This window comes from Triticum aestivum, chromosome 5B, assembly GCF_018294505.1.
Source record: "Triticum aestivum cultivar Chinese Spring chromosome 5B, IWGSC CS RefSeq v2.1, whole genome shotgun sequence".
Classification (NCBI taxonomy): Eukaryota; Viridiplantae; Streptophyta; class Magnoliopsida; order Poales; family Poaceae; genus Triticum; species Triticum aestivum.
Window position 1 is genome coordinate 56,405,810 of NC_057807.1, and position 71,290 is coordinate 56,477,099.

The 71,290-nt window shown below is 45.5% G+C and overlaps 2 protein-coding genes, 2 long non-coding RNA genes and 1 pseudogene across 7 annotated transcripts; 4 read left to right on the top strand and 1 right to left on the bottom strand.

Moving 5' to 3' along the window:
- The first annotated feature begins 6,349 nt into the window (after window positions 1-6,349).
- Window positions 6,350-8,946, top strand: LOC123115662 (uncharacterized). The gene is made up of 3 exons (XR_006456688.1): window positions 6,350-6,487; window positions 6,596-6,758; window positions 8,276-8,946. It is a non-coding gene; the product is annotated as an uncharacterized lncRNA (long non-coding RNA).
- Window positions 8,947-10,547: 1,601 nt separating this feature from the next.
- Window positions 10,548-11,521, top strand: LOC123115663 (E3 ubiquitin-protein ligase RNF181 homolog; annotated as a pseudogene).
- Window positions 11,522-29,577: 18,056 nt separating this feature from the next.
- Window positions 29,578-34,183, top strand: LOC123110371 (putative F-box/LRR-repeat protein At5g02930). 3 transcript variants are annotated; one of them, XR_006453333.1, is made up of 5 exons: window positions 29,578-29,973; window positions 31,457-31,575; window positions 31,722-32,589; window positions 32,699-32,854; window positions 33,255-34,183. XR_006453333.1 is itself a non-coding variant. In XM_044530865.1 (4 exons), the coding sequence occupies exons 2-4, from the start codon at window positions 31,477-31,479 to the stop codon at window positions 32,791-32,793; spliced, it is 1,062 nt and encodes a 353-aa protein (XP_044386800.1). In that variant the 5' UTR covers window positions 29,578-29,973; window positions 31,457-31,476; the 3' UTR covers window positions 32,794-33,133. The 3 variants fall into 3 exon arrangements, 2 of the variants coding, with proteins under 2 accessions (XP_044386800.1, XP_044386801.1); XM_044530865.1 differs by lacking the exon at window positions 33,255-34,183 and having other exon boundaries at window positions 32,699-33,133; XM_044530866.1 differs by lacking the exons at window positions 29,578-29,973; window positions 33,255-34,183 and adding an exon at window positions 31,028-31,224 and having other exon boundaries at window positions 32,699-33,133.
- Window positions 34,184-37,085: 2,902 nt separating this feature from the next.
- LOC123110372 (GDP-L-galactose phosphorylase 1) lies at window positions 37,086-41,553 on the top strand. Of its 2 annotated transcripts, none has more exons than XM_044530867.1 (8): window positions 37,086-37,231; window positions 37,973-38,411; window positions 38,966-39,084; window positions 39,165-39,224; window positions 39,882-40,106; window positions 40,224-40,406; window positions 40,816-41,067; window positions 41,161-41,553. In XM_044530867.1, exons 2-8 carry the CDS (start codon window positions 38,339-38,341, stop codon window positions 41,356-41,358), a joined length of 1,110 nt encoding a protein of 369 aa, XP_044386802.1. In that variant the 5' UTR covers window positions 37,086-37,231; window positions 37,973-38,338; the 3' UTR covers window positions 41,359-41,553. The 2 variants fall into 2 exon arrangements, with proteins under 2 accessions (XP_044386802.1, XP_044386803.1); XM_044530868.1 differs by lacking the exon at window positions 37,086-37,231 and adding an exon at window positions 37,365-37,389.
- Window positions 41,554-42,381: 828 nt separating this feature from the next.
- On the bottom strand, window positions 42,382-43,203 carry LOC123110373 (uncharacterized). The gene is made up of 2 exons (XR_006453334.1): window positions 42,787-43,203; window positions 42,382-42,690 (listed from the first exon to the last, which is right to left on the bottom strand). It is a non-coding gene; the product is annotated as an uncharacterized lncRNA (long non-coding RNA).
- Between the last annotated feature and the right edge of the window lie 28,087 nt (window positions 43,204-71,290).

Below are 71,290 nucleotides of genomic sequence, written 5' to 3' on the forward strand. Positions count from 1 at the left end.
TGCTTGTGTGTTGCATTTTTCCATGTCATCATCTGCATTTCATCTGCATGTTTTTCAAAACTTGCATCCGTTCGGGTTCTCCCGGTTCTCTCCGTTGTCCGTTCGGAGTCCAGACCTCTCGCGCGCGCCCGTCGCCCCTCTCAGACCTTGTTTTCATGTGCGGGTGTTAAACTTTTTCGGAATGGCCCGAGGTTTGACAAGAGGCCTTAGTATACCGCCGGTAGACCGCCTGTCAAGTTTCGTGCCATTTGGAGTTCGTTTGATATTCCAACGGTTAACCGCGTAGCCCGAAACCCCCTTTTCTCTTGCAGCCCAGCAACCCTTCCAAAGTGGCCCAAAACCCATCTAACTCCCCACCATGCTCTCGGTCGTTCGATCACGATCGTGCGGCCGAAAACCGCTCCCCATTTGGACTCCCCTAGCTCCCAGAATCTATAAATATGTGCCTCCCTGAAATTCGCGGATGTTTCCTACCCTAACCCTAGCCCCGCTCCCTCTCCACCGCCGGACACGTCCGGATCGGACCGGACGCGTCCGCGCCACCGCCCGCAGCCAACCGGAGGCCGCCACGTGGCGCCCCCGCGCCCACTTCGCCGCCGGCCCGCGGAGCCCATCCGGGGCCCGCGCGGGACCAGATCCCGCCGCCGCCTGGCCCGAGCCGCCTCCTCGCCCCGGAGCTCCCCGCCGGAGCGCCCCCGCCGGCGTGCCCCGCCATTGCCCGCCGGGCGCCTCGCCGGCAGCCCGCTCGCCGCCGGCAGCGCCGCCTCCCCGCCGCGACTCCCGTCGGAGCCCGCCTCTGCCGGAGCCCACTCGCCGCCCGTCCTCCGCCTCCCCGTGCTCGCCCCGCACCGCCGCACATCGTTCCCTGCGCCGCCCCGCCGTCCCTGCACCGAGCTGTCGCTGCCCGGCCTCGCCGCCACCAGGAACGGATCCGGCCGGACCCGATCCGCCCAGATCTGGCCGGGACCCGTCGCGCCTCGCCTTGCATCGCCGGCACCCTTCGCCGGAGAGCCGACCACCGCCGCCGCCTCGCCCTGCCTCTTTCCCGACCCAGGAGAGATCGGGAGGAGGAAGACCTCCACGTGGGCCACGACCCAGCCTCCCCTTCCCCTCCGGCCCAAATCCGCTGGCCCATAGGCCCTCTAGTGAGGACCCGCTAGGCCCCGCTCTGTGCGTGTTTTAGTATTTTGCGCTCGTCAGGTTTTTTTCCAGAAACGGCTAAGTCCTGTAAATTTGCATATTTTGGTGCTATCTTTGACGTGTCTTAACTCCATGCACACTGCTCCGTTTTGTGCGTGTAATATGTCAAATTGTTCGTCTCAACGAGTACATCATTTAATTCCATTGCATCATGTTCATTTGAGTCCATCTTGATGCTTGAATCATCGTTGTAAAAGTGCTTCATAATGTTGGCTGCTGTCTGTTAACAGAACATGCTCTTTTGTCATTTTTGCCATGATTGATGTGTGCATCCTATGAGGTTGATGTCTGCATGTGTTTTGATCTATGCCATGCCATATTTACATTGGTGCATGCCATGTATTTTTGTGATCAATGTGGTGACTAGCACAAGCATGCAAACTAGGCTTCGTGATGTTGCTGATTTCAGTCCCTGTTCTGCTGTTATTTTGATGCCATGTAAACATGTTGCTACAGAGAGATCCATGCATATTTTGAGATACTTCAGTAATGATGTTTTGAACATATGGTTATTCTCTAGCCATTCGTGCCCATGTTTGCAATTATGGAGTAGCCTAGCATGTCATTTTTGTGCTCTACCTTTGCTACAAAATGTTTCCTCGCAGATTGTTTACATGTTATTCAATTTTGCCAAGGTTGTTGTAGTTGATCCGTGCATGCTATGAACTTGTTCTTGCCTTGGTTTGTTTCATAAACATGTCTTCTTGATGATGCTATGCTTATCTTTTCATGCAATGACTTGTGGTGAGTGAATCAAGCTTGTTAAGTAGGGTACTTGCTGTTACTGTTTTGCTAGGCTGAATCTGTTATTTCGTGATGCTATGTAAACCTGCTTCTACAAATCATTCTATGCATAATCTGGAGATGTTCACTAAAGGTATTTTTTCTACATGTTATGCTCTATCCATCCATGCCCCTGGTTGCATTTATGGCTTGTTGTAGCTTGTTCTTATCTTGCTCCAAAGTTGCTATATAATGTTGCTGTCAGCCTGTTAACATTAAGTTCAGTTGTTGCCATGATTGTTGCTAGTGTTCCATGCACCCTATGAACTTGCTCTTGACATGCTTAGCTTCACAAACATGTCTTTTTACTATTGGTTTCCTTGCCATGCCATGTTTTTCTCTGTAGTGAGTTGCACAAGCTCATCTACATGCCTACTTATTGTTGTTCCTGCCATGTATGAATCTGTATTATAACTTGCTATGTTTACATGGGTGCCATCATATTTTCTGATCCTTTTTGGCTTATGGTCAGTAAGGGACTTTTGTTCTATGCATTTAGTAAATTCATTCCATGCCTTTGTTTGCCATGATAAGTTCCTGTAACATGTTGTTTGATAGCTCTAAACATTGCAATCTGATGTTATTTTCTGCAAAGTCTGAACTGTTATTATTTGCAATCTTGCCATGTGTGTTTGAGCATGTTCTAGTGATTTCTGGAGATAGCTCAGTGTTCATGTTTTGTCATGCTTTACCTGTACATCATGCCCATGCCTTTTGTTTTCTTGTTGAGGTCCTGTAGCATGTTGTTTTGATGCTTGCAAGATGCCTAGTTGTCGTTTTGGACAGATTGTTGCTATAACTTGTATAGTGTTTGTGTGTTGAACCGTTGCTCCGTTTTGAGTGTGCTCTACATGAAACTTGCTTGATTTTGCATGTAATTTCATATTATCATGTTGCATCCTTGTTTTGAGGTGTTTGCTTGATGTTTGGGTGCATTTTGCATCAATACCATATTTAACTTGTTTTGCTCATATCTTCTAGGCCGTAGCCCCGAACTAAGTGAACTTTATATGTAACTTGACTAGAATCTCGTGTAGATCATCTTGGTGCATCTTAACTTGCTGTTTAACAACTTAAACGTAAGGTTTATTCAGATCTGGACCAATTTCAAAACTTGCATATGAGGACTTACCGGAATTGTTATATGTTGTTCCCGGCCTCATTTAAACTTGCCTTGATGTGTTGCTCTTGTTTGCATCATCTCTTGCCTTGAGTAGCTTCATGTAGCTTTGTCATGCATCATACTTGGTTGAGCATCATGTCTTGTTCTTGTGTGGTGTGTTTACTATGTTGTGTGCTTCTTCTCGATAGTTCCCGTTTCGTTGCGATCGTGAGGATTCGTTCGTCTACGCTTGGTTCGTCTTCATGACTTCATCTTCTTCATGGACTCGTTCTTCTTCCTTGCGGGATTTCAGGCAAGATGACCGCTACCCTGGATCTCACTACTATCATTGCTATGCTAGTTGCTTCGTTCTATCGCTATGCTGCGTTACCTATTTTTTGCTCATCAAGCCTCCCAAATTGCCATGAACCTCTAACCTTTGACACCCTTCCTATGCAAACCGTTGCTTGGCTATGTTACCGTTTTGCTCAGCCCTCTTATAGCGTTGCTAGTTGCAGGTGAAGTTGAAGATTGCTCCATGGTGGACAGGATTTTGGTTGGGATATCACAATATCTCTTATATTATTAATGCATCTATATACTTGGTAAAGGATGGAAGACTCGGCCTTATGCCTGGTGTTTTGTTCCACTCTTGCCGCCCTAGTTTCCGTCATACCGGTCTTATGTTCCCGGATTTTGCGTTCCTTACGCGGTTGGGTGATTTATGGGACCCCCTTGACAGTTCGTTTTGAATAAAACTCCTCCAGCAAGGCCCAACATTGGTTTTACCATTTGCCTCACCACCACATACCTTTTCCCTTGGGAGTCGCTCTCTCGAGGGTCATCTTTATTTAGCCCCCCCGGGCCAGTGCTTGTCTAAGTGTTGGTCCGAACTGAGCAACCTGCGGGGCCACCTCGGGGCAACTCGAGGGCTGGTTTTACTCGTAGCTTGACTTATCCGGTGTTGCCCTGAGAACGAGATATGTGCAGCTCCTATCGGGATTGTCGGCGCATCGGGTGGCTTTGCTGGTCTTGTTTTACCATTGTCGAAATGTCTTGTAAACCGGGATTCCGAGTCTGATCGGGTCTTCCTGGAAGAAGGTATATCCTTCGTTGATCGCGAGAGCTTATCATGGGCTAAGTTGGGACACCCCTGCAGGGTATAATCTTTCGAAAGCCATGCCTGCGGTTATAGGCAGATGGGAATTTGTTAATGCCCGGTTGTAGATAACTTGACACCAGATCCAAATTAAAACGCATCAACCGCGTGTGTAGCCATGATGGTCTCTTTTCGGCGGAGTCCGGGAGGTGAACACGGTTTTGGGTTATGTTTGACGTAAGTAGGAGTTCAGGATCACTTCTTGATCATTGCTAGCTTCATGACCGTTCCGTTTGCTCTCTTCTCGCTCTTATTTGCGTATGTTAGCCACCATATATGCTTAGTCGCTGATGCAACCTCACCACTTTACCCCTTCCTTACCCTTTAAGCTTTGCTAGTCTTGAAACCCATGGTAATGGGATTGCTGAGTCCTCGTGGCTCACAGATTACTACAACAACAGTTGCAGGTACAGGTTATGCGGTGATCATGACGCAAGAGCGATGCTTGCTTGCGTTGAGTTCTTCTTCTGCTTCCTCTTCGATCAGGGGATAGGTTCCAGGTCGGCAGCCTGGGCTAGCAGGGTGGATGTCGTTTCAGTTTCTGTTTGTGTTTCTTCTGTAGTCGGATGTTGATCTTATGGATGATGTATTGTTGTATTCGAGTGGCATTGTATGCTTTATGTATGTATCCCCATCTATTATGTAATGTTGATGTAATGATATCCACCTTGCAAAGCGTTTCAACATGCGGGTCTATCCTTGATGGGACCTTCGAGTTTCTTTTGGATAGGGTCGCATATTGGGCGTGACAGAAATCATCCCTCAACAATGGACACCAGCTAGGAGAGGACCTTCTCTTCGATGTAGCCAGCACACGCGTCACGAGGGGATGGAGCAAAGGCTGAAACGGGTGGCTTGCAAACGAGCTGACACTGGAACATAGGCCAGTCACCTCCGCAGTCAGAACCTTCGAGCCGCTGGAAGGCCAATGCACCTCGGAGGCCAGACAACACCACACTGCCATGGCCTACGGTTGGAGCATCAACCACACTGGATTGCTGCCACACCCCACGCTGCCCACCGAGATCCAGCCGTTAGATCTAGATGGGCACACAACCGCTCGATGACGCCCGCCCTGTAGCCGTCACGACACCTCCATGTGCACGTCGTCGCCTCGCATGCCCGCCGATGTGCCCTGCTTGAGCACAACGCCTCCGTGCGTCAGCCGCTGATGGATGAGCGGAGGGGAAACAAGACTTTGCCCACCTGTGCCAGCTGGCAGCGGTTGGGGAGGGAGGAGGGCGGGGTGGACTTGTCGCATGCAAGAAAATTAGCATCACAGTTGTTAAATTACCATTGCAAGCAATCAAATTATGAAATACCACCTCGAACATGCATATGAATTGAGTCTATTGTAGTGCCGTTGTTTCCTTATGTGTGAATTAAAGGACGCCAGTCCCTAGCGAACATTGGGTGGCGGCATGGCATTTTCACATATATTGGGTTGAGGGCATGTACAATGGGGGTTGACTCAGCTGGTAAGCAAGTACACGTAAGACATTTGATTACGTGATGGAAATAGAAAGAGGAGAGAGAAACTACATGTCTTTACAATTACCGATCGTCTAATTGCACAAAGATTGCTGCTTAGCGACGTCCATCCTCCCGTTGTTCGAAGGGGTGTCTGCATCGAGCAGTTTTTCCATCCAGAATCTATCCAACCACCCCATGATTTTAGCCGCGATACAGACAACTAAATAGACGATCCATTGTAAAAGCTATGTGTAGTAGATAACTATAGAGACTATATCTGACATGGAAAGGGGCTACAGACGGGAGTGAGGGCTTTTGGTGGCCGAGCTACAGGCAGGCCGGAATCCGGCTCGTCTGTTTGGGCCTTGGGATTCGAAACCTGTCAGTTCGTAGCAGCTGCGTTGCCAGGCCTAGTGAGGGAAATACGGCCCATAATACTCCTATCTGCGCGTAGGCGTATTGTGTTCGACCCATCGGGTGGAGCTATTCCCGGGCCTGGAAAGGGAGGTGTGTCCTGCGACGGGAATTTGGGACATGTTGGGTGGTTCAAAACAGCACAGGTAAATGGATCTTTGTCTCAAAAAAAAAAGGTAAATGGATCCAATGCGACTCCGTCAGACCCCACCCCACCCCGCTCGGGCTTACCTTGTGGAGCAGATAGAGCCACGGGACAGGATTCGCTCCCCACCCCATTCTCCTTCATACACACGGGCACGGCGGCGGCGACTGTGCTCCGGCAATATGTCCACCGACGGCCTCGAGCTCGACGGGTATGTTCGTTTTGCTGCGCTGATTCCCTTCTTCTCTCTCTTGCGTCTGGATTCAACGGCGTGGGATTGGAAAGTACTTGCTCATGTGGCTAGATTTGATTCTCGCAGGGGTGTCTCCGTGTGAATGGTTCTGTCTTCCCAGTGGAGTTCCAAGATTCCATCAGTGCAGCAGGTTTAGACATCGACAAGACAGACGAAGAAAAGGAAAACGGAGATGGAGACAGATACGAGGTGTGCTCTGAAACTACGAGTGGCTAGAGTAGACACGGAGGTTAGTAAGAAAACTTTTCTATGTATTTGCTCATGTGATTTTGCGGCTGTTCAGCAAGTGATCCTGCGTCGTAGGTGTGTTGTCTAGCTCACTTTGGCAGGTAAAAATGAACTTTTGGTTTCAGTTAGGATGGGCGTTAGCTTCAGTACTTCTGTTGGGGCGAATATGGTTGGATTTTGCCGAATCAGTGTACGCCTGCAAAAATGAAAAAAGTGATGGATTGGGTTTGGATTTCAGTATATATGTTGCAACATTTTATTTGGTGAGCTTGGTTTCAGTGGAAAATTCTTGTTGTTAGGAATTATTTCTGTGAGACACAGGAAGCATTCGGATTCAGTTTTCTGTGTTTTAGTTCTGGATTTTGTTCAGACTGGGTTCGGATTCAGTTAGTTGGATTTGGCTAGCTAGCATGCAAGTTGATTAGCATGTTGGTGTGGCGAAAATGGTGCTGGACGGGAGTGTGCTGTTATAGTTCCAGTGCAAATTTGTTAGGGTACAAGTTGCTTCAGATGGGGGTGTGCTGTTTTGGATATTTTCTCTGTACCACAGGGAAAATGTGTGTTGTTAGTGTTGTTGGCATTTAGAAGAAATGTCACTGATTGCCTTGTTTTTATCTGGATTGTTAGGGCTAGTTGTTCTGGTAAAAGAATTAGTTAGGTTTCTGGCATTTGTGGAGGGAGGGCGAGCATGATACAGTGAGTAATAAATTTTGTGGAAAATGTTGATTTTCCGACTCAGTGTCTGTCTGCAATGAAAAAATGCTCGAGTGGGATTGGATTTAGTGTCTATCTTAAGAGTGTTTATTTGATGAGCTTGGTTTCATTTGAAGGCACAGATTAAATAAGTAGTTTCTTAATACTGGTTATTGGCAAGAACTGTGATGAAGTATTGGTTTTGTTGGGATGGAAAGTATTGAATTAGAATTGGTATGATATTTGTTATTAGGGAGATTTCTTCTGATACATGTACTTGGACAACAAAACCAGTGAGAGTGGCAGATTGGTCCATTTTTTGTGGCATACACAATCATGGTTTAGGGGATTTCCAGGCGTCGGCTGGATTGGGTTCGGATTCAGTTCATATCATAGTGTTTATTTGGTGAATTTGGATTCAGTGGAAGGCACGGCATTAAGTAAGTAGTGGTGTAATAATTGTTTATCTGGAAGATTTGTGATGAAGTATGGTTTTTGGTGGGCGGGACATGACTGAATTAGAATTGGTATAATACCTGATATTTGGAAGATTTCTCTTTGATACATGTACTTGGAGAACAAAAACAGTGACAGTGGTTGGTTGGTCCATTTTTTTCCATAGAGACCCTAGTTTAGGGGATTTCCAAGTGTCAGTTGGGTGTACATGATTTTATTTATTTTTAGTTTGAAACTGCAGCGGGTGGTCTTCTTATTTTGGCGTTGGTGAAGCATTGCATCGCAAGTTGTTTAGTGCAAATCCCTTTGTTTGTACACAGCATGTCGATTTTTATAATTCTGTCTTTTTGTTGTGAGACATTGCTTCAGGGTTAGGATTGGGAAAGCACCTGATGAGAGGGAGATGAAAGCTGACAGGAAGATAGCTCTTGAATAATCTGTGCACGCTTACGCAGAGAAGGGGGATGGGCATATGTTGTCAATCCCAAAATTGGCACAAGTTTTGATTCATTGGATGAGGCTTATGAGTTCTACAACCACTACTCATGGAAAACTGGGTTTGGGGTTTGCACGATCTGCCGAGTGCAGGGCCACAAGGGTGCAACTTTTGCCCCCAAAGAGGTGATGTGCCGAAGGCTCCAAGAAAATTGCCGAAATGCACAAACTGTGGGGTGGTCGGCCATCGTTGCAATGCTTGAGGCGCTAAAAGAGCGGTCCATTCGAACCAAACTTCCTCTAGACTAAGGATTGATGTGCTGATCCTTTGTAATGTTTCTTCCCATAAAATCCCAAATGCTGCAAACTTTGTCTTTCTTGTAGTGGAACAACTTGCCTGAACTGGATTGTGATGTTCCAGCCGGTTTACTTTGCCGGTGCTAGTGTATACTGCATAGTTTTCTTAATCCATGTACTGTGCCCACTAGCAAAAAATGTAGGTGCTGCCGCTGAAACAAAAAATGGTTGTTTTTCTATCTGCGCATGTGATCAGGCTGCTGGCCAGGGGTGCGTAAATACTACTTAATGTTCCTTCTATTTCTAAACGCACTTGTCTATTCTGTGCAAACTACATTGGCTACGTTGTTGCTTCCAGTACCAAACTGCTGTTTTTAAGAATTTTTGTGGTAGCATGCTTAGTTGTGTCAACATTTAGCCATGCAAATGATTCTTCTCCATTTATTTATGTGTGACATGGCAACCAGGTTCATACGAGTTCATTTTTTTCAATCTATTCAACTCAGTAATGGCATGGAAGCTAGGTTTATCGTTTTAAACAGGGCGTGTTGTTACGCCAGATGAATTGACAATACGATGTCATAGCTTTTGTAGGGTTCTCTCCATTGCACTTTGAAACCGGCTGGCAGGGGAGAGCACGCGCCCTCTGTCGAGCACAAGTGTGGCACAGGCATTGAATGTCTGTAGCAGAGTAACATGAGTGTTGATGAGTTCCATGGTCTACGGCTACGTATCTGCAGGTGCTGGTTGACTGGGTTCCGTGCTTACTCCCTTTCTAAAATATAATCACGGGATAAAATAGATAGATTATGACTTGGAATCGAAGAAAATAACGAATGACTCGATGAAAAAGTTAGTGTTAAATCGATCGTGTGAGCAATGGCCAATGGGGCATGTTAACTGAATCAGTTTCTTCCTTGCTCATCTTGTATGTGTGCACGCCACTCCACCTGGTCTCCTAGATGAGCAGTTTGCATGCTGGACGAACACATGCCGTTGGAGTGCGAAGTGACAAGTGATGGAGGCGCTGCTCCCCAAAACTTTTTCTTGGGAGGGCATAGTAAATTCGGGGAAGTGACAGACTGAGGAAAGGGAAGCACAGATCGCGGCGGATAGCTGTAGCATTGGATCGGGCCTCTCTCCTGAAACCTATGGCTAATTCAGAACACTTGTACATATAAGCGTGGTTACTCGGGGATAAAACTGATTGATCTATCTGGTTCAATGTAATAACGCGTGTAACTAGGTTGCTTGGATTCTGCTGGCTGGTAGTACAAATGACACAAACTGCAGTTCGATGTCAGTGTTTATCGATTTTAAGCACATCTGTGGCCAGTGCGATGGTGAAATCAAACATCACGCCCAAATACTTGATTAGTAACGTAGTGGTAAACACTTGTTGGTGTTTCACTGGACCCAAAGGCTGCACGTAGGCACCTTTGCCTGTTGGTGCTCTTCGCTCGGCCACAAAACGTCCACGACGTGCATGAACAGCTCGTACATGTATCCACGCGCATTGTAACAATGTACGTACATGTCAGCTGCGTGTAAGAGGCCTACCTGCTTTTGCATGTGCGTGGGCCATCGCTGATCCAATACAGCCCAAAAATAAATCGAATACTTGCCCTATACCCTGCCCGCACGGATCTCCCCATGGTGGTCCGACGACTGAGATTAAGGCCTGCCTGTAGCGCGGCCACCATTGGCATTTTCCGCTACAGACGGAACCTATCTAGACTGCTGTTCATGCCCTGGCGCGACGCGGAGGCGCGGCAGATTGCATAGAGCGGCTTTCGTTAGTGTCGTATGAAAATCGTGCAGTAAATCATTTTTCATCAAAAACAAAACGCAGTTCAGCTCCCGAGATTCGAAGGGAGGGATCCGACATGGCATGGAATTTGCAGGCGACACGAGGCCGACACCGGCACCGAGTCGAAAAGGACCTCGCCCCAGCGTTCGCGTGAATCTATACAAGTATCGACCTCCCGTGAATCTATGTAACTTGATCATCATAAATAAAATAAATCTCCACCTCGATTGCGCTGGTGGCCTGAGCAGCAGCGAACTAATGAAGCCCGCGGCACCAATGGACGTGGAGCGCGCCACCGCCACGGCGGTGTTTTGGACGCCGCACTCATGTTTCGACCCGATGCGGCCGGAGCCCGTGGCCGTGGGTGCGCCAAGACCCAATCCTTTCCAGTGGCCGCCGCGGCGCCGTCCAGGAACGGCGGACGTACGATCCGCCAGTCGCGGCGCCGTCCAGGAACGGCGGCTTCGGCACCGTCCCGGCGTCGGGGAGAAGGCCATCGCTGGCCTGCCCAGGATCACGGCCGGCGAGGCGAGGGAGAAGGGCTGCTCCGTGTGCATGGAGGCCTTCGAGGAGGGCGAGGCGCTGAGGAGGATGCACTGCTCCCACGCGTTCCACGAGGACTGCATCTCCATGTGGCTCAGCGTCAGCCACCTCTGCCCGCTCTGCCGCTTCGCGCTGCGCACCCAAGGCCAAGAGGACGAGGAGGAGCGTACGGGCCGCGAGTAGATGTAGATGACTGGCCTGCTATCTGAGGATCAGAATTCCGAACCCCGATTATCTATGGTTTGTTGTGCCCATTGGCTCTCTCCAAAAAAATTACGTACTAGTCTTATGCAGAAGTATATCTTCTGATCTTCTTCCTAGAGGACTCGGACGGTGCCGGCGTTTGTAACCTTTCTTTTTCTTCTTCTTCATTATCATCTTGCTTATCGTGTAATCTAGGGACTTCCTAGTTCGCGCGGGGGTCTATCGTGCACCCCTCATGCCACCGGCGAGCGCTTTGAGCCAACCCATGTTTGGATTTCAAACAAAAAACAAATTCCAAAAAATGTTCATGAATTTGAAAAATGGTATATGAGTTTGTAAAATCTTTATGAATTCAAAAGAGTTCTCAAAATTTTAAAAGTTCCTGGATTAAAAAATGTCCATAATTACATTTTTTGTGAATTCAAAAAATGTTCATGAATTTCAAAAAAGTCACAAATTCACAAAAATGTTCATGAATTCAAAAAAGGTCCGAGGATTCAATAAATGTTCATCAAAAAGGGTTCATGAATTAAAAAATATTCAAGATTTTCTTAAAACATTCACGATTTGAAAAATATGTTTGTGCATTCAAAAATTGTTCACGAATTCCCAATAATTGTTCAGGAATAAAAATATCATGGGTTCAAAAAATCTTGACAAATTTAAAAAATGTTCTTACATTTTAAGAAATGTTCACAATTTTTTTTAAGAAAATAAGGTAAAAACACAAAAGAAAAATAAAATATAGGAAATATCAGAAGAAAAAACTAAGAAATAAGAAAGAAAAAAAAGGGAAAATCGGTTCAGCCCACAGAGAGGCCGGGCGCGCGAGAGGGTACGTGATACGTGGGTACTCAGCGACCTACCCGGTAAAATGAGAGCAACTAATTGAGGAGCGCTCCTATAAGAGCCTGGAGCGCGAGAGGGTACGTGATAGGTGGGTACTCAACGATCTACCCGGTAAATAGGAGAGCAACTAATTGAGGAGTGCACCTTCGGGAGCCTTGCGCGCGAGAGGGTACGTGATACGTGGGTACTCAGCGATCTACCCCAGTAAATAGGAGAGCAACTAATTGAGGAGGGCTCCTTCGGGAGCCCGGCACGCTCTCAGCTGCCGCCACGTGTCGCGCTCTGGGTACTTTCTCCAGATTTTTTTTCTGCACGTGTTTTCTGCTTTTTTGATTTTTTTTATCCGGCTTTTCGGTTTTCCATTGGTCTTCCTTAGCTTTTCGGCAAAATAAAAATAAAAATAACGCAAAAACGCGGTTTTTTTGCTTCTGCGAGAGGCACATATTTGCTTCTACGAGAGCCACAACTGTGCCTCCAAGAAACTGAAAAAAACATGATTTCTCTTTTATTTTCCTTTTATAAGAGGCACGGCTTTGCTTCCGCGAGAGGCACGGCCACCGTGCCTCTAGGAAACGAAAAAAAAATGTGATTTCTCTTTTTTTTTTTCCTTCCGTGAGAGGCGCGGTTTTGCTTTCCTGAGAGGCACGGTCGTGCCTCTCGGAAACTGTAAGGGCTTATTTATCCCATAGTGGTTTTGGTGATTGATGACAATACTTTTGCGGACTAATCGTGTGCGTTAAGTTCTTTCAGAGAATCATCCATTGGCACGAGACGATTTCCTCCCCTCGGTGTTTTTATTCAAGACGGTGTAGCTCCTGCATTTCGTTGTTGGTGGACTAGTTTCGTAGGAGTCTCCGTACTATTAAGAGGGGATCCGCTTTGGTAAGACTAGGGTGGAATCAACACGTACACATCCTTATCACACCCGTCGTCTTCCTTTCGCATCTTTGGAGCTGCACCTCTCTTCCGTACCTGCTTCGCCCTGTGCCAGCGTTAGTACCGCGGTCTACAGCGGTAGTACCGCCGAAGCCCCCCAGCGGTAGTACCGCTCCACGAAGCGGTAGTACCGCTCGCGGGCTTCGGCCGTAGTACCGCGTAGTACCGCGCCTACTGCCGCCTCGATTCAAGACGGTGTTTTCTCGTGTCGGGTTTTGCGGCACTAGTAGCGGCAGTAGAAGCGGTAGTACCGCTCTGAGCGGTAGTACCGCTCTACTCCCGCGGTAGTACCGCTCTAGGGCCAGTGGCCTGACTTCCTCTTCAGCGCGGTAGTACCGCTGGGTAGGGAGCGGTAGTACCGCTCTCAGCGGTAGTACCGCCCTTCCCTAGCAGTAGTACCGCCCTGTGTGGGGCTGCTCAGTGGGGTAACGGTTGGATGTGTTCCCCCACTATTTAAAGGGGTCTTCTTCCTCCTAGTTGACCCACCTCTTTCCCCAAAAGCTCCATTGTTGCTCAAAGCTCCATTTTCGCCCGATCTCTCTTCCTAGCCAATCAAACTTGTTGATTTGCTCGGGATTGGTTGAGAGGGCCCAGATCTACACTTCCACCAAGAGAAATTCGATTCCCCCACTTATCCCTTGCGGATCTTGTTACTCTTGGGTGTTGAGCACCCTAGATGGTTGAGGTCACCTCGAAGCCATACTCCATTGTGGTGAAGCTTCGTGGTGTTGTTGTTGTTGTTGGGAGCCTCCGATTGGTGTGGAGATTGCCCCAACCTTGCGTGTAAAGGTTCGGTCGCCGCCTTCAAGGGCACCAATAGTGGATTCACGGCATCTCGCATTGTGTGAGGGCGTGAGGAGAATACGGTGGCCCTAGTGGCTTCTTGGGGAGCATTGTGCCTCCACACCGCTCTAACGGAGACGTACTTCCCCTTAAAAGGAAGGAACTCCGGTAACACATCCTCGTCTCCACCGGCTCCACTCTTGGTTATTTCGTGCCTTTACTTTTGCAAGCCTACTTGTTGTTACATCCTTGCTTGCTTGTGTGCTAGTTGTTATTGCATCATATAGGTTGCTCACCTAGTTGCACATCTAGACAACCTATTTTGTTGCAAAGTTTAATTTGGTAAAGAAAAGCTTAAAAATTGTTAGTTGCCTATTCACCCCCCCTCTAGTCAACCATATCGATCCTTTCAATTGGTATCAGAGCCTCGTCTCTTTATTAAGGGCTTTACCGTCCAAAGAGTATGGTTGATGTCAACGACGGTGCGGAGGAACACTCCGGTGTGAATCCCATCTTGTCTTCGGCCGAAGGGGGAACCTCGGTCTCTCGTGAGGAATTCAATGTGGCTTTAGACACATTGAAAACCTCCATGACGGCCGAGGTTAAAAGCATGTTTACTGAATTCCTAGAGGGACTCAAACTATCTACCTTGCCGATGAAAGTGGGTGATCCCACTAACAAGGTGACGGATGCTAACCCCGACAAGGGGGAAGCTAATAGTGAAAAGAGTCCGTCTACTAGTGGTAGAAATGGCACCGGCATCTATGCCCATGTGGAACCCCCGATGTATAAAGGACCGATCCCCTCTACGCATTTGAATCATGCCGGTCCTCCTTCTAAATATGTGAAAAATGAGGATTTTGATTCTTGGGTCTATCGCTTCAAGCATCATTTAAAACATGTGAATACTAACCTTTGGAGAATTATTGAAGAAGGTTTCTATCCTCATGATCCAAGGAACTTCACCCCTCGAGAAGAAGTGGACAACCAATTCAATGAGAGTGCTCTCTTCATCATCCAAGATGCTATCCTTCCCGAAGATCTCCCTCATCTTCGACCTCATGTCATGGCTAAAGAAGCATGGAAGTGTGTCGAGCGTATGTATAGAGGAAGTGCTAGCATTCAACGCTCCAACTATGAAGTGGTGCAAGATGAAGCCGATGAGTTTGCAATGAAAGAGGATGAAGAACCTCGTGAGATCTTTTGAAGAGTGACCAAACTTGCGGTCGCACTCCGAGATCATGGGAGTAAAGACACGGATGACAATTGGATCAAGCGCAAGTTCCTCAAGGCCATGATGCCCTACAACAAGGCCATGTCCTCCGTCATCCGCCAAAGACCGGACTTCCACTTCCATGACCTCTGGTGAAGTGTTGGATGAGTTCATTGCAATGAACATCTTGGATAAGACCGCCGACAATGCGGTGCTCCGTTCCCAAAGGGCAAAGAAGCCCAATCTTGCCTTGAAGGCCAAGGTTAGTGTGGAAGAAGAAGAAGAAGAGGAAGATGAGGAGAGCAACCCCGAGGACACAAAGTATGATTATCATGAGCACATGGCTCTTGCCTCAAGACAGTTTTGGAGTAAGAAGACTACAAGACCCAACTTCAACAAGAACAACTCAAGTGGCCTCAAAGGGAAGCAACGAGTTAGAACTTGTTTCAACTGTGGCAATGTCAGTCATTTCGTTGCGGACTGTCCATACGAGAAGCGGGAAGACAATGGTGGCAAGTTCATTTGAAAAGACAAAGCCAAGTCCTTCCCCAACAAGAACAACTTCACCAAGAAGACTCCTTCTCGCGGGTTGGTGGTTCAAGAAGAATACCGTGAGGATGACGATGATGATGAAGATGGTGAAACAATGGCCATGGCATCCGTTGCCATTGTCTCAACTCCTCGGGTGTCTCTATTCGATGCACCTAACAAGAACATCACCGCCAAGTGCCTCATGGCTAAGGCCACCAACAAGGTAACCCCCAACATCAAAACCACCATTATTCCTAACCCTCCTTCAACGGATGACTTTGATAATGGTAAGGGGTCTAATGAGGAGATCAATGAATTTGAGTCCTTCATGAGTAAGCTCAAGGGCAAATCCAAGAAGCATTTCGTTGCTCTCTTGGAACAACTTGGTGAAGCCAATGACATGATCGAGGCTCATGAAGAAACCATCACTAAGATGGAAAGTCATAGCTGTGACTATGCCGATGAGATATCGGATCTCTCTAATGCTCTTGAGGAAGAGCGTGAGCATCGTTTGGCTCTTGAGGAGTCACACAACGATGGTCACACTAAACTAAAGAAGATCTTGATCATGCTCTTGTTGTGTCTCGTGTTCTAGCTTCCGAGAAGGCTAAACTTGGGGTTGATCATGTTAGACTCACGGAGGAGTTTGATGTACTTGACAAGGCCCACAAGGTCTTGAAAAGTGCTCATGCCACCCTCAAGGAGTCTCATGCTCAACTCCAAGTTAAGCTAACTAAGGAAAAGGCCACATTTCCTCACATGGTCTTAATTGATAATGCAAATGCTACTAACCCATGTTGTGAGCATGTGCATCTTGTGGAGGAAAATGCCAAGTTGAAGGAACAACTCGAGAAAGGTCTTGTGTCATGCATACAAGGCGAGAAGAACCTAAATGACCTTTTGAGCAATCAAAAGGAAGTTTTGGGAAAGGAGGGAGTTGGGTTCGCACCCAAGTCCAAGAACAAGAAGAAGAACAAGGAGAAGAAGAGCAAGACCAATCGACCTCCTCCGCTCACGCAAACCTTTGTGAAGGAGGGAGAAGGTGCTCCTAAGGAGAAGAAGAACAATGGGAAGAGCGATGAAGCCAAAGAGCGCAACGCCATCTCTCCCAACAAAGCCGGCGACTTTAACCCCTCTTATGTGTTGTGCCGTGCTAGTGATGGACATGTTTATGCTAAATTTGTTGGTTCTCCTTATGAGTACATTGAATGGTCTATTTGGGTTCCTAAGACCCTTGTTACTAACATCAAAGGACCCATTACTCAATGGGTACCTAAAACCAAGCATTGATCTCTTGTAGGTGTTTGCTTCCGGTGGGGGATCATGGTTGCTCGACAGTGGAGCAAAAAATCATATGACCGGGAGCAAGGACTTGGTGGTGGACGTGCACAATATCCCATCTATGCCCACCAATGTCGAATGGGGTGATGCCTCACATTCTAAGGTATTGGGTCTTGGCAAGGTTGTCATTTCCCATGATCTAACGATCGAGAAAGTCATGCTTGTTGAGTCCCTTGCGTTCAATTTACTTTCCGTTCGTCAACTCGCACTCATGGGTTTTGCCACCTTCTTTGATATTGATACGTGGCCCTCTTGTGGAGCAAGACTCTTAAAGTAGCCTTTGTTGGGCATGTCGAGAACGGTCTCTATGTGGTTAACTTCTCGGAGCAACCCACTAAGACCGCGACATGCCTAATGGCTAAAGTTGATGTGGGATGGCTTTGGCATCGCCGTTTAGCCCACGTCAATATGAGATCTTTGCAAAGTCTTCTAAAGGGGGACCATATTCGTGGACTAACAAATGTTAGTTTTGCCAAAGATCGTGCTTGCAGTGCTTGTATCGAAGGAAAGCTTCATGAAAAGGCTCACCCTCCTTCAACCATCATCTACTCGAAGAGACCCTTGGAGCTCCTTCACATGGATCTCTTCGGGCCTCCATCCTTTGATAGTCTTGGAGGGAGAAAGTATTGCTTGGTGATTGTGGATGATTATTCAAGATACACTTTGGTATACTTCTTCAAGAGGAAGAGTGAGACGTAACAAACCGTCATCAACTTTGCAAATGAAGCTCAACGTCAACACAATGCAAAGATCTTGACAATAAGAAGTGACAACGGCACCGAGTTCAAGAACTACACCTTGGATGAGTTTCTTAGTGATGAAGGGATCAAGCACCAATATTCCGCACCATATACCCCTCAACAAAATGGTGTTGCGGAGAGGAAGAACCGGACGTTGATGGATGCGGCAAGGACCATGATGGCGGAGTTCAAGTCTCCATACAACTTCTGGGCCGAAGCCATTAACACAGCTTGTCATGCATCCAATCGGCTCTATCTCCGCAAAGGCTTGAACAAGACTCCGTATGAGATACTCACCGGGAACAAGCCCAATCTCAAGTACTTCCGGGTGTTCGGGTGTAAGTGTTTCATTCTCAAGAAAGGTGTTCGTTTGTCTAAATTTGAAGCTAGAGCTCATGAGGGCATATTTGTTGGTTATGCTACAAACTCTCATGCTTACCGTGTTCTCAACAAGTCCAACGGACTCATTGAGGAGACGTGTAACGTGGAGTTTGACGAAAATAACGGCTCCCAAGTGGAGCAAAGTGGTACTTATGATGTAGGTGATGAAATTCCTCCCCAAGCCATAAGAAGAATGGGTATTGGTCAAATCCTACCCATTGAGGAACCCCTTGTGGCCGAAGGAGAAGGACAATGCTCTACTCAAGTAGAGCCATCACCTCATCAAGACCCACACGCTTCCGAAGAACAAAGTGAAGGCCCTCAACCTTGTGAACAAGACCAAGGGCAAGATCAACCTCAAGATGGTGGTGAACCTCTAAATGATGCCCAAGGTCAAGTTCTCCCCCTCGAGCAAGTTCAAGATCAAGAGCAAACTCAAGCTCAAGATCAAGAACAAGCTCAAGACGGCGCTCAAGATGATCAAGTCAACCCTCCCTCCACATCCGAGGAGGAATTAGAGTGTCGTGCCGCAAAGATTACTTCCAAGCTCACCACTCAAGGCCATCTCATGGAAAATGTATTTGGAAGCCTAAGAAAGGGGGTAAGCACTCGTAGACAATTAGCAAACTATTGTGAACATCACGCGTTTGTCTCTTGTGTTGAACCCCAAAAGGTCTATGAGGCGCTCGAAGACTCGGATTGGCTCAATGCCATGCATGAAGAACTCAACAACTTCGAGTACAACAAAGTTTGGAGATTGGTGCCAAGGCCATCGGGGAACCACAACGTCATTGGAACAAAGTGGATCTTCAAGAACAAGCAAGATGCTCATGGGAACATCATTCGCAACAAGGCAAGATTGGTAGCACAAGGCTACTCCCAAGTCGAGGGTATCGACTACGGTGAAACCTTTGCTCCCGTTGCTCGTCTTGAATCTATTCGTTTGTTGATTGCTTATGCTTCCCATCACAACTTTAAGTTGCAACAAATGGATGTGAAAAGTGCTTTTCTTAATGGTCCCATTAATGAGTTGGTCTATGTCAAGCAACCCCCCGGGTTCGAGGACCCCTACTTCCTGGATCATGTGTATCAACTCGATAAGGCACTCTATGGCCTTAAACAAGCCCCACGTGTGTGGTATGACCACCTTACCAAGTTGCTACAAGATCATGGATTTGAAGTAGGACAAATCGATCCCACTCTTTTTACTAAGAAGGTCAAAGGGGAGTTGTTTGTATGCCAACTATATGTTGATGACATTATCTTTGGTTCTCCTAACAAAGCTTTCAATGAGGAATTTGCCGCTCTCATGACCTCCAAGTTCAAGATGTCTTCGATGGGAGAGTTGAAGTTCTTCCTTGGATTTGACATCAAACAAAGAAGAGAAGGAACCTTCATTAACCAAGCCAAATACACTCAAGACATGCTTAAAAGATTCAAGCTTAGTGACGTCAAACCGGCTACTACACCAATGCCTACCAAGTGCCAACTTGACATCGATCCCAATGGTAAAGCGGTGGATCAAAAGGTATATCGCTCCATGATTGGCTCCTTGCTTTACCTTTGTGCATCTAGACCGGATATCATGTTGAGTGTGGGGATGTGTGCACGTTTTCAAGCCGCACCAAAGGAAAGTCACTTTGTGGCGGTCAAGCGAATCTTTCGATATTTGGCTCATACCTCAAACTTTGGCTTATGGTACCCAAGAGGAGCAAACTTCAAGCTTGAAGGCTTCACGGATTCCGATTGGGCGGGAGACAAAGTGGATAGGAAGTCCACTTCCGGAGGATGCCAATTTCTTGGTTGCTCTTTGGTAAGTTGGTCCTCTAAGAAGCAAAGTTGTGTGTCTCTCTCGTCCACCGAAGCGGAGTATGTGGCGGCCGGTAGTTGTTGTGCTCAACTCCTATGGATGAGGCAAACTTTAAAGGAGTACGGTGTCATTTGTGACAAAGTGCCTCTTTGGTGTGATAATGAAAGTGCCATCAAGATTTCTCTCAACCCGGTGCAACACTTCAAGACGAAGCACATTGAGATTCGGTATCACTTCATCCGGGATCACATTAGGCGAGGGGAGATCGAGCTCAAGTATGTCAACACTCATGATAACCTTGCAGATATTTTCACGAAGCCCTTGGATGAAGCAAGATTTCGCGAGTTAAGGCATGAGCTAAATATCATTGATTTGAGCAATGTGACTTGAACCCGTGCACCCCCCACCACACTCAACTTGTTGTCTAGTTTAGGTGTAGGCATGGACATAGGGGGAGTGTTGTTCTCTCAATGAACTCTCCCTCCCCCCATTATGCATAAAACGATCAACTCTTTCACATTAGCCATTTTTGATGGTACTTGTGCATCAAAGACGAGTTTTGGTCATGGGCCCCAAGGATAATTCTTCGCGGTGCCATACCAATTGACTCAAACATAGATGGCTCCGGCCACCGCCCTCTCTTGAGAGAGGCCAGAGCTCGCTCTTCTTTCGTTTGGTTGCCTTGAAGGAGTGGGTTTCCGGTTCGTTGTTCGTGCATGTGTTGTCTTGTTGGTCTTTTTCTTGTCTTTGCCTTCCCGTTCTTCTCTGTGTGTTTGAGTTTTTTAGTTTAGAAGCATTTTTCTGGTTGCTGGCGGTACTACCACCGCTGGCGAGCGGTACTACCGCTCCAAGCGGTACTACCGCTGCAGAGGCGCGGGCAGGGGAGGGGTTATATCGGGGCAGGGGGAGTTTCTTCTCCCCCATACCCATTCGCACGCCCCCTCGTCTGTTCCTCTCTCTCTCCAGCAACCGTCGCCGCGGGAGGGCTCCGGCGGATCTTCCTCTCCGGGTCGTCCCTCTCCATTCCCTTCGGTGGAGATGATCCCCACCTTGTCCTCTTGCCATGGATGTCGATATTGCCCCCGTTCTCTCGTTCCTTTTATCTAGATTTCCAATCTAGCATCTTAGGGGCAGTAGCAGTTGCATCTCTAGATTTTTGGCCAAATCTAGGCTTGAGTAGGATGGAGAATGCTTCTAGGCAGTTTAGATTGATGTTTGGTTGGAGTATTTTTGAATTTGGTAGGACGGTAGTGCCGGATCTGACCACAGTAGTAGGAAACGGCTGTTTCCCCGTCTCGAGTGGTACTACCGCCCTCTCCAGGGCGGTACTACCGCTTGGAGCGGTACTACCGCTCCCTGTGGAGCGGTACTACCGCTCGGGGCGGTACTACCGCTAGCAGGTCGCGGTACTACCGCTCTTACCAATTCCACCATTCCCTTCTCCCTTTCAGTGATCTTTTTGCTCGTGTTTTGTGGCTTATGCTTGTGCTTTCTGGTTGTTTGCGTGTTCTTGTGTGTGGTTCCAGGTGATGAGGTCCCTGAGCATCAGGCTCATCGTGTCAATCCCGGACATGCCACGTCCAAGCCGCTACCGCACCATCGAGCCTGCCGGAGGATCTTCAAGTGCTCGTCCTCCACCTCCACCTCCACCTCAACTCCAGAAGAAGTCTGGGGTCAAGCCAAAGCCCGGCAAAACAGTGCCAGAAATGCCGCCAAAGGAGTTCTGGGCAAGGTGCCGCCGCAACCCGTATGAAGCTGACCAAGATCCACTTTGGTCAACCGTCCGTTCTGGAACAGGTTCCAGTTTTGCCATCTTCTTCGATGTTCTCGAAGCCAAGAAGAATTTCTATGTCAACGTGCACTCCATCGACACCGACCATATGGAGCAAGACCCTGACTACTTTGGTGAAGCTCTTCAGATGTGCACTCAACTGAACATTCTTGGGATCATGAAATTCAACAAGGACTTTGATGCTGATATGGTGGCCCAATTCTATGCCACGGTTCACCTTGGGACTGATGAGGACAGGACTCTGACCTGGATGACAAATGGCAAGTAGCTTTTAGTCAAGTGGAAAGCGTTCATGCAGTTGATTGGGGTGCAAGATCTAGGCCTTGAGTCTCCTATCGGCTTTCGCCCTCACGGCCGCCCCAATGCCACTCACAAGCAAGCTCTCTGGCCCTACTGCACTCTGAGGATCAATCCTGAGACAAAGAAGGAAACCTATGAGCTGCCTGCCTATCTGGATATCCTTCATCGCATCTTCAAAGAGACACTTTTCCCTCGCATTGGGAATCTGGACCAGGTTCACTCTTATCTCGTGGACATGCTTCTTTTCTGCCAGCGGTGAGAAGGCACAGCCCACCGGAGAGTCCTTGGATATCTCTCACGTTATGTGGTCTAAGCTGCTGTCTGCTATCTCCGAGCGCAAGTGCCCGATTTATGGTCCATTCATCATGCTGCTCATTGAGAAGGCCTGGGATCATGTCTATCCCAAGGTGGCTGCTGGAGTTGGAGACTTGATCTCTCACGATGTCAAGCGTCTGAGGAAGAAGGATAACTGGGGCACTCAGGCCCCTAGGACTGGAGTTCCTTCATCTGCTGCTGCCATGGAGACAAAGGAGGAGCCTGCAGGCTGATGATGATGAGGATGATGACTATATGCCTTCTGAGGCAGAGCCTTCTTGGGCTAAGAAGCTCAAGTCTAAGATGAAGAAGTTGTTCTGCATGGAGGCTCACGGTCAGTACATGACTCATGTGGCTGAGAAGAAGGCTCGAGGTCGTCACAAGGAGCTCATGCGTCAGTTGGGTGCTACAGTCAACAGTGGATCTGAGGACCAGCTTACTGAGGAGGAGGAGTGGATTCAGCAGCACTGCCCATGGACCGATTCTGATGCCGAGCACTTCCAGACTAACGACGGTGGTGCCGATGCTTCCGCTGGGCTCTGATGCGTGTGTCCCTCATTTGCTCTCACCTGGAGCCGTAGCAACAATCCCTCTCCTTTTTGGTGTCTCGATGCCAAAGGGGGAGAGAGTTAAGGGATTTGCGAGTTGTGTCTTTCGTCTCTTGTTCGTGTTTTCCTCGCATTTGCTTTGGTTGGTATGTCTGTGAGACCTAAGTTCGAGTGAGACCTAAGTTCGAGTCATATGGTGTGAGACATATGCTACCTTATCTTTCCAGTATCATTATCTATGTTACTATCTAGCTTATGAGTTGCTTTCTTTTCTTGTTATATCATCTATGTTGCTCTCATATACCTTGCTTAGTTTGTTGGTCTCTAAAATGTAGGGGGAGCATTGATCCTAGTATGTGTGTTGTGCAGTCCAAAGCACTTATCTAGATAGCACACATCTAGGGGGAGCCCATCTACATTTTAGGACGGTGGGGTTTGTATGCTTATTCTATATCATGCTTGTGCAAATCTTGTATTGTCATCAATCCACCAAAAAGGGGGAGATTGTAAGGGCTTATTTATCCCATAGTGGTTTTGGTGATTGATGACAATGCTTTTGCGGACTAATCGTGTGCGTTAAGTTCTTTCAGAGAATCATCCATTGGCACGAGACGATTTCCTCCCCTCGGTGTTTTTATTCAAGACGGTGTAGCTCCTGCATTTCGTTGTTGGTGGACTAGTTTCGTAGGAGTCTCCGTACTATTAAGAGGGGATCCGCTTTGGTAAGACTAGGGTGGAATCAACACGTACACATCCTTATCACACCCGTCCGTCTTCCTTTCGCATCTTTGGAGCTGCACCTCTCTTCCGTACCTGCTTCGCCCTGTGCCAGCGGTAGTACCGCCGAAGCCCCCCAGCGGTAGTACCGCTCCACGAAGCGGTAGTACCGCTCTAAGCGGTAGTACCGCTCCGAAGAGCGGTAGTACCGCTCGCGGGCTTCGGCCGTAGTACCGCGTAGTACCGCGCCTACTGCCGCCTCGATTCAAGACGGTGTTTTCTCGTGTCGGGTTTTGCGGCACTAGTAGCGGCAGTAGAAGCGGTAGTACCGCTCTGAGCGGTAGTACCGCTCTACTCCCGCGGTAGTACCGCTCTAGGGCCAGTGGCCTGACTTCCTCTTCAGCGCGGTAGTACTGCTGGGTAGGGAGCGGTAGTACCGCTCTCAGAGGTAGTATCGCCCTTCCCTAGCGGTAGTACCGCCCTGTGCGGGGCTGCTCAGTGGGGTAATGGTTGGATGTGTTCCCTCACTATTTAAAGGGGTCTTCTTCCTCCTAGTTGACCCACCTCTTTCCCCAAAAGCTTCATTGTTGCTCAAAGCTCCATTTTCGCCCGATCTCTCTTCCTAGCCAATCAAACTTGTTGATTTGCTCGGGATTGGTTGAGAGGGCCCAGATCTACACTTCCATCAAGAGAAATTCGATTCCCCCACTTATCCCTTGCGGATCTTGTTACTCTTGGGTGTTGAGCACCCTAGACGGTTGAGGTCACCTCGAAGCCATACTCCATTGTGGTGAAGCTTCGTGTTGTTGTTGTTGTTGTTGAGAGCCTCCGATTGGTGTGGAGATTGCCCCAACCTTGCGTGTAAAGGTTCGGTCGCCGCCTTCAAAGGCACCAATAGTGAATTCACGGCATCTCGCATTGTGTGAGGGCGTGAGGAGAATACGGTGGCCCTAGTGGCTTCTTGGGGAGCATTGTGCCTCCACACCGCTCTAACGGAGACGTACTTCCCCTTAAAAGGAAGGAACTCCGGTAACACATCCTCGTCTCCACCGGCTCCACTCTTGGTTATTTCGTGCCTTTACTTTTGCAAGCCTACTTGTTGTTACATCCTTGCTTGCTTGTGTGCTAGTTGTTATTGCATCATATAGGTTGCTCACCTAGTTGCACATCTAGACAACCGATTTTGTTGCAAAGTTTAATTTGGTAAAGAAAAGCTTAAAAATTGTTAGTTGCCTATTCATCCCCCCTCTAGTCAACCATATCGATCATTTCAGAAACGGAAAAGAAAAACATTTTCTCTTTTGTTTTTCCTTCTATGAGAGGCACGGCCGTGCCTCTCGGAAACGAAAAAAAAATATTTTTTTCTTTTTTCCTTCCGTGGGAGGCACGGTCGTAAATGGAAAAAAAATGTGTCTTTTTTCCTTTCGTGAAAGGCACGGTTTTGCTTCTGCGGTCGTGCCTCTCATAGACGGTGCCTCTCGAAAAAAATGCGCGTTTCTTTTTCCTTTCATGGGACGCACTGTTTTACTTCCGCGAGAGGCACGGGTTTCAGAAAGGAAAACAATCGTGCTCCCGTTTGGTTTTTTTGTCCCGGTTTTTTCGTGAAAAAAGTTCATTAAAACCTATTAACATGGGATCTAGTTTTGAAGATCTCGACGCGAAACCTGTGTCTCTTGCGGATCCAATGATGAAAACGGTTTGAGATTTAGATGCATGATTTAAGAGATAAAATATTTTAAATAAACGAATCTACGAAAAAAGAAAAAACTCTCAAGTTGCGACAAGTGACACACTTGCAGTATGTCACTTGTCTCAACCTAACTAGAGGAAGTGATCTTTGGAAGAAGTGCTCCTCAATTAATAATTTTGGGTAAAGAGGGATTGAGTGTAATCTATACGGCAGTGAGGGACGTTACTAGCGGAGCTATAACAGCGCTTCATGGGCCATGGCCTGCCCAGCTTTGTACCAAAGCTAAGCATGAGTAATTTCTTGCAGTTTGGCCCAGTCAGCCATTTTGCTCCAAGTGCCGCCTACAGCGACCAGCCATGGGCCGCGGCCCATTAAGAAGATCGCTCCCTCGTCCCTTCGGTTCGCTCACTCGCTGAAGAAAAACACAGTCGCGTCGCTGGTTTTTTTTGGGCTGTGCTGTGTTGCTGGTTCAAGAAAAAGACCGGTCTCCGGTTTTTTACAATTTTTAATATATTTGTGAAAAAAGTTCATATATTATTAAAAAAAGTTCATCGATTTTGCACAAAAAAGTTCACAAATCTGAAAAGAGTTCATCAATTTTGAAAAAGTTCATCGGATTAAAAAAAGTTTGTTGAATTGAAAATAGTTGATTAGATTTGAAAAAAAGTTCATCGAAACGAAAAAGTTCATTGGATTTGAAAAAAAAAGTTCATCAAATTGAGAAAAGCTCATCAATTTTTAAAAGAAGTCCATCAAGCAGGAGTTGGTTTGCAGAAACAGGTATAACCGATGCCTGCAACGGCAAATAGGAAATGCCCCGTTGCTACACCTAAAACTGCTCAAAAGAAGAAAAAGATACAGCTCTAAAAAAGATGAGCATGATGCCCTAATGCGGCACACCCTACTTTTTTTCGATTTTTCAATGGGGGAAGCCTCAGAAGGCACCATACTGGGGTACAAACATTGCAAGCTACAAGGCGTTGCACAAGGAGAACGAGCGTGGCGCCCCCGCTTATAATCATGCAGTAATCATACAACCGAGATTCATGTTAATATCACAATATAACTCTACGACATAAATTCTTTAAATAACAAGTCAGGATCATGAGGACCCTAATACATTAATCATCAAAATAAATATTATCTAAATACAAACATAGTTCATGGGAGCAGTTCAACACCGGCAGGGAGATCGCGCCGAACGTGGACGTGGCGGAGCAGACGGCGCTGCTCGAGTTCTACCGCTCCGCCTACGAGATCCGCCTCGCCAGACGGAACTAGAGGCCGCCTATAAGGAGTTCGACGAGGCGGCGGATGACGTGTGGGGCAAGACCGGTGAGGAGAAGGAAGAGGACATCACCGGCTCCGCCCAACCTTGCCCCGCCGCCACGACCACGAAGCAGGCACGTCCACGGACGCCGCCGACAGCGAGGGAGAATAGTGCACGGTAGGTCACCGCCACTCGGGTCCCAAGAAGGCCGCCGCTCCTCCCATCCCGTTGAAGCCAAGTTTGGTGGGTTGAACATCAATGACCGATTAGCCACTTGACGGCGACGTGGAGGTGGACAGCTTTACTTCTCGGGACCCAGAGGCGGAGCTCAAGAGCATCGAGGTGGAACTAGAGAAGGTGAAACTTCAGTTCTCATGGCTCATGGCCAGACACGGGAACGGGCGCGGACGATCTTTTAGATTAGCTAAACTAATTATACCTTCAGAGTTGGACGAGCAGCGCTTAGTTGAAGTATGTATGAAATGTAATGAATTCTGTCATATTTATATAAATCCGCTGTATTTGTATGAATATCTTCTGGTTTGTTAAAAATCCGGTCGTGTAAACGGACAAAGTTGGATGGCGGAAATTTGCGTGTACCGTTGGGCATCTCCAACCGCGCCCCCAACAGGCCCTCCTCAGGCGATTTTGCCGCGCCGGCAACAAAAAAAGGCCCCAGTCGCGCCCCCAGAAGCCCGTTTTTCGCCGGCTCGGGCCAAAACTGGTGCCGGCGGACCCAGGCCGAACCCGGCGCCCTGGGGGCGCTTGGGGAGCCGGCGCAAGCGAAAAAGGCGCGTGGGCCCGCCCTGGAAGCGACCCGAGGGTCTTTTCCCGCCGTTTCTTGACACTTTTCCCTCGCATCTCTCCCGCTCGCTCGCCTTCCTTCCGCCATTCTATCCCTTTCTCCCGCTCGCTCTCGCCTTCCTCCCGCAAAACCCCCTCTCGCTCGCCGCGAAGAAGCACGCCATGCCGCCGAAGAAGTACGCCATGCCGCGCGCGGCGGCAACCGCGAGTGGCGCCGTGGCCCAGCCGAAGCCGAGGAAGCCGAGGGCGCCGCCATCGAAGCCACCAGGCCTGTCGAACACCGAGTGGAGGGTGGAAGTTCAGCGGCGCGAAGCGGTCACCACCGACAGGCGGAACAGGGCCATAGCCAAGAAGGCTCGCAACACCGCGGCACGCACGGCGACGTCTTCCTCATCGGTCGACCAGGCGGGGATGAACCCACCCGTCGTCAGCCACGCCCAGTACGCGCCTTGCGGACAGCAAGGCGCCGGATCTCCATGGGGTTCATCGTCGCCCGGCTGCTACGCCGACGGCGACGCGCACGACGGGTTCAACCCAAACGTGACCTTCCCTCATGGTCACCCCGCTACGCGCACGCCCTCGCCCGCCTTCGTCGGCGTGCAGTACCCTCCATACAACTACTCGCCGCCCGCCTCCTACGCGTCCACACCGACGCCCCATCTCTACCGCGGACCACTACCCTTCTCGCACCTCGGCGGCACCGACGACACGGGAGCCGACATGGACGACATCATCGCGACAGGATCAACCGCGGCCGCCGAGTCTCCCGGGTTCGCCACCCAGGACGAGGTGGTGGACCTCAACGGCGACATGGAGGCCGAGCTCGGCTACGTCTACGGCGACGACGCGTAGGAACCCGAGGAGGAGGAGGACGAGGAGGAGGAGGAGGAGGAGGAGGAACCGGCGCCTGTTCCGACGAAGGGGCGCCAGAAGAAGAAGAAGCGGGCGGCTAGGTCAAGCGAACCGCACATCAAGTGGACGTCCAAGGAGGAGGAATGCCTCGCCGAAGCATGGAAAGTCGTCTGCCTCGACCCGACCACCGGCGCGAACCAGAGCTTGGACACGTACTGGGACCGCATCAAGGCCGAGTTCGACGAGCGGAAGCTCGTCGACCCCTACTTCAAAGGCGTGTACATGCAGCGCGGCTCCAAGGCGATGGCGAACCATTGGGGGCGTATCCAGTTGGCGTGCAACAAATGGCATGGAATCATCGAGGAGGTCGCGGATCGCCCGGAGAGCGGCGCCAGCATTGAGGATCAGGTACGCACGCCGTTCGCCCGCATATCTTTGCCCCCTACACCCGCCAACTGTTTGTCTCTCCACGCAGCTGCTGCGTATGTTCGCCATGTATCGGGGCGACAACCAAGACGCCGACTTCAAGCACCTCCACGTCTACAAGCGCATTGACAAGTGCAAGAAGTGGGCGGAAGTCCGGTGTACCCTCGACAAGGCCAAGGAGACATACAAGCCAGACGCGACGACTCCGGGCGCGTCAGAGGGACGGCCGGACGGCCACAAGTTGGCAAAGAAGGGGAAAAGTGCCGACGCGGCAACCGCACGAGTGCAGAAGTCCATCGAGCATTGCCTCGCCGACGCCCAGGCCCGGGCCGTCCTACGTGAAGAGAAGACCGAGGCGCGGTGGTCGTCGCTTATGAAGAACAACGCCATCAAGCTCGACCTGCTCCGGACGAACGTCGCCGCGAAGAAGAGGAACACCGACATGGCTTTTCTGATGAGCGGGGCGGACATGCTCCAGAGCAACGACGAGAAGCTCAAGGCGTGGTACCTGGTGCAACGCGGCCTCATCCCGAACGAGCTGCCGACGGCAACGCCGACGACGCTGATGACGCCCACGACCACACGGACGCCAAGCCCGGACGGCGCCTCTACATCGCCGCCCAGCTGTGCCGAAGCCGCGCCGACGCAGCCCAGCGACGAAGCAGGTCCGACACCGACGAGCCCGCGCACGCCGACTCCGCCAACGCCTGGAGCCGACTAAGCCGAGTGATTCGTTGCGCACGGCGCCCCTCTGTTTTTTGTAACGCCAGACTACGTCCGATCGCCGGATTTGCGGCGTCTTTTGAGAGCGGAAACGACCAAGTTTGAATTTCCCGCATCCTGGTGCCGGCGCGTGGGGGCGTGACTGGGAGCTAGGTCGCCCTCAGGGGCCGAACTAGCGCCGGCACGCCCCCAAGCCGCTCTATTTAGGCGCCCTGGGGGGCCGAACGGCTGGAGATGCCCTTACCTGATGTTCTATGGAAAATGGTCTCAAATACTTTATTTATTGTATGTATAGAAAAAATGCTTTATTTATTTTACACATAGATAGTAGAAACGATTATGTTCCTCCCAAAGTCCCACCTCTGTATGTTTCAAAATAAAAGAAGATTAAACAAAAGAAATCGTAGCTAAAAAAAAAAGACCGCATAGCATCTCTGGCGCTGCCTCGGCGGCCGGCGCCGTGGTCACCGGAGCCTCCGCCATCGGCATCCCACGCCGGAGCTGCCGCAGCCAACAACGTACCACTCTGCAACTGCTGACTCCGCCACCGCCGTCGACGTTCCACGACGCGCCTCTTGTTCTCTCGTCCCCGATCTCGGGGTGGAACTGCAGCTGGCGCAGTGAAGGAGAGGGGAGAGTAAGCCGATCTTGTTCCAGGCCACGCTCGCATTAGCGGTCGTCCTCCCACCTCCCCACGTCAGACACCCCAAGTTCTGTTGCTACTGATCGAGACTACGTTGCACACAAGGTGTTTGAGGTAATTCCCCTTCATGTTTGTAGTTCATGTTACTTCTTCTTTTGTCTTTATGCTAGATGTTCTGTATGAAGCATCATTTTGCTATGATACGATGTAGTGTGGCAGTTTGCCCTGTTGAAATTTGTGCATGTTCGTTGTCAATACTGGATTTTTTGGCGCTGTCAATACTATGCCATGTTCGTCATATCTAGAGTTGTGGATATTTTGTGCCTCTACGAACTTTGTGGCGTTCTTCAGATGTGCCCCGATGACATTTCGGAGGCAGTTTGCGAGATGGCACAAAATGGTTTTGGAGGCGATCTTCAGATGCCACAAAAATGTTTTGAAGGCAATTTGAAAAACGCCACAAATTTTTTTTTAGGCGGCATGAGAAATGCCCCATATGAACTTTGGATGCCTTCTTAAAAATTGCACAAATTGTGCTTGTAGGCGTTCTGAAAATGCCTCCATACTGTGTTTCTCAGGCGTTTCAGAAAAGTGTCTTAGAAGGCCTCTTGCCTTCATGAATATCTCTAGCGGAATTTGAAAATGCCTTCAAATGTCTAGGCCATCATTTTATAGGCCTTGAGGCATTTGAGAAATGCCTGCTAACAGCGTACGTGTTTTAGTGGTACTTCAAATGTAGTGGCAGTGGTGATGAGTGAAGTGAAGAGATTGCGCCCAATGGAATTGTGTTCAGAGAGATTAGGTCGCTGATTATGTTGAACTTATGCCGTGTTTCTTTTGTGTTTTGCCAGTGAAGTTGCTGTGCTTTCCAATTAATGGAACAGATTAAGCTGGTAATACTGTGCAGAGAGGTGAACGCATTGATGTGAAACGTCGCAATGCACTACAGGGGTTAGGAGAATCCCGTGGATGCCACCGCTGGCTCAGAACTACGGACCACTCTCCTCCCCTGGCTCCTTGATACGGGACTCCTTCTGGCGATTGATCAGCCTCGGCGGACCCGTCTGCCTTTGTCTCAGCAGTGCACTCCTTGCTGGCCATTGCCTCGCCTCGCCACTAGGTTTGTCGGATTTCGCCCAAGGATACACTTGTTGGAACAACCAGTCAGCGGTGGTGGATTGGATGTGTCTCGGTCCTTATACATAGCCTGGCAGAGGGCCTTGTTTTCCTCGTGATTCCTTTCTTGCGAGTCCGATCCGAGTTCTTTCCCACCGGTCTAGTTTATCGTCAGATCTGTCAACCACCCGCCGCCGCGCCTATACGACACCAACACCTCTCTTCCTCCGTATCTCGAACGTTTTAGAGGTTTCATTCATCATCTGTTCCAGATTCATCATGTCCTCTGACTAGAACAAAAGAGCACACTTCATCATAGAAAGTAATAGCAATATAGCATATGCTTTACTTTTAGAAAATTAAGTAATGTCTCTCTTTTTTTCCAATTTATAACCAGAGTAATATCAGGTGAGATGTTGAGCTTTTTGATGTCTGACTCTGTTATCACTTTTTTGATGTTTCTATGTAACTTCTCTTGCAGACAGAGGCTAAGATAGTTTGATGACAAAGAGAAGTATTGGTTCAGATGAAGACCTGCGTCTGCATAGAACAATGGTGAAACGAAAGAAACAAGGGCTTCAACTGACCAACCTGCCAACGGTATGGAATATCCAAATGGACTCATGCCAAGTTGTAATCTAACTATATCAGTGTGCTTTCCTTTTCCTTCCTTCGCGCCATAATGCAGAACAAGTCCGCTTATTGTTCTTGTTCAACAATCTAAATGCCGTTTGTCTTTGCTGTAGGATATTCTCTGCAGTATCCTGTCACAATTGCCGATAAAAGAAGCTGTACGGACGAGCATACTGTCAGAACAGTGGAAATGTCTTTGGCATCACCACCCAAATCTAGTATTTACTCTTAGCTCGATGTTGCCAATTCCTCGTACCTTACCGTTAACACCCAATGATGATGAGCCAAGGAAACATGAGTTTATTCAGAGAGTCGATGCAGTCCTACAGCAGCACAGTGGTGTGGGGGTTGAGAACGTTCAGTTTCGGGCTCCATTTGAAGATGACCAAAGGGATCAGATAAATAGATTGGTGAACTTTGCTATTGCATCCAAGGCGAAACAGCTTATATTTGATTTCTTAACTGCCAGCCCTATGAGGCCACCATATAACTTCGATTTGCGGCTTCTCGATGACAGTAATAGTTTACACTTGCGATATGTAAAACTCTGTTCCGTTTCTCTCAAGGTGCCTGCGGATTTCAACGGTTTTCAGAACCTTAAATGGATTTGCTTGGCAGGCACGAATATTACCGATGATGACCTTCAACTTTTAGTGTCCAGCTGCTGTGTTTTGGAGTTACTTGGAATTGCTAGCTGTAGAATGCTTACAAGGGTACAGCTATCTCATCCTTCAAATCCACTGAAGCATTTGCACGTACATGACTGTCGCTTGCTTCAGGCGATGGAGTTAAACTTTGGTCTGGTAGAACTTGAGTACAGTGGCCCATCGATACTGTTGTCAGCTCCTGGAACTTTGCTTCTCAAAAATATGTGCATCGAGTTGAATGATATGTGTCCTTCTCTGGAATACATCTCTACGAAACTTGATAATAACGTGCCTCGTCTTGAGATGCTGACTCTTCATTGCACCGAGTCAGAAGGTTTGCGATCCACCGTTCCTATTTCCAGTTTTTTGTGCATCCCTATTTGATTTTTCTTGAGGTGAATTTTCCTTATCGGTTTTCATATTTATTTATCTGTGTGTTTCAGAGGACTTCGTTGCCAGGAAAGCTGCACAAATTTTCTTATCTAAAGCACCTGAGACTGGAGCTGACTTTTTTGGGTGCTCCGAGAAGCAAGAGTGATATCCTTGATTTCGCCTGCCTTCTAATTGCTGCTCCTTTCCTGGAAAAGCTGGAATTTCACGTAAATCTGCATTTCAAGTCTTCAAATATATTTTGGAAGATATTTGGCTCGTTCCATGGAAATAAAGGGGAAACAGTCTTCTTCTTCTTCTTCTTTTTTTTTTTTTTTTTTTTTTTTGCGGGTGAAGGGGAAACAGTCTTCAAATATACCTTTGTAGATGAAGTCATGAACTAACCATTAGCAAATCGAGTCCGTACTGTTTTGGGCTTATCATCAGTTGTACTTGTGGAATAAACAGGGCGCTATTATATAGCAGCAATCCGATGTCTTTACTGGCGATACTTACAAAGTTCTTCACTTCACCAAGTCCTGTCTTGTGTTTATAACTGTTGTATTTTATGATTACTAAGCTCACTGACGATGCGTAAAAAGTAGTTACATTCTTCTTTTTCTTTTACAGATGGTGCTGCGCTGCGAGCATCCAAGGTACACCACCGACCAGGGAGACCTACGGAGCCTTCCCTCAGAGCCTCACCTGCATCTCAGGCTGGTCGAAATCACAGGGTTTTACGGCTGGAAAGGCCAGCTGGAGCTGGCGCTTCACATCGTGAGGAACTCTGTCGCGCTCGAGGCGATGAAGATAGATCCGATCCCAGCCCCTGCAGTAGTTGGTTCCGATTTTAGGCTGCTAGGATGCCCGGAGTTCACTTCCTTTTCGGATGGCTACGAGGCCGCCCTTGAGTTCCTCTGCAGCGCCGACCATCGCCATGTTGTTCATGTCCTGGAACCTTGAGCTCAAGGAAGTCCCGGAGAAAAATGTATCTCTCTCACACACACCCCGCAACTTCCTCCAGACCAGCGTGGTGCCATGCTAGCAGGCAAGATGGCGAGCAGACATAAATCACTCAAGGAAGACAAGATAAGGCATGGCATGGCTTGCCACTTGCTGTTGATAAAGAGGTGTGTGCCCTGTTCACTGCATCCACCACCATTCATATCTGGCATGATAGAGTTGAGGGCAATGCGGCCATGATGATTTTCCCTTATCTGTTCAGATACAGCACACGATGCGCCCATGATGAATAATTTGTAGGGACCCAACTAATCAGGCTAAGGCGATGATGGGACTGGGTATTCCGGCCTGTACTTAGTTAATTTTGCTCCTTCTCACCGCAGCTAATGTACTCGACGCATGTTCGCGTGCGTTCATGTATCACATGTACTAAGGGTTGGAGACGCGCTTTGCTGCGCCGTTGGTGTTGTTTGGTTTCTTAAAAAAAACACTCCGCTTTGAAATATATGGTGTATTACTTTTTAAAAAGTCAAACCTTTTAAGTTTGAACAAATTTGTAGAGAAATATATAGGGATTCATAATATCATCTCGGTATTTTTAGATTCATCAATGAAATGAATTTCCATACTTATTTTGTTTAATATTGTGGATGTTGATATTTTTGCTGTGAGCATGATCAAAGTTAGAGAAATTTGACCCTCCAAAAAACTAATGCCCTTTATATTTTGGAGCTTGTGGAATATTTAGTTTGGTGGGTGGGGGTGATGATAGAGTGAGTTTTATTTTTATTTATAATGTGGTGATTTGGTGGGTCTTTTGTGATGTGATTCTGTGTTATGTGCTAACCAACCTATGTTTATGTCTCGTGCTCTTTCTTGGTCAGCTACTACAATTCCTACAACCAGATTTCCCTGTCAGTGGATGAAATCATCAAGGGTAAAGCCCCGTTAATGTTGAACCCACCAGGAACTCAAGAGCAACCGCAGCCTAATACAATTCCAAAGCGGTGGCCAAGACCTACTGCGGGCATATTACCATTATCAGTGGATGGGTCTTATAATGGCTCAGATGGTTCGGCGGGTTCTGGTATGATATTGAGAGATGATAAAGGTGGGGTGATCTTCGCAGCGTATCGTAAAATTTTCAATTGCAACGAAGCCCTTGAGGCCGAACTACAAGCTATGGCAGAGGGATTCAAGTTGGCGGCCGAGCACTCTTCGGCTAATATTCTTTTACAGTCGGACTGTTCCTTAGCACTCAAGGCGCTGTCGGATGACTCGTTGGATAGATCCATGCATGGCCATCTGGTTAGAACGGTTAAGGGGTACATGAATGATAGGGTTGTAATTCCAGTTAAAATTCATAGAGAGCAAAACAGGGTTGCAGATTTGTTAGCGAATTATGGTAGATGTGGGGATAGCACCAGGGGCGAACCCACGTTCAGGGGAGTGGGGGCCTAGGACCCCACTCAAACTTTGAAGTTCCAGTAGAATTTCTCTGAAATTTGAGAAAAAATTGCCAAAACTATTTAAGTTGGTGTAAAGTGTGCCCCCACTCCTATAGTTTGCCCCCAGTTAGAATAGTTTCTAGGTCCGCCCCTGGATAGCACAGCATGTTGGCTGAGATGCTCTCCACCGTGTGTCAGTGAGCTTATAGCTGAGGATTGTAAACCTGTAATTTTGGAGTAATAAACCCTATGATTCAGCGCAAAAAAAAACCCTATGTTTATGTGGGGGGAAAAATCTGTCGTGGTTGCATTTACTATATTAGTGCTACAATATCACATTGTGGCGTTCTTTTCAAGGTGGTGGGAGGGTGCGCAGGATTGATGTTTAATGGGCTATTAATGGCCGGTTGCTGCTAATTGATTCAAAAAATCGTTGGCCCGGTCAAAATCGTAAATCAAATTCAAAATTGAATATTTCAATTGAATGAAAGAGCTTCAAATTTAAGGAACATAGTGAATTAAAAGAATTGAATGGGAGAATTTGAGAAATTGTTGACCCGGTCAAAATTGCATGACCCAATTCTAAATTGAATACCTCAATTAACTGTGAGACCTTAAAATTTGGAAGCATGGTGTATAGTATAAACGAATTGAACAAGAAAGCTTTGAAAAATTGTTGATCCGGTCAAAATCGGGTGATACAATTCTATTTGGAGATGCCAATTGAATGTGAGCTCTTTAAAACTAGGAAGCTTAGTGTTATAGAGAATACACGTACTCCATCATTTTGGCATCAATGCCACATTTTACTTGGGGAATCTTCAACACCGATCCGCAAACTTTCCGCATACGTTCGGAGAGACCGCGTTGCCCTGACCGTAGAAGTCATCCAATGCGGTTTTGTATCGATCCATGGCGCGGTTCGGACGTACTTTCTTCTGCAAACCCGGCGACAAATGTGGGGGGCTTTGCGGGAGTCTGGGCTACTCTCACGTCCGCTTTCTGACCATCCTGGCCCACCGAAACCCCTCCTCCCTCACCCACCGTGTTTGCACAAACTTCATACGATTTGTTAAAAAAGAGGTTGAAATGTACGCACACCTACGGGTGGATGGTGGCTTCTCGCATCCGTGTCCGTGGACAGATGGATGAGAAATTTTGCGGGTTTCTATTGGAGATGCCCTTACATGACATCCCCGCCTCGAGAGATGTAGTCATTATTCTAGCAAGTCCCCATACCTCAGAAGATACATTCCAAAGATTTTTGTGCACCATTTTCTTTGTCGCCTAAACACTACTCGTACATCTAAAACACAAACATATTCTCCCCAGCCTTCTATACTTAGGTTCATGGGCCAGCCCCATGCATATTTAACATAGCAGATGGTTTGAACACCGTTGGATCTCCGATCCGATGGGCCATGTGCTCCTGGAGCATGGGGGCATATAAGCTCCGGAAGCACCGCATCGCCAGCCATCTCAAACTTCCCTAAAAAAAATCTCAAACAGTCAAACTTCTTGGCCTCTTCCATCACCAGAACCACGTCATGGAGCTCTTCATCCTTGAGATCGGATTGAGTAGATTCTGACGAACGAAACACACGGGAATCGAGGGCCTCACACGTACCTTTTATTCCTCCTCCTCATTGTCGATTCTCTCCCCACCCCAAAGTAAACTAAGTTGTGTTCAAATAATTGCATGGCTTTTCTATTTCCTATCCTTACAAAAAATAATAATTACCTATATAAACATACCTATTTATATACGGAGATCCCTACATTTTATGGTACATTTTGTGAAGAGTAATGACCCACGTCACATAACCACCTGCACAAAATCGCATAAAACCATGTGTTTTACACACTGCAAAAACATGAACACTTGGCATGTGGCATTCAATAAAATCAGGAAATATAATTACTTTTTGGCTTGCACTTGTATTTTGCGGAATCTTTCAAATCCATGGAAATTTAACCAAAATTCATCCAAGCATTTTTTTAAGGCTATATCCAAACAATATCTGTCCAGGAAAATACCACTTGTGCAAATAAAGAAGCCAAGTGCCAATTTTCCTGGAACCTTCCGTCCTGGCGGCTCCAAACTCCTCTCCTCTCCAGCGCAAACATCCCTCTCCCCCGCTCCCTTTCCTCTTCTTGGCCGGACGGACACCCACCCCGAGCGAGCGCCTCCTCCAGGTACCGATCCATCCAACCATTCTTGTTTATTCGCGTCCGCGAGATCGAAATCCGCTAGCTTTCACCGGAATCTCCGAGTGTTTTCTCTCGATCGATTTTGTGTGTTCCTCATGGAGTCCAGCCGGCGCAAATTGGTATAGCTTGTGACGGAATAGAGGGTGGGTGGGCGAGATTCTCGCATTCTTCCGCCCGATTCGGGTTTTGGTTTCTCGAAATTGCTCCTGTTCAAGCAAATGCACGGCGGGGGGTGGGGGCTGTTCCTTCAATTATCTTGTGTGGAGCAATCTGCTATGATGCAGTTTCTAGGTTAGATGATTTGCGTTGAAGGCCCCCCGATTATTTGCTCATGGAGCAAAAAAATCTGAATGTTTCATGCCGTCGTTGGGAAATTAGGATGTTTTCGTTGGCACTGAAGATATGCGGATACAGACGGCATGATGCCGTGATTTCACAACCTTTACTTGAGAAGAAATTCATTGTCTAGCTTGCTCACAAGTCGGAGTATGGTCCGGCATAGATCCTTTGTGGTGTTTGATTGAATATTACTCCCTCCGTCCGGAATCGGTTGACGCTCAAACGGATGTATCTAGACGTATTTCAGTGCTAGATACATCCGTTTGAGCATCAACTAATTCAGGACGGAGGAAGTATGTGCTTGTATGAATGCTTGCAATTTCAGATTATTTTCCTTTTAGGGCCTGGGTTACTGTTTCGGTCGGCTGACACTTTGTTCATGTTCAGATTGTCCTGCAAAAATACTGCATTTTATGATCGGAGAACTTGTGAGGAGCTCCTAGAAGAAGAGCCAAGTTGATCCTGCAAAATTGGATAGCTGGTCCGGCAGGGCTGGCTTCAGAAGATCAGCCACGGCTCTAAGGAGAGTAACCCGTGTTACACCAAGAAGGGAAAGGCAATGTGTCCATCGCTTTCCTAAGTTTCTGCTTGCATCGCCTTCTTTCCACGGTGGCCGTGGTGCCCTCCCATCTGCAGGGGGGCATCCTTCTGATCTGACCTACCTTGCTGGTGGTGGTGCTGCACAATTCTGAAGTAGGCCTTTAGCATCATAGTTAGTTCAGTTAGTAGTCCATAATATTAAGAGTTGTAAGTATGGTGTCGGCCACCAAACTAGAAGGTGGATATTGTTTTCACAGCAAGAACTCTCCTCTCGATCAACCTGAAGGTAAATAAAAGTGCTTTGAACTTCCAAATGTTTCTCTCTTTTCGGAATGACTGTCTATAATATTCTTTAATCCTAGCATCATGAATTTCTTCTTTTGCCTGTGTAAAACTGTAATTGTCCTCTACACTGTTCTGGCACGAAAAACAAATTAGTATTTTTTTCTTGTCTAAGTATTTAGTCATCCTTTACTATTTTCTGGCACCAAAAACAAAACCAAAAAGGATGAGCTGTGTATGTAAACTTATCCGTTTGTTTTTCCACATATTTGAACTCTCTGCCGAGTTAGATAGCTACTCCCTCTGTTAGTGATCTAAACGCTCTTATATTTCTTTACGGAGGGAGTATGTTATAGTTGAATTCAATGATATGCGCCTGCTTTGATGCTACAGTTGCAGTTTGGAATACTGAAGTATCCCTAGATAATTTTACACAAGCACTTTCTTTTTACCAAACCTAGCTGTGTAATCACCTTTAACCCTTTAAAATAACAGCACATGGTCAGTTATATATTATTGTGGCATTGTAGTATTCATACATTTCTCTTTGAGCTTCAGGTGTGAAGATACATCTTTACCGTCTTGGAATAGAACAGTGTGAACATGATACCCTCAAAAGCTTTGCATGTGCTGGTGAAGGCAGCCCAAGTTTACTTGATACAATCATTCTTTCTCAGGTTTGTATTACCTGAGAGTTCATACAATCTTTATGAGTTATCATGGCACCATTTTTAATAGATGATTTTCTTTGTAACAGTGGGAGAACTTTGCTCAGAAGGGCCAGTTGGGATATGATGTTACTACTTGCGAACTTAAGGTGCTTCTTGGATCCCCCCTAATTCTTGTGTCCTAGATGAAAGTAACTTTAAACATTTGCTTGTGCATGTTGGATTCTGATACCCAAACGGCCAAACTAAAAAACACAAAACCAGAGATGTGAAATATAGTTTTATACATTTTATACGTAACCTCTTCCCTTCCTCAGTTTCCACAATCAAACTGCAGAGTGGCATGCTAATACCAAATATTCCTGCAACACCACCTACCAAATTGTTCACATTCCCACTAATTGCCACTGTTGCTGCCCTCATTGGAACAGTCTGCCTTTCCTGTGCTGCCAATCGTGATGGCTATGGGGGGATAGTACGGATGGGGATGTTAGGAAACATAGCAGTGGGAAATAAGAGAGAAAGGAGCAGGAAAGATTCGATGAATAATAGTGGTTGCCACTTATAGTTATCCACATCTTAAAGCACATAACTATTTCATCTTAGGTGGCAGAAGTTTAACTTTGAAGAAATATTGCGATTCTAGAAGTGTAATCAACCAACCAACATTTTTTTTCTGCCAGACATACCATTGACAGTCTGTTAAGCTTATGTATTTCCCTTTCAAAAGGCTTATTAAGCCATCAATCCTGTTAATGATATGCCCTGAGCGTGACTGGAATAATTGGTTTTGAATGGTTGTACAGGTCATTGAAGGTCAAAGGGATTTTGTTATTCAGATGAATGATAAATGGAATTCATTTTCCCTCATGAAATATGACAAGTTCGGCCATCCTTTCGGATGCTTGAAGCCAAATTCTGCTAGAAGCTACGAGGAATTACTTTTGTGCATCGCAGAAGGAGAAAATAATGAACCGGAGGTTGTTCCTTCGATTACACCCCCAAACAATGGAGTACTGCTGATTGCGAATGTACGCACCTTAACCCCTAACCCCTCCCCAACCCTTTGTGAATGTGAATATAGATACAAGTGCTAGTTGCCATCTGCATCATGTTTTTCCATTTCTGATGGACATCTTTTCCTGAAGGCATATCCTGTTGAATATGGTCACATTTTCTTGGTCCCAAATGCAACTAATCAGCTATCTTCCTTTTGGGATAAAAGGATGTTTGGGCTGATTACAAAGATTGCCTCTGAAGTAAACAGTGCAGCGTTCCGGGTTTTCTTTGATGATGGTACATCTATTGTGCCAAAGCACATGTTTTTTCAGGTAATACCTTCTAGTTCTAGTGCTTAATGTTTTGAACTTACTCCAAAGTACATTACTATTCACCTGCCATGTGCTATACAGACCTGAATACCCAATATAATGGGAGCACTCATTTAGTTGTCTGGTGGTCTCATCTTCACTAAGCATTCGACTATAGGCATGCACTTTGTGCTGTAATGTATTGTCACCGATTTACAGCATACTTCAAAGTACTTTAATTGCCATGATGAGTAAGATTTTAAAGGGAAGATTGATCCTTGTAATTGTTTTATTGTTCTGTTATTACTGAATCAAAATAACTGAGTAGATTTTTTTTCCATAATAAGATATTGCTAAGATACTAGAACTACCAGTTTGCAGTGGTTGCTTAAGGAGAATCTCATGGTGTTATTTTTGCTAAATATTACAGGCCTGTTACTTTGCCAATCCTTTACCAGTGGAGTCTTCCTCAACTGTTGCATTATATGATGGGGCAACCAGATCAGGCATTTGTGTGTCTGAAATAGTTGATTACCCTCTAAAAGCACTTGTGTTCACGAGCACCAATGTAAATACACTTGTCGATGTAGTGAGTGAAGCATGCTTGGCTTTGCATGAGAACAATACTGTGCACAGCCTAATGATGTCCAACAACGGCAGAAATGTTTTCTTATTCCCCCAGGTGAAACTCGCTAATACATTGTGTTCCATCTCTAAACAAATGTTTTATCAGCGAAGGAATTGTTAGCTGTTAACCTCTGGTGTTTGATTTTAGGTGAAAAATCTGGTCACTGGCTGCTGTCTTTCTGCTTGGGAGTGCTGTGGCTACTTTGTTTATCACACCAAAGTTGATTTCGACCGAGCTTCTGAGACCGGAATTTCCAATAGGATGGCTTCGTTCTCGTTCCAAGATGGTGACTTTGAAGACCTGAAGAAACTCTGCTGCGCTATAGCTGATAGCCTTGTTACCTAAGCCTGCACCGTATGCAAGCATCAACAATGTGTGCAGCGGTTCATTATGTAAAATCACCCAGAATGTTACTGCAACTATAAACATATCGTGTATCATGCTCTCCCATTCCCCGTGTTTGGCGTGTTATGCCTAAATACTATGAAACATATGTCTGAAGACATCTGGGTTGATGAATAAAGCTTGCTGTTCTCCTCATGAATCAATCTCTGAATATTTGCAAGGATTGTGCAATGATATTTTAGCTACTACATTTGCAGTTTACAGAATCAACTTTGCAGCATTTCTGTGAGACATTGAATTACTTTAGAACTGATCCTGTGATATAGCAGGTGACTTGGTTTGTTTCACGTGGTTTGCTTCAGAAGGCACATGCCCTTGATCTGATAGCTTTGTTGCAGAAACAGTTTTTACTTGGATGTGTTATAAATTTATATAGCTTGCGGTTGTAACTGGGAGTTCAAAGATTGTATGTAGAGAAGGAAATTTGTTGCAGTTATAAGTTGTGCATCGACGTTAAGATGGATCTTATTACTCATTGCATCGGCCGCAACATCATGAGGCAGCATCGGATTCAGCAGGGTTTGTTACAGAGGCTAGGCAGCCACTGATGATGGAAAAGAAAAAAAACAGAAAATTGTGTATGGTTGCAGCCGGTTTTCATCTCGATCCTATGTATGGTTGCAGCCGGTTTTCATTTCATGGCAGTTTGGACAGTAAGCCAGTTTCTAGTGTGTGACGGTGGTAATTTTGGACCAAAAAATCCCTAGATTTAAACGAATTGCCATGGCAGTTTTAAAAAAATGCCCCCACCCCTGGTGTCCTTTTCTAATGGCTTTAAAAGTCCAATTGAGTCCAAACACAATCAACTTAAATAACTTGGATTTTTATGAAATAACTACTGACCAATATTTTATATTTTTGATAATGGTGTTAGTTCATTCTTGAAGAATATTTCAAATAAGGTTACAGACAAATTTAAACAAGCCCATAATAAGTTTTAATACCTTCGAAAATACAACCACAAACAAGGGAAATCAACTATATTTATTGATTGGCTAATTTATTCAACATTCCAAATTTCGAAATATTTGGATGTTACAGACGGCTCGCCTTAAGATCTTATTGCACGTTGCTTCACATCCTGAAGCAACTTGAGCCAGAATCAGCATGGAAAGAAGCAGACGCAGTAACTAAGTTCAGGATATTGATGGTCCGTGTCACACTCCGCATACGGGAAATTCTCATGTTCGCAGTGCTCTGTGCATTGGTCACCCTTGCATTGGTCAGTTTGGTACGTCTGGCTTAACCCCCTGCAGGCGCCTTCAGATCCTGCTGTAAAATATGGGCAACATTTGAATAACAACATCAGAAAACAAAACACTGAGAAACTATTATATTATTCAGATAATTATTCCAGGCAAGGCTTACCAGGAAGCAAGAGGAGTGCCATGAGCAAAATTAAGCACAAGCTTGCCATCTTGACCTTGTGGACTTCCATGTCTCCAGGAATAAACACCCAAGCAAAGAAGGATGGAATTCCAAATAGGTTAACTTAGTAGTGCACCACTGATCCCTTCTTATAGAGATGGATGATGGAACCTTACAATAAACTAAAGAGAAAAGGTTGTATATATCTGGATGATGCAATGATGTGTTGTGTAAATTGAAAAAGACACTATAGGTTGTTGTGGGTTGGTGTGTGCGCGCTCGCACGCGTGCGTGAAATGGTGCCTTTGTTGCTTAGGAGGAACCCTAAAAAATAGAAATTGTCATATTTATCTGGATGATGCATGGTATATATCCAGAAGATGCAAAGATACATTGTACATTGAAGAAAAGACATTCTCAGGGGTGATAAAAGACACCCTAGGTAGTTGATACATGTGTGTGTGTTGGTGTGAGGTATTGCCTGATGTTTGTACTGCTCAAAATGGTGCCTTTGTTGGTTAGACAGGACCCTACAAAAAATCAAACAGAAAGTGTCAGATTTATATGGATGATGCAATTGTATATATCTGAATGATGCAGCAATGTGTTACACACTGGAAAAAGGCACCGAGACGTGATAAAAAGGCACCCCGAGGTAGTTGATACATGCATGTTTTTTATGTGAGGCATGTCGTGATATTTGTAGTTTTGTACCACTCAAAATGGCGCTTTTGGATATTAGCGGTAGGAAAAAACCCAGCATATCGGGCATTCGATTAGGAAACAATGTTGCTGAGGTAATATTAGAAATTCATGAATCAATCTCTTAGTAATCAATACATGATATTGTTACCAGTGTGAATGATCTCTGGGCTTAAAAGATCATCTTCTGCAATATTTCCGCCAGACGTTGCATCACTTCATGAGGAGCCTATGATATAGCAGATGAATAATCTCCTTGTCTTCTAACTTTCTAAGGATAAACACACCACCTAATTGGTGCGTTCGAACTAGAAGGCAATACTAGTCACCAGATCTGATAATTTTGTTGCAAAAATAGTTTAATCTCTATGTATGCTCAGACCTGTTAAATGTTAGTCCTTCAGGCCCGGATTTGGGGACCCCATCTCTATGCTCAAAACTGTTAAATGTGAACTCCTATAATTATTATTCTTTTATCCTCGGTTTGCAGTTTTAATTAGGAGATGAGCAGTTGACAAAATTGTATAAACAAGTTACAGAACTGGATGATGCATGTGTGTACATTGGAAATTCAACTCAAGATGTTCTTGAAATTACCACACGCCTCGAGCACCCCCCATCCAACACCAAAGTGAACTGATCCACTTGGCCTGCTGCAAGAAGGGCAAACCATACCTTCAACATCATAAAAAAGAAATAGATTGCCAAAATCAGATTGAATAATTTTGATTATGGAAAAACGCTTGAAAACAGCCGACTGATTTTAACGCGAAGCATCTGTCGCGCGCTACGCCGTCCGATGAACGCTTGACTGCGATTCCTTGTGCGCACGCTGCGAGCGTTCACACGGGGTGTGTGCTCAGCTTGTTTTGACTTTTCAGCGCACCCATGATACTGTAAACTACTGTAAGTACTAATTGTGTGCAAGATGATAGCTACTCGCTGTAATTACGACAAAATGGGAGTACCGTTGTTACTCCCTTAACTCTACAAATTAAGGCATAAATAAGAACAGGTATTTAGTGGTCAAATCGTGTCTACTCCCTCCATCCGGAAATACTTGTCATCAAAATGGATAAAAGGGGATGTATCTAGACGTATTTTAGTTCTATATACATCTCTTTTTATCCATTTTGATGACAAATATTTTAGAACAGAGGGAGTATTTTTAATTTAAAATATTTAGACCGATGGACCGATTTAGGCTCGCACCAATGGATAGTGTTTAGCAGCCAAATAGGAACTAATATTTAGCGGCCAAATGATTACGTTTCATGTGGGGCCTGCCCACCGCTCTCCCATCTTAATTTTATCTTCATTGAAAACTCCATTTTCACATGTTTCTATGGCCGACCCTTGCCTTTGTTTTCTGCATCAGTTTGGTGCCCGCTTCTCCAAAGGTTGATGGCCGCTACTCTTAGCGACGTTGTGATGGCGGCCAATGATGTTGCTCCAGTTGCGGTGCTGCGAGGCAATCCAAGTGAATGTTACAAGGCAGCATCAGTTGTTGTTGCGAGGTCATCGGAGTTGCTACGAGAAGTGTTGCAACGAGCGGCCGCGCCACTGCGAGCTAGTATTGCGAGGACGCCACCGTGCTTGTACCCGGTGTCGCGAGGACGCCGATGTACTATTACCTGGTATTGCGAGTAGCCACCGTCATGTTGTGAAACATGTTGAAAGCCAGTGTCGTGGGAGCACCACCATACTACAAGGCATGCTGAAGCCAATGCTACAAGGGGCATGTCCATGCTACGGGAGTGACGTCGGTGCTGCGAGGTGATGTTGCGATCGGAGTTGCCATGCTACATGGATTGTCATCGTGTCGCGAGGCACACTACGAGCAGGCATTGTGAGCCATGCTATGGAAGCGTCATTGTTGTTGTGATCCATGTTGCGAGTGGTGACCAGATGTTGTGAGGGGGAGGCGCGGGTAGGGGAATCGTGGGATGTATTGAGCACGAGACACACTATGTGTGATTCGATGACTGGCCACGTTGCAAGTGGTGGGCATCTCGGTCTCAAGATGAGACGCTGGCGCTATAAAGACCGGCCACCGCACCTGCAAGCCTTGAGACGTAATGCTGCAAGGGCCGTAAAACATCGACCAGACGCCCGCTGCTGCGAGGCCATTTAGTGATGTTGTGAGCCGCTACTGCAAGGCCATTTAGTGATGTTGTGAGCTGCTATGAGTTCACCGGGGTTGGTACGACGGATGGCGCTGCTGCGAGCTACTTGCCGCAAGGCCGTCGGAGTTGGTACAATGGGTGGCGATGCTATGAGGTCGACCGAGCTGCTTCGATGGACAGCGTTGTTGCGAGTTGCTATCGTGAGCCGATGTTGCGGGGGACGCTGGAGCTGCGGCGATGGCCCAGTTGCTTCCATCACACGACGGTGATGCGACGCTCGATGGCTGGACGGTGTTGCGACGCTCGATGACCATGATGATGGCATGCTTCCATGACACGGTGGTGTTGCGATGCTCGATGGGCCGGGACAACGGCGTGCTTCCTAGACATGACCGTGCTGCAATGGATGCTCCATTGGTGTCTCGGCTACGACGGTAGCGGCTTTGCTGCGATGGCGCCTGAAAGGATTGATATAGTTGAGTAGTGGGGGTGAATAGGCAACTAACAATTTTTAGCTTTTCTTTACCAATTTAAACTTTGTATCAAAGTAGGTTGTCTAGATATGCAACTAGGTGAGCAACCTATATGATGCAACAACAACAAGCACACAAGCAAGCAAGAGATGCAACACAATATAAGCTTGCACAAGTAAAGGTACGAGATAACCAAGAGTGGAGCCGGTAAAGACGAGGATGTGTTACCGAAGTTCCTTCCCTTTGAAGGGAAGTATGTCTCCGTTGGAGCGATGTGGAGGCACAATACTCCCCAAGAAGCCACTAGGGCCACCGTATTCTCCTCACGCCCTCACACAATGCGAGATGCCGTGATTCCACTATTGGTGCCCTTGGAGGCGATGACCGAACCTTTACAAACAAGGTTGGGGCAATCTCCACAACTTAATTGGAGGCTCCCAACACCACCACGAAGCTTCACCACAATGGAATATGGCTCCACGGTGACCTCAACCGTCTAGGGTGCTCAAACACCCAAGAGTAACAAGATCCGCAAGGGATTAGTGGGGGGAATCAAATTTCTCTTGGTGGAAGTGTAGATCGGGGCCTTCTGAACCAATCCCTAGAAAATCAACAAGTTTGATTGGCTAGCAACCCACAACCCGCATCCCGCATCTGGGCGGTACTGCCGCTTCCTATAGCCGCTGGAAAACAGGGGAGGGCAGTGAGCTGAGCGGCAGTTGGAGCGGATGTAGGAGCGGTACTACCGCGCCCTACTGTCGTCCCTACTACCGCTCCCCTGCGTGGTCCTTTACGGAAACCCGACACGAAAAATCGAGACCATAGCAGGGGCGGTAGTACCAGCGGCACTAACAAGCGGTACTACCACCCTGGCCGCGGTACTACCGCTTAGCGCAAAGCACCCCTTGTTTTGCACATCACGGAAACTCCAAAGAAGTAGGAAGAAAGCGAGGGTGCAAGGAGAATGTGAACGTGATGATTCCACCCATACTCTTCCGAAACGGATCCCCTCTTGATAGTATGGTTATCCCTATGACTCAATTCCACCGAAAAGAAACAAAGGAAAATAATCCGTCTAAAGTGAAGTCCTCGATGGGTAACAATCGCATAGTGCTCTTATATTAGATAAACTGAAAAGCTTAGTGCACACGATTAGTCCGCAAACGTATTGTCATCAATCACCAAAACATGGGGAAAATAATGCCCTGACAATCTCCCCCTTTTTGGTGGATTGATGACAACACGGGATTTGCACAAAATAGTTACTGGAAATTAAGCAAACCCACTCCCAACAAAATATAGACGGGCTCCCCCTAGAGGTGTGCACCAAGGAAATTAGCATGAAAGGCTATGTGCACATCTTTAGGAACAAACTCCCCCTATATTTTGTAGACAGGGAACATCCTTGCATATAAGAATAACAACAAGTACATCTAAGCAAGGACAAGCATGAGAGCAATAATATAAGTGCCGGTAAAGAAGCATGTCACATGATAACAGAGTACTTGAGACTAAAGTAGATAAGATAGGGTAGTTCACATATGTCTTACACCATATGGTCTCACTCACAACTGAACGAAAGCGAACAAAAATGAACAAACACAACGAGCACGAACACGCAAACACAAAACCCAAAGTGATAACCCACAAGTATAGGGGATCGCAACATTTTTCGAGGGTAGAGTATTCAACCCAAATTTGTTGATTCGACACAAGGGGAGCCAAAGAATATTCTCAAGTATTAACAGCTGAGTTGTCAATTCAACCACACCTGGAAACTTAATATCTGCAGCAAAGTGTTTAGTAGCAAAGTAATATGATAGTGGTGGTAACGGTAACAAAGTAAAGACAGCAAAAGTAATGTTTTTGGTATTTTGTAGTGATTGTAACAGTAGCAACGGAAAAGTAAATAAGTGTAAACCAGTATATGGAAAACTCGTAGGCACCGGATCTGCAATGGATAATTATGCCGGATGCGGTTTGTCATGCAACAGTTACAACATAGGGTGACACAGAACTAGCTCCAGTTCATCAATGTAATGTAGGCATGTATTCCATATATAGTCATACGTGCTTATGGAAAAGAACTTGCATGACATCTTTTGTCCTACCCTCCCGTGGCAGCGGGGTCCTATTGGAAACTAAGGGATATTAAGGCCTCCTTTTAATAGAGAACCGTAACAAAGCATTAGCACATAGTGAATACATGAACTCCTCAAACTATGGTCATCACCGGGAGTGGTCCCGATTATTGTCACGTCGGGGTTGCCGGATCATAACACATAGTAGGTGACTATAGACTTGCAAGATAGGATCTAGAACACACATATATTCATGAAAACATAATAGGTTCAGATCTGAAATCATGGTACTCGGGCCCTAGTGACAAGCATTAAGCATAGCAAAGTCATAGCAACATCAATCTCAGAACATAATGGATACTAGGGATCAAACCCTAACAAAACTAACTCGATTACATGATAAATCTCATCCAACCCATCACTGTCCAGCAAGCCTATGATGCAATTACTCACGCACAATGGTGAGCATCATGAAATTGGTGATAGAGGATGGTTGATGATGACGACGGCGACGAATTCCCCTCTCCGGAGCCCCGAACGGACTCCAGATCAGCCCTCCCGAGAGAGATTAGGGCTTGGCGGCGGCTCCGTATCGTAAAACGCGATGAAACTTTCTCTCTGATTTTTTCTCCCCGAAAGCCAATATATGGAGTTGGAGTTGGCGTCGGAGGGTCACCAGGGGGCCCATGAGGTAGGGGGGTGCGCCCAGGGGGGAGGGGCGCGCCCCCACCCTCGTGGACAGGGTTTGGTCCCCCTGGTCTTCATCTTTGGCGAGGATTTATTATTATTTATTCTAAGATATTCCGTGGAGTTTCAGGTCATTCCGAGAACTTTTGTTTTCTGCACATAAAACAACACCATGGAAATTCTGCTGAAAACAGCATCAGTCCGGGTTAGTTCCATTCAAATCATACAAGTTAGAGTCCAAAACAAGGGCAAAAGTGTTTGGAAAAGTAGATACGACGGAGACGTATCAACTCCCCCAAGCTTAAACCCTTGCTTGTCCTCAAGCAATTCAGTTGACAAACTGAAAGAGAAAAAGAAAAACTTTTACAAACTCTGTTTGCTCTTGTTGTTGTAAACATGAAAAGCCAGCATTCAAGTTTCAGCAATTATTATGAACTAACCATACTCACAATAACACGTAGGTCTCACAATTACTCATATCAATAGCATAATCAGCTAGCGAGCCATAATAATAAAACTCGGATGACAACACTTTCTCAAAATAATCATAACATGATATAACAAAATGGTATCTCGCTAGCCCTTTCTGAGACCGCAAAACATAAATGCAGAGCACCTTTAAAGATCAAGGACTGACTAAACATTGTAATTCATGGTAAAAGAGATCCAGTCAAGTCATACCCAATATAAACCAATAATAATGAATGCAAACGACAGTGTGCTCTCCAGCGGGTGCTTTTTAATAAGAAGGGTGATGACTCAACATAAAAGTAAATAGATAGGCCCTTCGCAGATGGAAGCAGGGATTTGTAGAGGTGCCAGAGCTCGGTTTTGAAATAGAGATAAATTATATTTTGAGCGGAATACTTTCATTGTCAACATAACAACTAAAAGACGACGATATCTTCCATGCTAAACAGATTATAGGCGGTTCCCAAACAGAATGGTAAAGTTTATACTCCCCCTCCTCCACAAGCATCAATCCATGGCTTGCTCGAAACAACGAGTGCCTCCAACATTCAACGGGTCCCAAGGGGAGTTTTGTTTGCAGTTATTTTGATTTAGTTTGCACGAAGCATGGGACTGGGCATCCCGGATACCAGCCATTTTCTCGTGAATGAGGAGCGGAGTCCACTCCTCTTGAGAATAACCCGCCTAACACGGAAGATAAGGGCAGCTCTAGTTGACATATGAGCTATTTGAGCATGCAAAACAGAATGTTTATTTGAAGGTTTAGAGTTTGGCACATACAAATTTACTTGGAACGGCAGGTAAATACCGCATATAGGAAGGTATAGTGGACTCGTATGGAATAACTTTGGGGTTTAAGGAGTTTGGATGCACAAGCAGTATTCCCGCTTAGTACAGGTGAAGGCTAGCAAAAGACTGGGAAGCGACCAACTGAGAGAGCGACAACAGTCGTAAACATGCATTAAAATTAATTCACACCGAGTACAAGCATGAGTAGGATATAATCCACCATGAACATAAATATCATGAAGGCTATGTTGATTGATTCAACTACATGCGTGAACATGTGCCAAGTCGAGTCACTCAATGCATTTAAAGGAGGATACCACCCCGTCATACCACATCATAATCATTCTAATAGCATGTTGGCACGCAAGGTAAACCATTATAACTCATAGCTAATCAAGCATGGCACAAGCAACTATAATCTCTAAATGTCATTGCAAATATGTTTACTTCATAATAGCTGAATCAGGAACGATGAATCATCATATTTACAAAAACAAGAGAGGTCGAGTCCATACCAGCTTTTCTCATCCCAATAAGTCCATCATATATCATCATTATGGCCTTTCACTTGCACGACCGAACGGTGTGAATAATAATAAGAGTGCACGTGCATTGGACTAAGCTGGAATCTGCAAGCATTCAACTCAAGAGAGAAGACAAGTAATATGGGCTCTAAGTTAAATAAACGATCATGCATATGAGAGCCACTAAGCATTTTCAATATAGTCTTCTCGACCCCCAAAGAAAGGAAAAGAAATAAAAACTATTTACACGGGAAAGCTCCCAACAAGCAAAAGAAGAACAGGAAATATTTTTGGGTTTTCTTTTTAATTATTACTACTACAAGCATAGAGAGTAGAGTAACTAATTTTTTTGTTTTTCTTAAGGTTTATCAAACACACAAGAAGAAAGCAGGAAAAAGAAAATAAACTAGTATGGATATTACAGTGAAAGAGTATGAGCACCGACATCTAGCAATGAGTGTGTGTGAACATGAATGTAATGTCGGTGGGAAATACGTACTCCCCCAAGCTTAGGCTTTTGGCCTAAGTTGGTCTATTGCCAGGGATAGCCTGGCTGATACCCGTAGGTGAAGCTGGGGTCGTACCGCGATGCAGCGGCTACCGCCTGCTGAGCAGCAGCATGGCGTCGAGCTGCCTCCACTCCCCTCTCGTACTCATCTGCCTCCTCTCTGGTAATAATATATTTTCCTCTCGCCTGAAAATCAAAGAAGGTAGGGGTAGGAAGAGAAACACGGACCACATGCCGTTTGTCAAATATTAATCGATACTGGTAAGGTGGTCCAGTCCTCTCAATGAACTGATGGGAAAACATAGAATCAAGATCTAAATAAGAAGTGGGCAACTCCACATCACCCTCACGAATGTCTATATCAAGAAAATTAGCTAAGCGGGTTGCATAAATTCCTCCAAAGAAATCTCCATTACGTCTATTAAGATGCAACCTACGAGCTACAATGGCTCCCATATGATAAGCTTGGTCTCCTAACACAGCACTTCTGAGAATGCTGAGATTAGGGGCACACATGTGACATGCTTCATCCTTAGCAGTTATGCATCTACCAACGAAGAGAGCAAAATAATGTCTAGCAGGAAAGTGAATGCTCCCTATAGTAGCATGCGCTATATCTCTAGATTTCCCCACAGTTATTCTAGCAAGAAAGTCTCTATATTCAGATTTAGGGGGATCCCTGATACTACCCCATGATGGAAGTTTGCATGCAAGAGTGAAATCCTCTAAGTCCATGGTATAAGATTTGTCATAAAGGTCAAACATGACTGAAGGAGAATTACGCGAAGATGAAAAATCAAACCTCCCCACAAATGAACTTGTGAGATCATGATACTGGGGGCATTTATCAGCTTCAAAGTCCTCAAGACCGGCATTACGCAAATACGCGTAGAATTCTTCTTTAATTCCCACTTGATTCATAAAATTTTCCGAAGGCCATTCACAGGGCCTCACTAGAGCGTCTCTTGGTGGTTCCTCGTCACCATCACGCATTGCAAGCCTGGGGCCTTTCTTCCTTGAAGAACCACCTTGGAACATCTTCCTAAGCATATTGTTTTCTCTGAAAATAATTCTGAAATTTTTAGTAACTTCAAACAAAAGTGAACCAACTTCAATAAAACTGATAGCAACTACTCATACAAGTGCCTAGAGCATATATCAAGCATTAGAACTACTTGGAACCATATAAATCTGTCATGCAAGCTCAAGAACATGGTCACCTATGCAGCACAAATTTGCAATGAATAAAGCACTAGAACAAAAACTAATTGGACTAATGGAGGAGTCACATACCAAGGAACAATCTCCCCAAGCAGTTTTGCGAGAGGTGCTTTGAGCAAGGAGATCGAAAATCACAGCAACGGGGGCTGGAACTCGTGCTTGAGTTGGTTTTTCGTGTTTGTGTGAGACAGAGGAAGAAGATGGGTGCAGGGATAAGTGGAAGAGGGCCACCATGGGCCCACGAGGCAGGGGGCGCGCCTAGGGGGGTAGGGCGCGCCCTCCACCCTCGTGGCCAGGTGGCAGCTCCCCCCGCGGTAATTTTTGCACTAAAAATCCTCAAATATTCCCGAAAAATCATATTAAATTGGCATGGCATTCTGAGGACTTTTATTTTCGGGATATTTTTATATTGCACGGATAAATCAGGAGACAGACAGAAAAATACTATTTTACTTTATTTCTACTAAATAACAGAAAATATAAAGAGGGTACAAAAGGTTGTGCTTCTAGTTTCATCCATCTCATGATCATCAAAATGAACCCGCTAACAAGGTTGATCAAGTCTTGTTAACAAACTCATTCCGAATAATCCCGGAACCGGAGAAATTTCGAATAACAATAAGTTACCTCAACGGGGATATGAAAATCCCCAACAATAAGAATATCATACTTTTTCTTGACAGTAGGGAGAGGAAATTCAAAACCTCCAAATATAATCGATGGAACTTTTCCAATAGAGTTGATACTATAAACTTGAGGTTGTTTCCTCAGAAAATGTACCGTGTGCTCATTGCCATTAACATGAAAAGTGATATTGCATTTGTTGCAATCAATAACAGCCCCTGCAGTATTAAGGAAAGGTCTTCCAAGAATAATAGACATACTATCATCCTCGGGAATATCAAGAATAACAAAGTCCGTTAAAATAGTAACGTTTGCAACCACAACAGGCACATCCTCACAAATACCGACAGGTATAGCAGTTGATTTATCAGCCATTTGCAAAGATATTTCAGTAGGTGTCAACTTATTCAAGTCAAGTCTACGATATAAAGAGAGAGGCATAACACTAACACCGGCTCCAAGATCACATAAAGCAGTTTTAACATAATTTTCTTAATGGAGCATGGTATAGTAGGTACTCCTGGATCTCCAAGTTTCTTTGGTATTCCACCCTTAAAAGTATAATTAGCAAGCATGGTGGAAATTTCAGCTTCAGGTATCTTTCTTTTATTAGTAATAATATCCTTCATATACTTAGCATAAGGATTTGTTTTGAGCACATCAGTTAATCGCATACGCAAAAAGATAGGTCTAATCATTTCAGCAAAGCGCTCAAAATCCTCATCATCCTTTTTCTTGGATGGTTTCGGGGGAAAAGGCATGGGTTTCTGAACCCATGGTTCTCTTTCTTTACCATGTTTCCTAGCAACGAAGTCTCTTTTATCATAACATTGATTCTTTGATTGTGGGTTATCAAGATCAACAGCAGGTTCAACTTCTACTTCATTATCATTACTAGGTTGAGCATCATCATGAACATTATCATTAACATTATCACTAGGTTCATGTTCATCACCTGATTGTGTTTCAGCATCGGACATAGATATGTCATTTGGATTATCAGGTGGTTCAGCAATAGGTTCACTAGAAGTTTGCATAGTTCTATCATTTTTCTTTTTCTTCCTCTTAGAAGAACTAGGCATATCAATATTATTTCTCTGAGAATCTTGCTCGATTCTCTTAGGGTGGCCTTCAGGATACAAAGGTTCCTGAGTCATTCTACCAGTTCTAGTAGCCACTCTAACAGCATAATCATTTTTCTTACTATTCATTTCATCTAGCATTTCTTTCTGAGCTTTAAGTACTTGTTCTACTTGAGTGGTAACCATAGAAGCATGTTTGCTAACAAGTTTAAGTTCACCTCTAATATCAGCCATATAATCACTCAAGCGTTTAATCATAAAGGTATTCTTTTTAATTGTCTACCAAAATAAGCATTGAAGTCATCTTGCTTAAACATAAAGTCATCAAATTCATCCAAGCACTGACTAGCAATTTTAGTAGGAGGGACTTCAGCTTTATCATATCTATAGAGAGAATTTACCTTTACTACCCGTGTCGGGATATCGAGAGGTTCTTTAGTAAATAAGTAATTGAGATCATATACTTCTTCAACAGGCGGTAAATTAAGACCATGTATTTCTTCAATAGGAGGTAAATTCTTAACATCTTCAGCTTTAATACCTTTTTCTTTGATAGATTTCTTTGCCTCTTGCATATCTTCGGGACTGAGAAATAGAACACCTCTCTTCTTCGGAGTTGGTTTAGGAATAGGCTCAGTAATTGCCTCAGGAGCTGGCTCAGGAATAGGCTCAGGAGGTGGCTCAGGAGGCGCCCAATTATTTTCATTTGCCAACATATTATTCAATAAGATTTCAGCGTCATCCGGTGTTCTTTCCTTGAAAAGAGAACCGACACAACTATCCAGGTAATCTTCGGAACCATCGGTTAGTCCATTATAAAAGATATCAAATATTTCAGGTTTCTTAAGAGGATGATCAGGCAAAGCATTTAGTAACTTGAGAAGCCTCCCCCAAGCTTGTGGGAGACTCTCTTCTTCAATTTGCACAAAATTATATATATCCCTCAAAGCAGCTTGTTTCTTATGAGCAGGGAAATATTTAGCAGAGAAGTAATAAATCATATCCTGGGGACTTTGCACACAACCAGGATCAAGAGAATTAAACCATTTCTTAGCATCACCCTTTAATGAGAACGGAAATATTTTGAGTATATAAAAGTGGCGCGATCTCAGATTATTAGTAAATAGGGCAGCTATATATCTAACTTACGAAGATGTGCCACAACAGTTTCAGATTCATAGCCATAAAAAGGATCAGATTCAACCAAAGTAATTATATCTGGATCGACAGAAATATCATAATAATCATAATCAGGAACACAGATAGGTGAAGTAGCAAAAGCAGGATCGGGTCTCATCCTTCCTCTAAAAGATTCTTTACTCCACTTAATTAGCAACCTCTTACGTTCAAGACTATCCTGGCAAGCAACAACAGCTTCAAAAGATTCAGCACTAAAAAGATAACCCTCATGAATAGCAGGCATAGGCTCATCATCACTAACATCATCGTGTTCAGGTTCAATAATTTCTCTTTCTCTAGACCTTGCAATTTGCTCATCAAGAAATTCACCAAGTGGCACAGTAGTATCAAGCATAGAAGTAGTTTCATCATAAGTATCGTGCATAGCAGAAGTGGCATCATCAATAACATGCGACATATCAGAATCAATAGCAGTAGTAGGTTTAGGTGTCGCAAACTTACTCATAACAGAAGGAGAATCTAGTGCAAGGCTAGATGGCAATCCCTTACCTCCCCTCGTAGTTGAGGGCAAAATAGTAGTTCGATCATCTTTCAAATTCTTCATAGTGTCCAGCAGATATAAATCCCAAGTGACTCAAAGAATAGAGCTATGCTCCCCGGCAACAGCGCCAGAAAAAGGTCTTGATAACCCACAAGTATAGGGGATCGCAACAGTTTTTAAGGGTAGAGTATTCAACCCAAATTTGTTGATTCGACACAAGGGGAGCCAAAGAATATTCTCAAGTATTAGCAGCTGAGTTGTCAATTCAACCACACCTGGAAACTTAATATCTGCAGCAAAGTGTTTAGTAGCAAAGTAATATGATAGTGGTGGTAACAAAAGTAAAGACAGTAAAAGTAATGTTTTTGGTATTTTGTAGTGATTGTAACAGTAGCAACGGAAAAGTAAATAAGTGTAAACCCGTATATGGAAAACTCGTAGGCACCGAATCAGCGATGGATAATTATGCCGGACTCGGTTCGTCATGTAACAATTACAACATAGGGTGACACAGAACTAGCTCCAGTTCATCAATGTAATGTAGGCATGTATTCCGTATATAGTCATACGTGCTTATGGAAAAGAACTTGCATGACATCTTTTGTCCTACCCTCCCGTGGCAGCGGGGTCCTATTGGAAACTAAGGGATATTAAGGCCTCCTTTTAATAGAGAACCGGAACAAAGCATTAACACATAGTGAATACATGAACTCCTCAAACTATGGTCATCACCGGGAGTGGTCCCAATTATTGTCACTTCGGGGTTGCCGGATCATAACACATAGTAGGTGACTATAGACTTGCAAGATAGGATCAAGAACACACATATATTCATGAAAACATAATAGGTTCAGATCTGAAATCATGGCACTCGGGCCCTAGTGACAAGCATTAAGCATAGCAAAGTCATAGCAACATCAATCTCAGAACATAATGGATACTAGGGATCAAACCCTAACAAAACTAACTCAATTACATGATAAATCTCATCCAACCCATCACCGTCCAGCAAGCCTACGATGCAATTACTCACGCACGGCGGTGAGCATCATGAAATTGGTGATAGAGGATGGTTGATGATGACGACGGCGACGAATTCCCCTCTCCGGAGCCCCGAACGGACTCCAGATCAGCCCTCCCGAGAGAGATTAGGGCTTGGCGGCGGCTCCGTATCGTAAAACGCGATGAAACTTTCTCTTCGATTTTTTTCTCCCCGAAAGCCAATATATGGAGTTGGAGTTGGCGTCGGAGGGCCACCAGGGGGCCCACGAGGTAGGGGGGCGCGCCCAGGGGGGAGGGGCGCGCCCCCACCCTCATGGACAGGGTGTGGGCCCTCTGGTCTTCATCTTTGGTGAGGATTTTTTATTATTTATTCTAAGATATTCCGTGGAGTTTCAGGTCATTCCGAGAACTTTTGTTTTCTGCACATAAAACAACACCATGGAAATTCTGCTGAAAACAGCGTCAGTCCGGGTTAGTTCCATTCAAATCATACAAGTTAGAGTCCAAAACAAGGGCAAAAGTGTTTGGAAAAGTAGATACGACGGAGACGTATCACAAAGCAAATCCCTAACTCTCCCCGTTTGGCAGCAAGACACCAAAGGGAAAGGGACGACACGACACACGATGGTAGTAGATCTCCATGGCATCACCAGTCATGCTCCTCCTCCTCCTCCTCCTTAGAGACCTCTGCAGCACGGGGAGAAGCGTGAACTCAGTTGTCCTCCTCAGTGTCAGACCACGGGAAGTGCACTCTGATCCAAGACTCCTCATCAGTGATCTGCTCCTCAGAGCCATCTGCAACCTCAAGCCCAACCTGTCTCATAATGGCCTTGTCACGATGACGAGCCATCTTGGCCTCCTTGTGAGCCTTGTACTAGCCCTTGGCCTGAAAGCAGAACAGACGCTTCATCTTCTCCTTGAGTTTCTTCGCCCAAGAGGGCTCCTCAGATGGGGGCAAATACTCCGGCCCATCATCATCCTCATCATCTTCATCAAATAAGACAGTCTCCTACACTGGAGGTGCCGGAGTAGAGGTACTCCACTTCTCCTTTTGACGCAGCTCGATAGTGTCATGAGAAACCATGTTGTCTGTGACAAGCTCCTCATCTGGAAACTTGGCTGCCCATGTGTCCTCGATAAGTTGCATAGATAGGGTCCATAAATGATGCACTTGTGCTCCATGACAGCAGAGTGAAGCTCAGACCACATCACATGTGACACATCCAGCACCTGCTGAGAGCCCTGCGCTTCTTGACAGAATAGAAGCATGTCAACTAGGTAAGAGTGCACCGGATCCAAGTTGCCAATCCGAGGAAACAGGGTGTTCCAGAAGATCCGATGCATGATGTCTAGAAAGGTCCAGAGGTCATAAGTAACCTTCCAAGTCTCAGACACTTTCCTGGTAGAATAGGGCCAAAGCTTCTCCTTATGAGTAGAGGCAATCTCCTTATGAGGGCTTAACCCAAGTGGGATCTGGGCACCCTCATCATTGTACAATAAGCTGACCATGAAGTCCTTCCATGGTGTGGATAGAAGACGACCATTGGTCATCCAAGTCAGAGTACGGGCCTGATCATGCCCAAAGTGAACGGTGGCAAAGAACTGGGCCACGAGCTCGACATCAAAGTCTTTGTTGAAGGTAATGATCCTCTTGATGTCCAACTCCTCACACCTCTGCAGAGCATTCCCAAAGTATGGCAGGTCCTTCTCCATGTGCGAGAGATCGACAGACTTGACCTTCACAAACAAATTCTTCTTTTGCTTCAAGAGATCGCAATAGATGGACTGCTAAAACCTGTTCCAGAATGGACGCCTCTGAAGAGCAGGCTCCTGGTCCACATGATAGGGATTGTGCTTCCTCTTGGTACAGAACTCCATTGCAGACATCTGATTAGCATGCTTGCGCCCAGCGGAGGTCTTCGACATAGGGACCTTGGCCTTGCGTTTGGGCGGCTCTGACGAGCCACCTGCATCACCAACAGCAGCAGACTCTGGAACATCCGACGAGCGATAACGCTTGGAACCTGTTGCACAGTCTCGATTCTTGCGGCAAGCATGATGCCCGGAGCTACTACCACCTGAAAACACACACACACAAGAACCACAAGAGCAAGAGAGCATAAGCCAAGGAAAGACAAACACCAAAGATGAGAATTAGGTAGAGAAACATGGGCATTGGCATCTCAGGGCGGTAGTACCGCGCACCAGAGCGGTGGTACCGCTATGGAGCGGTTGTCAGCGGGATGACACCTGCCGCGATAAGATCCGGTACTACCGGAGATGCAAAATACCATATTTCTATACCTAATCATCAAACAACCTAGATTAGCAGTCTCCCAAGTCCTTCCTAAGCCTCGATCCAACAACTAAATCGAGGGATGCCACGAGTATAGCCCAAAACCTAGATTCAAGAAAGAGAACCAAGGGAGAGAAGAACGGAGGCAATACCGGCATCCATGGCAAGAGGAGAGGGTGGGGAAGGATTCCACCGGATGGAATCGAGGGAGACGGCCTGGATCCGGCGGCCCGATGGCGGACCTTCGGTGCTTGGGGAGTCGCCTGAGAGAGGAGAGGACGAGGAGATGGGGAAAACTGAACGGGTATGGGGGAGTGGAAACTCCCCCTGCCCAATACATACCCCACACAACCAGCCCTAAGCGGTAGTACCGTGCAAGGCGCGGTAGTACCGCTTTGGTGCAGATCTGAAGCACAACATGCCCAACTGTACCGCTCCGTGGTAGTACTCTGTCGGCAGGGTGGTAGTACCGCTTATAAGAGGTAGTACCGCTCTACTGCCGCGGTAGTACCGCTCAGACGCCCCAAAGCAGGAATAAGGTGAAAAGATGGCTTAAGCACGGCTCGCGAGAGAACAAGAACACAAAAGACACAGGACAAGCCAAGACGAACCCGAACACGACCACACCAAAACACAACCACTCAAAAGAGAAAGCACAAGCAACAAGAAACAACACACAGACAAACTCTCGAGAAGAGAGGGTGGTGGCCGAGGCCACCTATGTTTGAGAAAATGGTATGGCACCGCGAAGAATTATCCTTTGGCCCATGACCATAATTCGTCTTTGAAGCACAAGTACCATAAAAAATGCTAATGTGAAAGACTCGATCAATTTATGCATACTGGGGGGGAGGGAGAGTTCATTGAGAGAACAACTCTCCCCCTATGTCCATGCCTACACCTAAACAAGACATCATGAAGAGTGTGGTGGGATGTGCAAGAGTTCAAGCCACATTGCTCGAATCAATGATATTTAGCTCATGCCTCAACTCGCGAAATCTTGCTTCATCTAAGGGCTTCATGAAAATATTTGCATGGTTATCATGAGTGTTCACATACTTGAGCTTGATCTCCCCTCGCCCAATGTGATCCCGGATGAAGTGACACCGAATCTCAATATGCTTCGTCTTGAAGTGTTGCACCGGGTTGAGAGAGATCTTGATGGCACTTTCATTGTCACGCAAAAGAGGCACTTCGTCACAAGTGACACCGTAATCCTTCAAAGTTTGCCTCATCCATAGAAGTTGAGCACAACAACTACCGACAGCCACATACTCCGCTTCGGTGGACGAGAGAGATACACAACTTTGCTTCTTAGAAGACCAACTCACTAAGGAGTAACCAAGCAATTGGCACCCTCCGAAGGTGGACTTCCTATCCACTTTGTCTCCCGCCCAATCTGAATCTGTATAGCCCAAAAGATCAAAGTTGGCTCCTCTTGGGTACCATAGGCCAAAGTTTGGGGTATGAGCCAAATATCGAAAGATTCGCTTGACCGCCACAAAGTGGCTTTCCTTAGGTGCGGCTTGAAACCGTGCACAAATTCCCACACCCAACATGATATCCGGTCTAGATGCACAAAAGTAAAGCAAGGATCCAATCATGGAGCGATATACCTTTTGATCCACCGCTTTACCATTGGGATCAATGCCAAGTTGGCATTTGACGGGCATTGGAGTGGAGGCTGGCTTGACATCACTTAGCTTGAATCTCTTGAGCATGTCTTGAGCGTATTTTTCTTGGTTGATAAAGTTCCTTCTCTTCTTTGCTTGATTTCGAATCCAAGGAAGAACTTCAACTCTCCCATCATGGACATCTTGAACTTTGGGGTCATGAGAGTGGCAAATTCCTCATTGAAAGCTTTGTTAGGGGAACCAAAGATAATATCATCAACATATAGTTGGCACACAAACAACTCCCCTTTGACCTTCTTAGTAAAAAGAGTGGGGTCGATTTTCCCAATTTCGAACCCACGATCTTGTAACAACTCAGTAAGATGCTCATACCACACACGTGGGGCTTGTTTAAGGCCATAGAGTGCCTTGTTGAGTTGGTACATGATAACCCACAAGTGTAGGGGATCGCAACAACTTTCGAGGGTAAAGCATTCAACCCAAATTTATTGATTTGACACAAGGGGAGCCAAACAATATTATTGAGTATTAGCAGTTGAGTTGTCAATTCAACCATACCTGGATAATTTAGTATCTGCAGCAAAGTATTTAGTAGCACAGTAGTATGATAATAAAGGTAACGGCAGCAAAAGTAATATTTTTGGGTTTTGTAGTGATTGTAAAAATAGCAACGGAAAAGTAAATAAGCAAAACACAAGATGTGAAAAGCTCGTAGGCAATGGATCAGTGATGGATAATTATGTCGGATGCGATTCCTCATGTAATAGCTATAACATAGGGTGACACAGAACTAGCTCCAGTTCATCAATGTAATGTAGGCATGTATTCCAAATATAGTCATACGTGCTTATGGAAAAGAACTTGCATGACATCTTTTGTCCTACCCTCCCGTGGTAGCGGGGTCCTAGCGAAAACTAAGGGATATTAAGGCCTCCTTTTAATAGAGAACCGGAACAAAGCTTTAACACATGGTGAATACATGAACTCCTCAAACTACGGTCATCACCGAGAAGTATCCCTATTATTGTCACTTCGGGGTTGTCGGATCATAACACATAATAGGTGACTATAGACTTGCAAGATAGGATCAAGAACACACATATATTCATGAAAACATAATAGGTTCAGATCTGAAATCATGGCACTCGGGCCCTAGTGACAAGTATTAAGCATTGCAAAGTCATAGCAACATCAATCTTAGAACATAGTGGATACTAGGGATCAAACCTTAACAAAACTAACTTGATTACATGGTAAATCTCATCCAACCCATCACCGTCCAGCAAGCCTATGATGGAATTACTCACGCACGGCGGTGAGCATCATGAAGTTGGTGATGGAGGATGGTTGATGATAACGATGGCGACAAATCCCCCTCTCCGGAGCCCCGAACGGACTCCAGATCAGCCCTCCCGAGAGAGATTAGGGCTTGGCGGCGGCTCCGTATCGTAAAACACGATGAAACTTTCTCTCTGATTTTTTTCTCCGCGAGACGGAATATATGGAGTTGGAGTTGAGGTCGACGGAGCCTCAGGGGGCCCACGAGATAGGGGGGCGCGCCCAGGGGGGTGGGCGCGCCCCCACCCTCATGGACAGGGTGTGGGCCCCCCGCGCCAGTATTTTTTATATTTCCCAAAAAGTGCCTCAGTGGATTTTCAGGACATTCCGAGAACTTATGTTTTCTACACATAAAACAACATCATGGCAGTTCTGCTGAAAACATCGTCAGTCCAGGTTAGTTCCATTCAAATCATGCAAGTTAGAGTCCAAAACAAGGGCAAAAGTGTTTGGAAAAGTAGATACGTTGGAGACGTATCAACTCCCCCAAGCTTAAACCTTTGCTTGTCCTCAAGCAATTCTGTTGATAAACTGAAAGTGATAAAGAAAAACTTTTACAAACTCTGTTTGCTTTTTTTGTTGTAAACATGCAAAGCCAGCATTCAGGTTTTAGCAAATATTATGAACTAACCATACTCACAATAACACCTAGGTCTCACAATTACTCATATCAATATCTTAATCAGCTAGCGAGCCATAATAATAAAACTCGGATGACAACACTTTCTGAAAACAATCATAACATGATATAACAAAATGGTATCTTGCTAGCCCTTTCTGAGACCGCAAAACATAAATGCAGAGCACCTTTAAATATCAAGGACTGACTAGACATTGTAATTCATGGTAAAAGAGATCCAGTCAAGTCATACCCAATATAAACCAATAGTAATGAATGCAAATGACAGTGTGCTCTCCAGCGGGTGCTTTTTAATAAGAAGGTGATGACTCAACATAAAAGTAAATAGATAGGCCCTTCGCAGAGGGAAGCAGGGATTTGTAGAGGTACCAGAGCTCGATTTTAAAATAGAGATTGAATAACATTTTGAGCGGCATACTTTCACTATCAACGCAACAACTATGAGATGGCTGTATCTTCCGTACTACATGCATTATAGGCAGTTCCCAAACATAATGGTAAAAGTTTATACTCCCCCACCACCAACAAGCATCAATCCATGGCTTGCTCGAAACAACGAGTGCCTCCAACTAACAACAGCCCTGGGGGAGTTTTGTTTAATTATTTTGATTTGCTTTGATCTTTTTGGATCATGGGACTAGGCATCCCGGTTACCGGCCCTTTCTCGTGAATGAGGAGCGGAGTCCACTCCTCTTGAGAATAACCCACCTAGGATGGAAGATATAGGTAGCCCTAGTTGAAACATGAGCTGCTCGAGCATACAAAACAGAATTTCATTTGAAGGTTTGGAGTTTGGCACATACAAATTTACTTGGAACGGCAGGTAGATACCGCATATAGGTAGGTATGGTGGACTCATATGGAACAACTTTGGGGTTTAAGGAGTTTGGATGCACAAGCAGTATTCCTGCTTAGTACAGATGAAGGCTAGCAAAAGATTGGGAAGCGACCAACTGAGATAGCGACAACAGTCATAAACATGCATTAAAATTAATTCACACCAAGTACAAGCATGAGTAGGATATAATCCACCATGAACATAAATATCGTGAAGGCTATGTTGATTTGTTTCAACTACATGCATGAACATGTGCCAAGTCGAGTCACTCAATTCATTCAAAGGAGGATACCATCCCATCACACCACATCATAATCATTTCAATAGCATGTTGGCACGCAAGGTAAACCATTATAACTCAGAGCTAATCAAGCATGTCACAAGCAACTATAATCTCTAAATGTCATTGCAAATATGTTTACTTCATAATAAGCTGAATCAGGAACGATGAACTCATCATATTTACAAAAACAAGAGAGGTCGAGTTCATACCGGCTTTTCTCATCTCAATAAGTCCATCATATATCGTCATCATTGCCTTTCACTTGCACGACTGAACGATGTGTAAAATAATAATAGTGCACGTGCATTGGACTAAGCTAGAATCTGCAAGCATTCAACTCAAAAGAGAAGACAAGGTAATATGGGCTCTAAGTTAAATAAACAATCATGCATAAAAGATCCACTAAACATTTTCAATATGGTCTTCTACTCTCGACCCCCAAAGAAAAGAAAAGAAAATAAAACTATTTACATGGGAAAGCTCCCAACAAGTAAGAAGAAGAACGAGAAATCTTTTTGGGTTTTCATTTTAATTACTACTACAAGCATGGAAATTAAACTAACTATTTTTTGGGTTTTTTCTTAAGGTTTATCAAACACACAAGAAGAAAACTAGAAAAAGAAATTTAAACTAGCATGGATAATACAATGAAAGAGTATGAGCACCGATGACTAGAATTGTGTGTGAACATGAATGTAAAGTCGGTGAGAAATACTTACTCTCCCAAGCTTAGGCTTTTGGCCTAAGTTGGTCTAATACCAAGGACCGCCTGGCTGATATCCTTAGTTGTAACTGGGGTCGTACTGAGATGCAGCAACAACTGCCTCCTGAGCTGCGGCATGTTGGCGAGCATCTTCCGCTCTCCCCTCGTGTTCAGCTGCTTCCTCCCTGGTAACAACATATCTTCCTTTTGCCTGGTAATCAAAAAGGAGAGGAGCAGGAAGAGTAACATGGACGGCGTTGCGTCTGTCATAGATTAGTCGATATTGGAGGAATTGTTCATTCCTCCTAAGAAAATGATGGTTGACCATAGCATCATAATCTAAATAAGCAGGAGGTAACATCATATCCCCCTCTCATGGGGGCTATACTAAGATAATTAGCCACAGGGGTAGCATAAATTCCTCCAAATAAATCTCCAGCTCTACCATTATTATGCAACCTACGTGCAACTATTGCCCCCAAGTTATAATCTTTATAACCTAACACATCACTCTTGAGGACACAAAGATCAGGGACACACATATGACATGCTTCATCTTTACCGTTAATGCATCTACCAATGAAGAGAGCAAAATAATGTATAGCAGGAAAATGAATGCTCCCTATGGTCACTACTGGAATCAGCTACTTTGCCATCTGCCAGTTCTTTGCCGTCCGCTAGCGGACGACAAAGAAGCTCTTTGCCATAAGCTTCCAAAAAGCGAACGGCAAAGAAGTGGCTGATGGCAAAGAGCAAGTTTGCCGTCGGCTAGCGGACGGCAAAGAGGGAGGGGCCCCACTGATGAGCTGCAAAAAAAAAACTAACGGACGGGGCGGACGGCAAAGAGGGAGGGCCCCACGTAACGTTAACGGGGCCGCGCCCCACCCCCTCTCTCTCTCTTTCTCTCCCACCTCTCGCCAGCCCCGTCGCACCACCCCGCCGCCGCCATGGTGGTCAGAAAGTTCTGGGTAATTTCTCCTTTACACATTTAAAAATCTTCAACTAGCTAGTTATTAATTGTACTAATCAATATTGTCTCATTTGATTGCAGACATTCTACAGGTGTGAGGAGGGATACGAGGAGGACGCGACACATGTTATCGAGAACGTCTGCAAGCGCCTACTCCAGAACTTACGGCACGAGGCTCGGGTGCAGGCTGTTCGAGACTACTACGCCTTGCGTGGTATCAAGAAGACCAAGCCGGCGTGCCGCGATAAGTTCCTGAGTAAGGAGCAGTACATGAAGGTAATTCTTAAGGCCTTCTCTACTTAAGTTCCTTCATTTAGTAATTCTTAGCCATAGCGCTCAAGTTTCTATTTGCTAACTTAGGCGCCTCCGAGATGGTGTGCGGATCGGATGGATTGTTGGGAGGTGTTGGTCGATGAGTGGTGCTCAAAACAATGGCTAGCCCTCCACAACGAGGCCAAGGACAAACGTGCCCAAATGGAAGGTGTGCCACACCATCAAGGCAGCTCCAACTTATATCAGTTCGGGCGCAACTGGGTATGTGGTTTGCTTCATGATTCATGCAATTCATTCATCATGCTAGCTTGAGCCCTTTAATTACTAATTTTCATTGTTTCTCTCTTTCAGGCACGCTACAATAAGGCGGATAAGGTGCCAGAGGTGTACGACCTGTATGCCATGGCCCACACTGCCTCTTTCAAGAAAGTCAAGGCTTTCTCTCAGTCTGACCTCGATGATGCAAACAACTTCACCAACATCTCCTCCCACAACAAGCTCGTGAGATATAGAGATGAGGGGAAGGCGAGGAAAGGGGAGGACTTTAACCCGAGCCAGGGTCCCATTGATCCAGAGCTGTTGATGATATCTGGTGGCGGGAGGTCCCATGGCTCCATAGCCATTGGAGATGGACTTATCCGTTGTCCTAGCACTCTCCCGGAGATCAAGGCGTGCCAGTCGAGCTCCGCTCCTGAGATAAGGCCTCGTGAACGGCCAGTGCAACTCGCCATCAAGGTTAGTGATACGTACTCAGTTATCTTTCTCCATTACATTGTGTGCGCTTCCATCAATGATTACAAATGGTCATGTGAGTGGTGTTACAGGCTGCTATACAGAGTGAGAGAGATAGAACGGAGAAACTTCTGGCGGAGGTGGCGGAGAGGCAGCGGGAGTTGGAGGAGAGGACGACAAAGATGATGGAGGAGGAGAGGGCACGGAATGACATGCAGGCAAGGGCCATGTACGAGCTCCTTGTGGTAAGTTTCTTCTGCAGATTAGCCAAAACATTCATGTAGTGTTTGTCTCATTACTAACTAGTATGACTGAGTCGTCAAAACCAAATGTGCAGTCTGTGTGCGAGAAGACAGGTCAGACCGCTCCGCCGATGCCAGTGATTGCTCCTGGGACCACGGTGAGTTTTATTTGAATGGACATTACTTGCTAGTCTTAACATTTGAGTGTCATCATGCTAACAAGACATTCGAAATGATCTTTGGTGCAGCGTAACTCCAGACAAGCATCGCACGATCCTTCTCCAGCTACCGACACGAGCCACCCCGCTCCTACACCTCCTGGATCTTGGTAAGTTTATCTAGTGTTTTGCTTAACACATGCATAAAGACCTAGACTTAGCTCTATTTCCTCCAATGCTTACCATAATGACCTAGACTTAGCTTCTTCTCCTCCAAAATGACTTAATAAGCTTACTAACCTCCAAAACCATCCATTTTACCTAAGTTAGCTCTAAAACGATCTGTACTTAGCTTACTTATGTCAAAAATTGCATAATTAGCTTAGTTAGCTCATAGACGATCCATTTTACCTAAGTTAGCTCTAAAATGACCCATTTTACCTAGGTTAGCTTATAAATGATCCAGTTCATCCAAGTTAGCTAAAAAATGACCCATTTTACCTAGATTAGCTCCTAAATGATCCATTTTACCTACGTTAGCTTTAAAATGACCCATTTCACCTAGGTTAACTCCAAAATGACCCATCTTACCTAGGTTATCTCATAAACGATCCATTTCAACTAATTTAGCTCATAAACGATCCATTTCACCAAGTTAGCTAAAAAACGATCCATTTCACCTAAATTAGCTCTTAAATGATCCATTTCACCTAAGTTAGCTCAAAAAGATCCATTTCAACTAAATTAGCTCATAAATGATCCATTTCACCTAAGTTAGCTCAAAAACGATCCATTTCAACTAAGTTAGCTCATAAATGATCCATTTCACCTAAGTTAGCTAAAAAACGATCCATTTCACCTTAGTTACCTCAAAAACGATCCATTTGACCTTAGTTAGCTCATAAACGACCCATTTCAACTAAGTTAGCTCATAAATGATCCATTTCACCTTAGCTAGCTCATAAACAACCCATTTCAACTTAGTTAGCTCATATATGATCCATTTCACGTAAGTTAGCTCATAAATGATATACTCTTCTTGTTCTAGTCTTCTTCTTGTTCTACTCTTCTTGTTCTAGTCTTCTTCTTGTTCTACTCTTCTTGTTCTAACTTTCTTATTTTTCATTTTGCAGATTTCATTCACTTGACGAAAGCTTGCATAGATGGAGTGCTCCTTATCCCTTTCTCTGTTTCTTTTGTATCGTTGAACTATGCATGTATCGTTGGATGAAACTGTTGTAATATATATGGTTGGATGCCTCTATGTTGAACTTGTTATGTATGATGGAACTATGCATGTAATATATATGGTTGGATGATGAAGTTATGTGTTGGATATCTTATATGTTTGCTCTGTAATGGCCTTTTGAAATATATCTATATATGTCATATATATTTGTGATGAAAATTGTTGGATTTAATAAAAAACAGATAAAAGAGCCAATATGCAGGCTCTTTGCCGTCTGCCACCGACGGCAACGGACTCTTTGCCGTCCGCCGCGGACGGCAAAGAAGACACATGGCATCTAGCTGTGCTTCCTGGGAGCTGACCCATTTGGTCAGTTTGCCTACAGTGGCAGACGGCAAAGACTTTGCCATCAGTGGCAGACGGCAAAGAACCTGCCATGTACTGACGTGTAGATGATATCATACGGCGGACGGCAAAGACACTAGAAATTTTGCCGTCAGCAGCGGACGGCAAAGGCCTGCCGTTAGCCACTTAACGGACTGACAGCGCAATTATTGCCGTCCGCCCTCTTTGCCGTCCGCCACGGACGGCAAAGGGCCTTTGCTGTCAGCCGCCAGAAAGCAGACGACAAATTAGCTGTTTACCGTAGCCTACTTTACCGGAGCCTTTTGCCGTCCGCGGCTGACGGCAAAGGCCTTTGCCGTCCGCCGTTCATGCCTTTGCCGTCCGCCGTGGCAGACGGCAAAGTAGCTGATTCCTGTAGTGGGTAGCTTGTGCAATATCCCTGGATTCTCCCACAGTAATACTAGCAAGGAAATCTCTAAATTCATATTTGTGGGGATCATTAATATTACCCCACTGCGGAAGTTTGCAAGCAGTTGTAAAGTCCTCTAGGTCCATGGTATAAGATGTATCATAAATATCAAATAGGACACTAGGAGAATTACGTGTATATTTATTTTTAAACCTCCGCACAAAGTAATCAGTCAATTGATAGTACCAGGACACTTATCTTGTAAGAAGTCCTCCAGATCAGCATTACACACATACGCGTAAAATTCCTCCTTAAAGCCTGCTTCGACCATAAAATCATCGGATGGCCACTCACAAGCTCGTACATCTGCGTCCCTCGGTAATTCAACATCTTGCTCACGTATAGCAATCTTGGGCCCTTTCTTCACCGAAGAACCACCTTGGTACATTCTCCTAGACATAATTCTTTTTCTAAAAAATTTCTGAAATTTTAGTAACCTCAAAATAAAAGTGAATAAAACTAAACAAGATTGGTAGCAACTACTCCTACAAGTGCCTAGAGCCTATATCATGCATTAGAATTACTTGGGACCTCATAAATTTGACATGCAAGCTCAAGAACAGGGTCACCTATGCAGCAAAAATTTGCAATGAATAAAGCACTAGAACAAAAACTAATTGGACCAATGGAGGAGTCACATACCAAGCAACAATCTCCCAAAGCAGTTTTGTGAATGGAGCTTTGAGTAAGGAGATCAAAAATCGCAGCAAAATGAGCTAGAACTCGTGCTTGAGCTGGATGAGGATTTTTTTGGGAAGAAGATGGAGTGTCTGGGTGCAGGAATAACTGGAGGGGGGCCACCATGGGCCCACGAGAGGGGGGCGCGCCTAGGGTGTGTGGGCGCGTCCTGCACTCTCGTGGCCTGGTGCTTGCCCCTCCTGCAGTGATTTCAGTGCCTAAAATCCTCAAATATTTCATAAAAAATCATACTAAATTTGCAGGGCATTTGGAGCACTTTTATTTCCGGGATATTTTTTATTGCACAAATAATTCAGAAAACAGATGGATAATACTATTTTTGCTTTATTTATTCTAAATAACAGAAAGTAAAAAGAGGGTACAGAAGGTTGTGCCTTCTAGTTTCATCCATCTCGTGATCATCAAAATGAATCCACTAACAAGGTTGATCAAGTCTTGTTAACAATCTCATTCCGAATAACACGGAACCGGAGAAATTTCGAATAACACTAAGTTACCTCAACGGGGATATGAACATCCCCAATAATAAGAATATCATACTTTTTCTTGACAGTAGGGAAAGGAAATTCAAAACCTCCAATAATGATAGTTGGAAGTTTTCCAATAGAATTGATGCTATGAACTTGAGATTGTTTCCTCAGAAAGTGTACCATATGCTCGTTACCATTAACATGAAAAGTGGCATTGCATTTGTTGCAATCAATAACAACCCCTGCAGTATTCAAAAAAGATCTACCAAGGATGATCGACATACTATCGTCCTCGGGAATATCAAGAATAACAAAGTTCGTTAAGATAGTGACATTTGCAACCACAACAGGCACATCCTCACAAATACCTACATGTATAGCAGTTGATTTATCAGCCATTTGCAAAGATATTTCAGTAGGTGTCAACTTATTCAATTCAAGTCTACGATATAAGGAGAGAGGCATAACACTAACACCGGCTCCAAGATCACATAAAGCAGTTCTAACATAATTTCTTTTAATGGAGCATGGTATAGTTGGTACCCCCGGATCTCCAAGTTTCTTTGGTATTCCACCCTTAAAAGTGTAATTAGCAAGCATGGTGGAAATTTTAGCTTCCGATATCTTTCTTTTATTTGTAATGATATCCTTCATATACTTAGCATAAGGATTTACTTTAAGCATATCAGTTAAGCGCATACGTAAGAAGATAGGTCTAATCATTTCAGCAAAGCGCTCAAAATCCTCATCATCCTTTGTCTTGGATGGTTTAGGAGGAAAGGGCATGGGTTTCTGAACCCATGGTTCTCTTTCTTTACCGTGCTTCCTAGCAACAAAATCTCTCTTATCATAACGTTGATTCTTTGATTGTGGGTTATCAAGATCAACAGCAGGTTCAATCTCTACATCATTGTTTTTGCTAGGTTGAGCATCAACATGAACATTATCACTAGGTTCATGTTCATCACCTGATTGTGTTTCAGCATCAGAAATAGAAATATCATTGGGATTCTCAGGTGTGTCTACAGTAGGTTCACAAGAAGCATGCAAAGTTCTATCGTTTTTCTTTTTCTTCTTTTTAGAAGAACTAGGTGCCTCTAAATTATTTCTCTGAGAATCTTTCTCGATTCTCTTAGGGTGGCCCTCAGGATACAAAGGTTCCTGAGTCATTCTACCATTTCTAGTAGCCACTCTAACAGCAAAGTCATTTTTATTGTTTAATTCATCAAGCAAATCATTTTGAGCTTTAAGTAC

Excerpts from the sequence above, each read along its gene's own strand:
- LOC123110371 (XM_044530865.1), top strand. The coding sequence starts at position 31,477 with ATGACAAAGAGAAGTATTGGTTCAGATGAAGACCTGCGTCTGCATAGA. Across the intron at positions 31,576-31,721 it reads AACTGACCAACCTGCCAACG|GATATTCTCTGCAGTATCCT; the intron begins GTATGGAATATC and ends TCTTTGCTGTAG. Across the intron at positions 32,590-32,698 it reads TCATTGCACCGAGTCAGAAG|AGGACTTCGTTGCCAGGAAA; the intron begins GTTTGCGATCCA and ends TGTGTGTTTCAG.
- LOC123110372 (XM_044530867.1), top strand. The coding sequence starts at position 38,339 with ATGGTGTCGGCCACCAAACTAGAAGGTGGATATTGTTTTCACAGCAAG. Across the intron at positions 39,085-39,164 it reads ATACAATCATTCTTTCTCAG|TGGGAGAACTTTGCTCAGAA; the intron begins GTTTGTATTACC and ends TCTTTGTAACAG. Across the intron at positions 40,107-40,223 it reads GAGTACTGCTGATTGCGAAT|GCATATCCTGTTGAATATGG; the intron begins GTACGCACCTTA and ends CTTTTCCTGAAG.